A 72089-nucleotide genomic window follows, 5' to 3' on the forward strand; every position below is an offset into this window, starting at 1 on the left:
AGTCAACCCAGTTGACTTTTGGTCCGTGCTCTCTTCTCTGGTTCAGTTCGCCTTTAGTCCGGGTCTTTCTGCTCCGGCTCCGCTTGCTTGGGTGATCTCTGACATCCGGAATAGGGCTCACCCGAACCCATCTTCTGGTCTTCTCGAGCGTGCTTCCCTCCGGCTTCTCGTCCATCGGAATTACCGCGTGTCCCTTCTCGTCCACCAGCGTACTCATCCGCAGACTTCGTCCCTCGGTCGCACCCCGTGCCGACCTTCGCGCTAGCTGCGTCTCTTGCTCCCCGAGCAATCTTCCGCTCCGGCTTTCGTACCTCGGAACCACCGCGCGCACTTCCTTCTCGTCCGCCGGTGTACTCTTCCGCAACACCTCATCCCTCGGACTGCCTCCTTCTCGCTAGCTGCGTCTTCCGCTCGAGTACCTGTGCTCCTAAGCTCCTGCACACTTAGACACAAGGTTAGAAACAACGCAGGACCTAACTTAACTTGTTGATCACACCAAAACAGCCTTGGGGTTCCAACAATCTCCCCCTTTTTGGTGTGATCAACCCAAGTTAAGCTAGGGTTACAAATAGACATAGAATAAAAACAATTTATTGCAATAACATGCAACATGATAGAAAAAATTGAATTTCAAAAATTTTAAATTTTAATTTTCAATTTTCTACCTCCCCCTAGACTTATACTTTCCCTTCTCCCCCTTTGATCACAATAAAAATGGGGTACAAATGAAATCTAAGGGTTGACAAAAAAATTTTGAAAATATATTTCAATAATTTTCAGGGAAATATTTATAAGTCAAGACAAATTTCTAAGTCATTCGACATCAAGATTAAGAAGTTTCTAAACAGAAAGCTTTATGCAAGAAAATTTCAGAGAATTAATAACATAAAGAGAAATTTTCTATGCATTTATTTATTTGTATATTTTATGCTTTAATCAGAAAGTTTAAATTTCCATTTTAATTTATCAGAAATTCTTAAGTCACACTTTTTCAGATTTAAAGCAAAAAATATTAAACATGCAACAATTTGTATCATGTTAATTTCTATTATTTTTTGAATTTCAAGTTCACAAAAATATTTTTATAGCATAGATTCTAACTTGATAAAATTTTTCGACGCTATAAAAAATTCTTTCGACAATGTGCAAAATTCGTTTGAAAGAATATTTTGTAATTTGCAAGAATTTTCTGATTTGCAGGAATTTATTAATAATAGATTTCTTAATCCGAAACACTTTTTCGATGACCAATTTTCTGAATTGCAAAACTCTTTCGAGAAAGTAATTTGTAATTCAAAGAAATATTCGAAGAAAGTTTTTGACATCATTTCTAATTTGCATAATTCTTTCGAAAAAATATTTTGCAATTTACAAAAGTTTTTCGACAAAATTTCTAACTTGCAAAATTCTTTTAATAATAATTTGCAAGGCAAGTTTGACAATTGATTTTCTAATTCAAAAAATTCTTTCGATAATTCAATTTCTGATTCGAAAGACTCTTCTGGCAATTTTTCGATTGAATCATTTAATTGATCAGAGGTTCGAGTCCATACCTGACTTACCTTTTCGGTAGTTGATTCTCCCCCTGTCGAGTTGCTTTTATCCGAAGATTCTCCCCCTTCATCACTCTCGGGATGTACTTCGGCTGTTGGGGCTGTCTCGGTAATTTCTTCCATCTCAGACTGTTCTATCGGCAGCTCGGTGTCTATCAAAGAGTCGGATTCGATTTCAGTTGGTTCTTCGTAGAGTTTTAAGAACTTTTCCCAAAGTTCTTTTGCGCTGTTGTATTCGCCAACTCTATCGAAATCTTCATTTGGTATTGCGGTTAGAATGTGAAACTCTGCCCGACCGTTTGCCATTGACTCGTCACGCTGCTTCTTGTTCCAGAGCCATAGATCGAGTCTTTCTCCGTTCGTGTTCTTCGGTGCTTCATAACCTGTTTTCATTATGAGGGAAATACCAATATCAGAGTTAAGAAATACCGTCATTTGTTGCTTCCAAGAAGCAAGCTCCCCCTCGAATGCTGGTGGGTAGTCACTAGCTCCGGCCATTGTTTTGTTGCTTCAGACGGTGGTTAGTCCTTTTGAGGCGTCTCGGCTCTGATACCACTTGTAGGACCGTTGGGCCGGCTAGAAGGGTTGGTAAATAACCTGTCAATTAAAAACAAACAACCCTTCCTCGAACGATTAAGCTAACACTTGAATAATGAATTAAGTAGATAAATAAAAGCATAAAAGAAAAGACGAGGCACCAGATGTTTACTTGGTTACAACTGATGTGGTTATTAATCCAAGGAAGATTAAGCTCAAAAACTCCTTCAGGTGGAGAAGCCTCTTACAGCGTTTAGGCACAGAAAACAGAAGCTTAACTACAACTAAAGCATACAAGTGTTTGGAAATAGAATAATCGTGATTGTTGAAAAGCTTCTGGACCAAGTCTATATTTATAGCCTTGGTCGGGGCGCCTGGATGGGTTCCGGGCGCCCTAGGGGGGATAAAATTTATCCCCCAACGGTTGGATCGAGTCAAAGCTCGATCCTATGAAAAAGTCCCTTCCGGGTGCCCCGGATGGTTCCGAGCGCCCCGGACAGCTCCGGGCACCCCGGACAGCTCCGGGCACCCCGGACAGCTCCGGGCACCCCGGACAGCTCCGGGCACCCCGGAGCCAAAAGTCAACCCAGTTGAATTTTGGTCCGTGCTCTCTTCTCTGGTTCAGTTCGCCTCTGGTCCGGGTATTTCTGCTCCGGCTCCGCTTGCTTGGGTGATCTCTGACATCCGGAATAGGGCTCACCCGAACCCATCTTCCGGTCTTCTCGAGCGTGCTTCCCTCCGGCTTCTCGTCCCTCGGAATTGCCGCGTGTCCCTTCTCGTCCACCAGCGTACTCATCCGCAGACTTCGTCCCTCGGTCGCACCCCATGCCGACCTTCGCGCTAGCTGCGTCTCTTGCTCCCCGAGCAATCTTCCGCTCCGGCTTTCGTACCTTGGAACTACCACGCGCACTTCCTTCTCATCCGCCGGTGTACTCTTCCGCAGCACCTCGTCCCTCGGACGCACCGCGTGCCGTTGCGTCTTCCGCTCGAGTACCTGTGCTCCTAAGCTCCTGCACACTTAGACACAAGGTTAGAAACAACGCAGGACCTAATTTAACTTGTTGATCACACCAAAACAACCTTGGGGTTCCAACAATCTCCCCCTTTTTGGTGTGATCAACCCAAGTTAAGCTAGGGTTACAAATAGACATAGAATAAAAACAATTTATTGCAATAACATGCAACATGATAGAAAAAATTGAATTTCAAAAATTTTAAATTTTAATTTTCAATTTTCTACCTCCCCCTAGACTTATACTTTCCCTTCTCCCCCTTTGATCACAATAAAAATGGGGTACAAATGAAATCTAAGGGTTGACAAAAAAAATTTGAAAATATATTTCAATAATTTTCAGGGAAATATTTCTAAGTCAAGACAAATTTCTAAGTCATTCGACATCAAGATTAAGAAGTTTCTAAACAGAAAGCTTTATGCAAGAAAATTTCAGAGAATTAATAACATAAAGAGAAATTTTCTATGCATTTATTTATTTGTATATTTTATGCTTTAATCAGAAAGTTTAAATTTCCATTTTAATTTATCAGAAATTCTTAAGTCACACTTTTCAGATTTAAAGCAAAAAATATTAAACATGCAACAATTTGTATCATGTTAATTTCTATTATTTTTTGAATTTCAAGTTCACAAAAATATTTTGATAGCATAGATTCTAACTTGATAAAATTTTTCGACACTATAAAAAATTCTTTCGACAATGTGCAAAATTCGTTTGAAAGAATATTTTGTAATTTGCAAGAATTTTCTGATTTGCAGGAATTTATTAATAATAGATTTCTTAATCCGAAACACTTTTTCGATGACTCATTTTCTGAATTGCAAAACTCTTTCGAGAAAGTAATTTGTAATTCAAAGAAATATTCGAAGAAAGTTTTTGACATCATTTCTAATTTGCATAATTCTTTTGAAAAAATATTTTGCAATTTACAAAAGTTTTTTGACAAAATTTCTAACTTGCAAAATTCTTTTAATAATAATTTGCAAGGCAAGTTTGACAATTGATTTTCTAATTCGAAAAATTCTTTCGATGATTCAATTTCTGATTCGAAAGACTCTTCAGGTAATTTTTCGATTGAATCATTTAATTGATCAGAGGTTCGAGTCCATACCTGACTTACCTTTTCGGTAGTTGATTCTCCCCCTGTCGAGTTGCTTTTATCCGAAGATTCTCCCCCTTCATCACTCTCGGGATGTACTTCGGCTGTTGGGGCTGTCTCGGTAATTTCTTCCATCTCAGACTGTTCTATCGGCAGCTCGGTGTTTATCAAAGAGTCGGATTCGGCTTCAGTTGGTTCTTCGTAGAGTTTTAAGAACTTTTCCCAAAGTTCTTTTGCGCTGTTGTATTCGCCAACTCTATCGAAATCTTCATTTGGTATTGCGGTTAGAATGTGAAACTCTGCCCGACCGTTTGCCATTGACTCGTCACGCTGCTTCTTGTTCCAGAGGCGTAGATCGATTCTTTCTCCGTTCGTGTTCTTCGGTGCTTCATAACCTGTTTTCATTATTAGGGAAATACCAATATCAGAGTTAAGAAATACCGTCATTTGTTGCTTCCAAGAAGCAAGCTCCCCCTCGAATGCTGGTGGGTAGTCGCTAGCTCCGACCATTGTTTTGTTGCTTCAGACGGCGGTTAGTCCCTCTGATACCACTTGTAGGACCGTTGGCTAGAAGGGTTGGTAAATAACCTGTCAATTAAAAACAGACAACCCTTCCTCGATCGATTAAGCTAACACTTGTAAAATGAATTAAGCAGATAAATAAAAGCATAAAAGAAAAGACGAGGCACCAGATGTTTACTTGGTTACAACCGATGTGGTTGTTAATCCAAGGAAGATTAAGCTCAAAAACTCCTTCAGGCGGAGAAGCCTCTTACAGCGTTTAGGCACAGAAAACAGAAGTTTAACTACAACTAAAGCATACAAGTATTTGGAAATAGAATGATCGTGATTGTTGAAAGCTCGGACCAAGGCTATATTTATAGCCTTGGTCGGGCGCCTGGATGGGTTCCGGAGCCCGGGGATAAAATTTATCCTCATCGGTTGGATCGAGTCAAGCTCGATCCTATGAAAGTCCCTTCCGGCGCCGGATGGTTCGGCGCCTCCGGCCCCGACACCCGGCACCGAGCCAAAAGTCAACCCAGTTGACTTTTGGTTCGTGCTCTCTTCTCTGGTTCAGTTCGCCTCTGGTCCGGGTCTTTCTGCTCCGGCTCCGCTTGCTTGGGTGATCTCTGACATCCGGAATAAGGCTCACCCGAACCCATCTTCCGGTCTTCTCGAGCGTGCTTCCCTCCGGCTTCTCGTCCCTCGGAATTACCGCGTGTCCCTTCTCGTCCACCAGCGTACTCATCCGCAGACTTCGTCCCTCGGTCGCACCCCGTGCCGACCTTCGCGCTAGCTGCGTCTCTTGCTCCCCGAGCAATCTTCCGCTCCGGCTTTCGTACCTCAGAACCACCGCGTGCACTTCCTTCTCGTCCGCCGGTGTACTCTTCCGTAGCACCTCGTCCCTCGGACGCACAGCGTGCCGTCCTTCTCGCTAGCTGCGTCTTCCACTCGAGTACCTGTGCTCCTAAGCTCCTGCACACTTAGACACAATGTTAGAAACAACGCAGGACCTAACTTAACTTGTTGATCACACCAAAACAAACTTGGGGTTCCAACAGTATCTGCTCGTCATGCTCAAAGCATATGAGACATCAGGATGAGTGCATACCATGGCGTACATGATAGATCTTATGGTTGAGGCATAAGAGATCTGATCCATGCGGTCTCTCTCCTCTCTAGAAGAGGGACCTTGAGTCTTCGAAAGACTCACGCCATGTGACATTGGCAGAAATCCCTTCTTGGAGTTCTGCATGGCAAACCGAATGAGTACCTTGTCATTGTATGTACTCTGACTTAGGCCAAGCAATTTCTTAGATCTATCTCTATAGATCTGTATGCCTAGAATACGGGATGCCTCACCTAAGTCCTTCATTGAGAAACAAGTCCCTAGCCAAGTCTTGACAGACTGTAGCAAAGGGATGTCTTTCCCAATGAGTAGTATGTCATCCACATACAATATGAGGAAGACAACTATATCCCCTACAACCTTCTTGTAGACACAAGGCTCATCTTCATTCTTGATGAAACCAAACTGTTTGATTGCATCATCGAATCGAAGATTCCAGCTCCGAGAAGCTTGCTTTAGTCCATATGCAGCTTGCATACTCTGCTAGTATGCTGTGGATCTACAAAACCCTCAGGTTGTGTCATGTACACATCCTCGAGCAGGTTTCCATTCAGAAACGTGGTTTTGACATCCATCTGCCATATCTCATAGTCATGGTATGCTGCAATAGCAAGCACGATCCGAATGGACTTAAACATCGCTACTGGAGAAAATGTTTCATCATAGTCAATACTATGAATCTGCTTGAAACCTTTAGCTACCAAGTGACCCTTATAGATAAGTCCATCCATGTCAGTCTTTCTCTTAAAGACCCACTTACACCCAATGGGTTTTACCCCTTCAGGTGGATCAACCAAAGTCCATACTTGGTTGGTGTACATGGATTCCATTTCGGATCTCATGGCCTCTAGCCATTTCTCGAAATCTGGTCTCATCACAGCTTCCTGATAGGTGGTAGGCTCATCCTCTATGAGCACAACGTCATCATGGTCATACAAGAGAAATAAGTATCTCTCAGGCTGACGACGTACCCTATCAGACCTGCGAAGAGGTATGTCTACTTGAACTGGTTGTTGTTCCTCAACTCCTTGTGGAACAACATTATCCACAACACTTTGTGGTTCCAGTTCAACTTCCATCGAGGCTTCAGTGCTATGGTCCGCATCTTGAACTTCTTCAAGATCTAACGTACTCCCACTAGTCTTTCTAGAAACAAAGTCCCTTTCTAGAAAGACCTCAGTTTTTGCCACAACTACCTTGTGCTGACTCGGAATGTAGAAGTAATATCCCTTAGTTTCCTTGGGATATCCAATAAAGTAGCACTTGTCGGATTTGGGTCCTAACTTTTCTGAGACTTGACGTCGAACATAAGCCTCACAACCCCAAATCCTCATGAAAGACACCTGGGCATCTCTCCCAGTCCATATCCTATATGGTGTCTTTATCACGGCCTTGGATGGAACTTGGTTGAGTATAAAAGCTGCTGTGTCTAGAGCATAGCCCCAAAGGAATGTCGGAAGATCTGTGTGACTCATCATAGATCGTACCATATCTAATAGGGTACGATTCCTCCTTTCGGATACATCATTCCACTGTGGTGTTCCAGGAGGAGTGAGTTGGGATAGAATCTCACACTCAGCTAGATAGTCACGAAACTCATGGCTAAGGTATTCTCCACCTCGATCTGATCGAAGTATCTTAATACTCTTGCCAAGCTGGTTCTGTACTTCATTCTTGAATTCTTTAAACTTTTCAAAGGATTCAGACTTATGTGTCATCAAGTACACATAACCATATCTACTGAAGTCATCAGTAAATGTGATGAAGTACCTATAACCACCTCTAGCAGCGACATTGAAAGGGCCACATACATCACTATGTATAAGACCTAACAAGTCAGTCGCTCTCTCACTGTGCCCACTAAAGGAAGTCTTGATCATCTTGCCTAGTAGGCATGACTCGCACGTCTCATAAGATTCAAAATCAAATGAGTCCAGCGGACCATCCTTATGGAGCTGGGATAAGCGCTTGTCATTTATATGACCTAAGCGACAGTGCTAGAGATAGGTTTGATTCAAGTCATTTGACTTGAACCTCTTGGTATTTATGTTATAGATAGGGCTTTCAAGGTCTAGAATGTAGAGTCTATTCATCAGAGGTGCACTACAATAGAACATATCTTTTAAATAAACAGAACAACATTTGTCCTTTATTATAAAAGAGAAATCTTTCTTGTCCAAATAAGAAACTGAAATTATGTTCTTAGTTAAAGCAGGCACATAACAACAATCATCCAACTCTAGTACAAGCCCAGAGGGTAGAGATAGAAAATAAGTCCCTACAGCAACAGCAGCAACCTGTGCTCCATTGCCCATACGTAGGTCCACCTCGCCCTTTGTCAATGCCCTGCTATTTCTCAGCGCCTGCACATTAGTACAAATGTGAGAAGCACATCCGGTATCTAATACCCATGATGAAGAAATAGATAGATTGACTTCTATAACATATATAACTGAAGTGGAAGTCTCACTTCGCTTCTTCTTAAGATCTTCTAGGTACATCTTACAGTTCCTCTTCCAGTGCCCGGTCTGACCGCAGTAGAAGCAGGTAGCATCCTTGACGACCCCTCCTTTAGGCTTCAGTGCCTTGCCTTTGCCCTTGGCTTGGGACTTTCCCTTGCCTTTGGGCTTGCCCTTGCCCTTATGTTTCTGAACCATCAAAACAGAGTTGGACTTAACCTTCTTAAGGTTGAGCTCAGCAGTTCTTAACATGCTAAGCAGCTCGGGCAGTGGCTTGTCAATTTCGTTCATGTTGTAGTTTAGAACGAATTGACTATAGCTATCCGGCAAGGATTGCAAAATCAGGTCAGTGGCCAGCTCTTGGCCAAGCGGGAACCCCAACCTCTGTAGGTTTTCTATGTACCCAATCATTTTGAGTACATATGGGCCTACGGGAGCCCCATCTGACATCTTGCACTGAAATAGTGCCCTTGAGATCTCAAATCTCTCGTGCCTCGCTTGTTCTTGATACAGTTGACGAAGATGTTCAACCATATCGTAAGCGCCCATCAACTCGTGTTGCTTTTGAAGCTCAGAGTTCATGGTCGCGAGCATTAGACATGACACATCTAATGCGTCATCTTGATGCTTCTTGTAAGCATCTTTGTCTGCTCGCGTGGCATTGGCAGGAGGAGCCTCCGGAATGGGCTGCTCCAGAACGTATAGTTTACGTTCCTGGGTGAGAACTATTCTCAAGTTCCTGTACCAGTCCAGGAAATTTGCTCCGTTGAGCTTGTCCTTCTCAAGGATATAACGCAGGGAGAAAGAGTTCGTATTCAACATCATGGTAATCTATAACAGAAATTAAAGCAGAAAGTAAATATCATATTCTTTTAAATCATTTAATTAGGCCTTTAACTAAATGATGCTCCCATATATTCTATAATTCAAGTGGAACAAGATCCACATCATACTAACCCTTGAGTTAGCTTTGGCTAATACGCCCAAGATTTAGTATGATCGGTAGGTAACGATTTCCCAATTACATCTCTATGCAACTCTTGTTTATAGGATCATTATCCGCAGTTATATTAAAACTTGAGTTAGCTTTGGCTAATACGCCCAAGAATTAATATAAATGTGATTTATGTCCTATCTTTCCAACCGTTGGAAGAATGCCTACAGTTAAACTCGATTTAACTAGTTGTACTCAATTAAATTGAGTCTCTACTCACCCATGCATTGATAGGCGAGACCAAGATTGTCCCTCTGTACCCTACTAAGATAATATGTGTTGCTCTGCTTTGGCAGATTCAACAACACATGTGATCGAGATAGTGATAGGTATCACGGCACGGTAGGCATTTGAGTTGACGCGATTGAGATCTAATCTAATCGAGATGGTGCATCTTGTACACGATTTAGATCTAATCTAATCGTTAGGCACTAATTAATTACTAATTATGTATCACATACACACAAGTAATTAATTAAATTATTTGTGATTAGTCATGGACCTACTACGATCTTCTCAAGCCAATGAGAAGATCGGATGGTCAACCTAAGGTCAACAGCTTCTCATGCTCCTTCCTTTGACCACCTTGTGTTGCTCGCGCCCTCCTCGTAACTCCGTCTCGAGTGGACCTTCCACCGCTCCAATTTTTGTACATTACAATTTTTTGAAACTCGAGTTACATTCGAGTCTAAACTAATTTACAACAAGAATATAAAATAGAGAAAGGCACGACGCGCAGGTCGCGAATCAAATATACAACACGCACATCACATGATGGCACGCAAGCCGTATTATGAATTACAACATATTTTCAATCAAATTGGGTCTTTTGGGCCATGACTATCACAAAATGATACATAATTCTAAATTATGTATTTTCTATAATTTTCTGTAATTTTTACTACAATTTTTACAATTTTTATGAGTAAAATTCCCGGTGGTTCCGTTTAGCGGGTTTTCGGGCGCAATCGCGGAACGAATCCCCTTGCGGGGCCAGGGGCAGCGCCCCTACCCGCGATCTAACCATCGCGAGTGTTCCTTAGCGATCCTACAGCGCCTTAGCCCGCTGTCCCAAAAAGTTTTAGGGCGAAACCTTGCCGTTTTGGAAAAATCTTCTTGGTAGTCGAAGCCTACAAGTGTCTAAACACTTGTGCTTCGCTTCTACGAGAAAAATACCCATAAAAACCATAAAATTACAGAAAGTTACAGAACCTATATTTTCATAAAAAATCAAATTAAACTCGTACTCGCTTCGCACGTGGCTCTGATACTACTGTTGGGTTTTTCGGGCCACGAAAACCGCTTTTTCGCGTCGCGGAATCCCCGAAAGCCCCGTCACCGGATCCATGCGAAGTAAAAATAAAACAAAATTCGAGTACGAGTTTACTAGACTTAGTTCTAAACTAGATTTACAAGGAGAAAACCTTTTACCCTTATTGCGCGCCCTTCGCGAATCCCGCTCGTCCAAGGAGATGTCGGATCTCGAGACCGTCAATCATACGATCCTCTAGAAGTATCCACACGAACAAACTAGGTGGAGAAAAACTAAACAAAGGTGTGCTAGCACCCTTGATCAGCCATGGCAAGAGGAGGAGAGAAAGAGCAAGGAAGAAGATGAGTTGAATTGGCTTGAATGAAAAAATCAATTTCATTCACACCCAATTAGCGGTCGGCCACAATGGGAATTGTAACCTCCATTCCCATTTAATGTGGCCATTAAAGAGATTTGTAACCTCCATGAGGTGGCACACACATGTGCTAAACATGATGATATGGCACATCATCATTGGCCACTTAATGCCAACTCACAAATGAGGTGGCAAATGGTCAAGTCAAACTTGACCTTTCATCTTCCTTCTCAAGTCAAGTCAAACTTGACTAAATTTCTCTCATGGTTAATCTAATCTAACCATTTGATTCAAACCAATTTAATATAATGAATCTAATTCATTTAATTAAATTGATTCAATGAGTCATAATCTAAATTAGACTCATTGAACACATGAATCAACTTGAGTCCAACTCAATTAGCCTAAATAGGATTACTCTTAATCCAATTTGATTCATCACATGAATCTAATCCTCTTATTTCATCATATGAACCTAATCTCCATCTAATTGTCCTTAGTGTGTGACCCTATAGGTTCTTGTAACGTTGGCAATGCCCCTAAACCCATTTAGGAGCATAAGTAATGAGCAGTATCTAGCAACACATCATTACTACCCAAGTTACAAGAATGTTGAGATCCAACATCACCTTGTGACTACTAATTGTGACTTCTCACAATATATGACAAGTGTCCTTCTATCCTAGACATCTAGATTGATCAATGTGAGGCATAGACCGTGTCATCCTCTGACCAATCTAAATCTTGAACTCCAAGTAGATTCACTAAATCAAATGAGCTCAATATCTCATATTGACTCATTTGGGCATGGTCATGCACTTCGTGGTCTCACTCTATCAAGAATATCGATGTCTCTCCCGTCATATAGGAGAGATAGATCCCATCTACATCACTCACATCCCTCTGCATAATTCGTTACATACCCAGTAATCGCCTTTATAGTCCACCCAGTTACGGGTGACGTTTGACGAAATCAAAGTACATAACTCCTTATGTAGGGAACCATGGTGACTTCAGGTCTAAGGACTAGTAGTCATACTAATAGCCACATAATAAAGTATATGACACTCATATAACAATCCATGATACTTTCTTATGGCGGGTCATTCAGTATACATTCTCCAATGCATACTCATGTGTCAACTTGATATCTCTATATCCATGACTTGTGAGATCAAGTCATCGAGTTGACCTACATGCTAGTCTTATTGTATTAACATTGTCCCTGAATGTTAATACTAGACTAGGAATGATTAAGAGTAGTGTTCCCTATATCATCTCACTATCGATTCAACCAATCGATTGATATAGGTAAGAACCTTCTACTCAAGGACGCTATTATACTTAGTTTATTTGGCACCAATACAAGTAAGTATAATAACCAAGAACAAATGCCTTTATTTATATAAGAATATGATACAACAAGTCCATAATACAACCATCAAATGATTGACTCTAGGGCTCTAACTAACAAACCCCGCCTAGCAGTCGACTGCCAAAACTACCAGTCAATTGCCCTCTTGTGGAAATTCGACCGTTACATCCCAACGGCTCGATACCAGTCGACTGATACTTCCATCAGTCGACTGCTCCACACTAACCGAGCGAACAGAAACATTATGTTCGCTCCTAGTCGACTGCACCAGTCGACTAATGAAACCACCAGTCGACTAGTACCCAAGTACAATCTCTCAGCACTCGGACCCTCACCCTTATGACTCATTTGATGCTTCCTTCGTAGCCTCAACCTCTTTCCTTCACGCCTACTTCCTTTGGCTCTCGTCCATCGAATGCATTCAAGCCCGTGGCTTGCCCCCAATGTCATCCTTCGCGTATGTGTCGAAGTCGCTTCCCTCGGCTCTTGTCCTTGCTGCCTTGTCCACGGTCCCTCTAATGCTCTATCCTTTATCAGACCTGAAGCTATCAACCTGAGTCACATGTATATCCTGCAAACCTACACACTCACATACACATACCAAATACAAGGGTGAACATAACTTAAACTCTTTGCTCAAACACCAAAACACATGGTCCCACGGACCATTGGGATTGCTCCAACAATTTTTCCCTTTTTGATGTTTGGCAATACGTTTAAGGTAGGGAAAATATAATAGCAAAACAATATGCTAAAACAAATGGACTTACGTTGACAAGGCTACACACTTGGACTTACACCTCCGAAACAATGCAACAAGCATTTGAACCTATCCCAAGGCTCCCCCTACACCTATACTCCCCATTGAGCTGGGATTTTACCACAGCGCTTTTTAAGAACCTATCATAAGGCTCCCCCTACACCTATGCTCCCCATTGAGCTAGGATTTTCCCACAGGGCTTTTTAAGAACCTATCCCAAGGCTCCCCCTACACCTATGCTCCCCATTTGAGCTAGGATTTTACTACAGGGCTTTTTAAGAACCTATCACAAGGCTCCCCCTATACCTATGCTCCTTATTGAGCTAGGATTTTTCCACAGGGCTTTTTAAGAACCTATCACAAGGCTCCCCCTACGCAAAGACACTTTCAGGTTTTCCCAACTAAACCTTACTTCTCCCCCTTTGCCTAACATCTAAAAAGTTCTCCAATAATATCCCATTGTTGAAAACTTATCATCCAACTGACCCTAAACTTGTGTATTTATCCTCCATGGATCTCATACACCAAAACGAGTTGACACGGTCACAAACCAAGGCTGAAAACAGTTTCAGCTTGGTATCAGTCAACTGCAAGAAGTACCAGTCGACTGCCCTTATCGAAACAGACTCACAAAACCATTCTGTGTTCGATACACAGTGTTACCAATCAACTGGTAACTGTACCAATTGACTGGCACACTGTTTCAGCCCTTTTCATCATTTCTGATCTAATTTCAGAAATGCGCTAATAATTCCGCAGAAATCCAAAAATTCTCAAATTTTGTGGAGAGGTCTGTTTTACTCATGTCTACTTGGAAAAAATACATTCAAAAATGTATCTATCACCAATCCCAAGATTGACACAAATCCCAAAACTAGCTAAATGGTTCAATTGAACCTTGATCTAAAGTCATAGTTTTGGCTTCCTTTTGATGTATTTGCTCATACTAACCCACAATGCATCCCTAGCATTGATTTATATGGCATCTATACATCTAAAACCAATTATCATGCAATATGACCCCAATTTCATATTTCCTTGCATGAAACACAACCCATGTGTGCCAATTCCCTTGGTTTGAGACTCAAGTCTGTCTCCAAACCATTTGGCACACTCCATGACTCCCCTAAACTCCCAAGTAAAACTCACTTGAGATCCATTGGTCATGGGTCACAGCATGACTCTTTGAGCTCCCCTTAGAGCTCTTAACCTTGATCACCTCCCTAAGTGATTCATCTACAATTGTTAGGCCACATCGATGCACCTTCGGTGACACTTGGCCTACAAACCTAACTTTCTTAACCTTAGACACCTTGTCCTTGGTTAATCTTTCCTTACTTTTAAATGGATTTCCTTTGCTATTTCTTGACTTCTCCTTGCTATAGTCATATGAAACCCTAATATATGACTTTCCCTTAACCTTGGAGACACTAGATCGGTATCCCAAACCTGATCTATTATTGTTGGATCTTTGGCTACCCAACATCATACCTAAACCCTTAGATCCAACATTGAATCTTTCTAGGGTTTTCTCTAACTTATCAAGCTTTGCCTTCAAAGTTTGATTTTTCTTTTCTAGGTTTCTAACCCTAGAATTTACTTGTCCACATTGGACATTCCTAGACCTACCCTTCCTAGGCATGTATCTCCCATTCTTGGGATTAATGCCTTGACTCTTCTTAGGTCCACCATTACTAATTTTATCATGAGTAGGTACCTTAGGGTTTTGATCTACATTAACTCTACTTCTATCATGATATCTAAATCCAAAATTTTGCATGGGCATATAATGATTAACATTATTTATCCTAGCATGCATAGAAGAATTTAAATTTGACTTCAAATTTAAACTAGGGTTTACCTTACCCTTTACCTTGGGAGCTCCCTCTTGACATGAGCCTCCATTCTTCTTCTTCTATTTCTCCCATTTCTTTAATTGTGCTAGCTTCCTTATCTCTCCCTTCTTAGGACATTTTGTGTAGTAGTGTCCTTTCTCCCCACACATGAAGCACACAATGTGCAATCTCCTCCTTTGGCTTCTTCATTCCTACAACCCTTGTTAGTGTTTAACATAACTTGAATGAGTTTAGGATTTACCTCTTTCTTACCCAATGGACATCTACTCTTGTAGTGTCCCTTCTCATTGCATCTGAAGCACACAATGTGGTCCTTTGACTTTGCTTCAGTGGAGGTGCTCACTAGGTTGACCACTTCCAAGACCTCTTCTTCAACCCTTGAGGATGTTGATGATGGCTCCTCATCCTCCTTCTCCTGGGATGTGACCGAATTCACTTCCTCTTCCTCTTTTGATGTTGAATTGGTCTCCACATCCGATTGGTCCTTCTTCTCCTCTTGGACCACTTCATCACTTTCTTCGAATCTTTTCTCCTCTTGTGTAGGCATGAGTTCTTTCCCTAGAACTTTCTTCACTTTGCTCCATAATTCGTGGGCATTCTCATATTCACCTACATCACTTAACACATTAGAAGGAAAAATATCTACCAAAATTAATATTACCTATCGTTTGCCTTTGACCGTGTGGTTTGCTCTTTCGTCCAATGTCGTGGCAGGAGCATCTTTCCTTCTTGTCCTTCGGGACTTCAAATGGCTCTTCCACCACCATCATTGTGTCTCAATCCGTCTCGAGGAAGTTCTTCATCTTCACCATCCAAAAGGTGATGTCCCATAAGCTTCCTCCTTTGAACTTTGGTGGTTCTATCAAGCCGGTCATCTTCTTACTTCCTTGGCGGTTAGTCCGACGGAGAGCGTCCTTACTTTGATACCACTTGTTGGGACGATCGAATGACCAGCTAGAAGGGGGGTTGGATAGACGACACCCCCAAATCAATTGCTTCTCCTACGATGTTAGCTTGCGCAGTGGAATACAAACAAAACAATCAAGCTAAACACTAAAGGAAAGACAAAGACAAGAAAGAAATGCAAACCAATACATGTTCATTTAACGTGGTTCGGAGATTGCTTGCTCCTACTCCACGGCGTGTCCATGAGGTGGGCGATCCCTATCCGTCGATGGATTAGCCCCCGGTAAACTCCGGCTATCTCAAGTCGCTCCTTGTGGGTGGAGAAATCTCACCACAACACCAACCAAGACTCTTGAGACTAGTAGACTACTAATTAGGGTTTACCACCACTAATTTCGTCAGCTATAACCAAGCTCCTAAGCTTTGGTTATATAGCCCGCAGGTTGGAAAATCTCGCCTAGCAGTCGACTGCCAAAACCACCAGTTGACTGCCCTCTTGTGGAAATTCGACCGTTACATCCCAACGGCTCGATACTAGTCGACTGATACTTCCATCAACTGGCTGCTCCACACTAACGGAGTGAACAGAAACATTCTGTTCGCTCCCAGTCGACTGCACCAGTCGACTGATGAAACCATCAGTCGACTGATAAAACCATCAGTCGACTGATACCCGAGTACAATCTCTCAGTACTCGGACCCTCACCCTTACGACTCATTTGACACTTCCTTCATAACCTCGACCTCTTGCCTTCAAGCTTACTTCCTTTGGCTCTCATCCCTCGGATGCATTCAAGCCTGCGACTCGTCCCCAATGTCATCCTTCACGTATGTCTCGAAGTCGCTTCTCTCGACCCTTGTCCTTGCTGCCTTGTCCACGGTCCCTCGGATGCTCCATCCTTCATCGGACCCGAAGCCATCAACCTGAGTCACATGTGTATCCTGCAAACCTGCACACTCACATACACATATCAAATATAAGGGTGAACCTAGCTTAAACTCTTTGCTCAAACACCAAAACATATGGTCCCACGGACCATTGGGATTGCTCCAACATAAGTAACCTCAATGCCCAGAAAGTAACGTAGTATACCCAAGTCTTTCATAGCAAAACAACGAGTCAACTCAGACTTCAAGGAAGCAATTCCATTAGAATCATCACCAGTAATAATCATATCATCAACATATAATGATAAAAGAATATGACCTGCACTCATACATCTGACAAACAATGCTGAATCATGATTACTAGGATGAAAACCAAACGAAGTAATCACTGTAGAGAACTTCTTAAACCAAGCACGAGGTGCTTGTTTGAGACCATAAAGCGTTTTACGATGCCTGCAAACTTCACCAGGTTTGTGTGAAATACCAGGAGGAGGTGTCATATAAACTTTTTCATGAAGATCACCATTTAGAAATGCATTCTTGACATCCATCTGAGATATTCTCCATCGATAAACAGAAGCAACAGCAATCAGAGTACGAACAGTTGTCATTTTCGCAACAAGAACAAATGTTTTTTTATAATCCATGTCATACTCCTGAGAATAACCTTTAGTAACAAGATGAGCTTTGTATCGTTCGATATATCCATCAGATTTAGTTTTGATCTTAAATACCCAACGAGAACTAATATTATGTTTTCCTGGTGACAATGGAACCAAATCCCATGTATGACTCTGATGCAAAGCAATTAGTTCCTCAGCCATAGCACTCTGCCAAAGTGGGTTACAAACAACTTCTCTATAGGATTCAGGCTCAGAAAGATAATGAATAGAAGCAACAAATGAAGAAAAAGGATGAGAATAACAAGAGTAAGCAAAATATGATAATTTAGTAAACTTACGAATACGAGTGGATTGATGACGGTGGAGAGAAGGATCATCCGCAACATCAGGAGATAATTGGGTAGTGGCAGAAGGAGGAACATGTGGAGCGGATATCTCAGGAACCAAAGTACCAGATTCAGTTGAACTACCAGTAGGATTTGTGGGTGAATCTTCCTCAGTATCAGTATTGAAAGGATTAATGCAAAGCAGATATGACTTTGTCATATTATGCGAACTAGCAGGAATAGAAAATAATAGAATATACTCAAGAAATACAACATGGCGAGAGACATACAATTTTTTACTAACAGGATCAAAGCAACGATATCCTTTTTGACTAACACCATAACCCAGAAAGACATAAAGAGCAGACCGAGAGGCTAACTTATTACGCTCTGCATATGGACGAAAGACAAATCAAGTACAACCAAAAACACGCAAAGAGGAATAGACAGAAGCATACCCATATAATTTTTCAAAAGGTGACAAACCTGAATTATGTGAGGTTGGAATTCTATTAATGACATGAGCAGTAGTAAGGATTACTTCCCCCCAAAAGGCACTAGGAACACTGGCAGACAATAAAAATGAATGAGCTGTTTCAACAAGATATCTATGTTTCCGTTCAGCCACGTCATTTTGTTCAGGAGTATCTGTACACGAGGTTTGATAAATAGTACCATCAAAAGAAAGTAAATGTGAAAATTGATTTGAAGTGTATTCCCCCCCCCCCCCCCCCCCCCAAAATCATACCGAAACACTTTAGGACACTAGAATGTTGAGTTTTCACAAGAGCTCTAAAGTTGTTGAAAATTGTAAGATAATCAGACCTGTGTTTCATAAGATAAACACAAGAGTAACTAGTGTAATCATCAATAAATGAAATATAATACCTTGACCTCCTTTTGTAGGAATAGGAGAGGGTCCCCCCACACATCAGAATGGATAAGAATAAATGGAGCAGAAGAAAGAGAAAGACTTTTAGAAAATGATAAGGCAGAAAATTTGGCCAGTTTACAACCACTACAATCAAAAATATCTGAACTTTTTAAAAGTCTTAATGCTCCTATAGAGGTTAAAAATTGCAAATGAGGCGCTGAAACATGACCTAAGCGAGAGTGTCACAAATAAAAATCAGAAGATGAACGACTAAGATGAAAAGACGATAAATCCACACTCGAAACTACAACTTCTGGTAATTTGAGTTGATCTAAAACATAGAGTCTTCCTTACTTATGACCTGTCCCAATCAGCCTTTGAGATTGTGGGTCCTGAATATAACAAGTGGATGAAGAAAAAGAGACTAGGTATCCAGACTCACATAATTGACTAACAGAAACAAGATTTAAAGTAAGACTCATAATATAATAAATATTAGTAAGAGATAAAAAAAGATATAACAATTGAACCAACACCTACTAATGACATAGGAGTATCATCAGTAGTCACAATAGATATAGATGAACTGGGAGAAAAAGAAACAAAAGATGACAAATTGGATGACATATGATGAGAGGCACCAGAGTCCAAAAATCCACAAGAATGAAGATATACCTGAAATACCATACGACAACAAACCTATATGAGAGGAAGCTGACATGGCAGAGGGCTGTGAAGCAAGGAACTATTGAAACTGCTCAAACATATATGAATCAGAGTTCCATGAAGTATCTGCACGACCAGGCATGATGACAGAAAGAATAATTCTCAGAATAACCAAACTGTAAGGATATACATTTGTATAATCCGTAAAAACTGATGTCAGGACGACTTGTGGTCACACAAAGAATCTGAGACAAAAGAGGATGTCAAATGTAGAAATCAGTAGCACAGGGCGTCGGTGTCAAAATCAGTAGAAAAAGACGTCAATGTCGAAATCAACAACATAGGATTTCGGCATCGAAATCGGTAGAAAAGAGTATCGGCGTCAAAATTGATAACATAGGACGTCGGTATCGAATTCGGTAGAAAATAGCGTCGGCGCCGAAATCGTAGAAAATAATGTCGGCGCCGAAATTGATAGGACAGGATGTCGGCGCTGAAATCGACAGAAAATAGATGTCGGTGTCGGAATCAATAGTAGCAGGGTAGAAAATAGATATTGACGTCAAAATTAATAGCAGCAATAGGAGACAGCAACAGCAATAGGAAACAATAACAGGGGATGGTAGGTAAAATTAGGTCAGAAAAAGAGAACCGCTCTGATATTATGTAGAAATTAAGAGAAGGAAAAACTAACCATATTATTAGATCTTGAAATTGATACAGAGTATAAGGTCTTATATAGTTAATTATATAGTTAAGTTAAGAAACCCTAAGTTCTATAAAAAAATATATAAAAAAAAAGAAAATATTCAAATTATCCTAATAGCTATAAACAGATAAATATATAATCTAACGGTGTCAGCGTGCCTTCCGGTTCAACTTAGATTCAACGTCTCCAGCCATGTCAACTCAATGTTCGGCAACCCAATTGCTCTTATCTCAATAACCCGAGCACCTTTCTAGGTCTCCAAAACGTTCGATGGTTCGATTGCTCGAACTCCCGAGTAGCCTATCCAGTTTGGCATCTCGTGTCCTTGATACAACTTGACATCCTGAGTCACCGCTCCAGTCCACTCGATACTCCAACTCGGTGGTGATTTTGTGTACTATCACTTTAGACTTTTAATAATTATATAGAGTTCAAAATAAAAAATAGCATAATTCGACACAAAAAACTTCTGAGTGATAGTTCTCAAAATCTAAGATTTTTAAGGTTAAACACTTTTTTGCCAAAAGTTCTTGATAATCAACATTATGTCTTATTTAAGTAACTTCTATATTAATTTGCACCTTCAACTAATCAATTAAATTATCAATTTAGCCTTATTAATAATCAATTATTTAGTTCAAGAAATTAAATTTTATATAATTTATTAATGGTAAAAATGTAATTAATGTATACCTTCAATTAATAAGTTGGAAAAGCTAATCTACATTTAAATTTTCTCACGGGGTTCTGTAAAATACCAAATTTATTCTTTGAAGGGCAATACATAAAAATAATTATTTTTAAAAGAGTTAGGAATAATGGTAAATTAGAAAAAAAATCTCCAATCACAATGTTAACTTTGCATGCAATTCTCATGTCCAAAAAACTTTGTTTCCACTCCCTGCATGCAAAGTATTACTTGTTTCAACTCCCTCGTGCAAATATTGATACCTAAATTGCCACTCAGATTTTTTAGGTACAAAAATTTCAAAATTGAGTACAAAAAGTCTAAAAATGAGTATAATTCTTCTTAAAGTCAATACTTTATATTAAAAATTGAGTATATTTTCTATCAAAATTATCCCTCTTATTTTTTAGGTATAAAAAGTCTAAAAATAAGTATAATTCATGTTAAATTCAGCACTTTACACTATAATCTAGTACTCTATACTAGGATCGAGTATATTTTCTATCGAAATTAACCCTCATATTTTTCGGTACAAATAGTCTAAAAATGAGTATAATTCCTATTAAATTTAGCACATTAAACTAAAATCGAGTATATTTTGAGGTGAAAAAAAAATCGTACTCAATTTGATAGAAAATATACTAGATTCTAAGTTAATATACTCAATTTAAGAGAATTTATACTGATTTTTAGACTTTTTGTACCTAAAAATATCATGGGCAATTAGATAAAGATGTTTGACTGAGGAGTAAAAATAAAGATTTTCATGGATGGGGACTACATACAAAGATTTATTTGCCAATAGGGACTGCATGCAAAATTACCCTTTTTTAAAATAATTGAATATTCTTATGAAAACGATCAGAAGAAATAACTATTCTAAAAAAAATGAATATTTTAAGATTATTTTTATCAGTGACTATAAGAATAATTATTTATAAAAATCCATGAAGTAAGAATAATTATTTCTATGAAGCAAATCCACAATGAAAACGATCTTTATCAATCACGTGAACAAAACACAATTTTAAATTAGAGTACACAATCAGAAAATATAGTTTAGCACACAATCAATTTATTGGAAAGAAAATGAACACAAGACATGAAAGAGCCTCTTCACAGGAAACTGAGTGTTTTCGTTGATTCAGCATCATCAGTTGAGTTGCTAGTAAGAGATATTCTCCAACTCGTCGTGTTTTTTTTTGGCATAAACATAAAATCTCATCATGCACAATTAAACACTTCAATTGACTCTGATGGATCGCTTTATTTCCATGATGATGATGATGGATAATTTGATTACCAAGTTGGATGCTCTTGAATCGATCCCTTCTTCAATATTGCTTCTCTTAGCGCCTTCAGATTTAGAAGACGTCTTAAACCAACAAATCGATTATCAGATAACCAAGCAGGAAGCTCTTGAATTGATTCCTTCGTTATTGTGTCTATAGGTAATTCCAAGTATTGAAGATGTCTCAAACCACCAATTGCATCAGGCAATTTCCCAGATGGAAGCACATAGATCAGCAGCAGCCTCAAGCCTTTCAAATTTCGCAACACCTCTTCTAGCCATCCCATGAAGCTTGACTTGTGTTCTTCAGAGGATAGAACTCCACCGATGACAAGACTACGCAAGTGTGTCTTCTCTTGCAATACTCGATAAACTTTGACAGAGTAATCTGCTGTAACATACACATGTCGGGCTTTGTCTGGGATTTGTACGACATCATCTTCTTCCTTAATTTCATCCTCAAGTCTAAAAAACTCACCATCACATATGTAGTCTGCAAGCTCATGAAAAATAGCATGGAGAATGAACTCGCCATCCTTTCTCGCTGAACTGACAAAAAATGGTTCAATGTTCTTCCATGTCCAAGACGACTGATTAGATATATGTGAACAACATCCAATGGCTTTCCATATCTTAAACAACTGATTTTGTTTAAAAGGATAATTCTTGGGAAACAGAGCACAAGCAAGATAACATTGCTTCTGATCCCCAGGTAGTTTCTCGTAACTGTGTCTCAACACTGATAAAATGTTACTTTCTGTTGGATCAATCATGCCCAAATTGCTACGAGAGATTATCCTCCAGCGATCTTCACTTTGGTGCCATTTCAGGTGACGCCCTATCATCACAGCAGCTAAGGGATTTCCTCCAAACCTTTTAGCTATTTCTCCGACTATATTTTCTAACTCTGGATATTTGTTGCGATTTCTGTCACCGAGTGCGCATTCCTTGAACAATTCCAAATAATCTTCCTCTTCCAACCCATTCAATTCCACATTCAACCACACAGCAGATAATCTGCCTACATCTTCAGATTGGGTAGTCACTATTATTCTGGCACCCTTTCTTCTGCACTGGTAGATAATATTGTTAACATCAACTTCGTCCCCCATCCCCTCTAGGTTGTCCAGGACGATCAGCACCTTCTTGGCTGTCATTTCTGTTTCCAAGATATTCAAAATGTCCAAAATTGATGATCTGTGAAGCTTACTCGGCTGGTCGACGGAGTCAGATTCTGACCTTTGAAGTGTCAGCCACTTGTCAAGATGATGGTTGCCCATGTAAATCCATGCTCTGACATCGAATTCAGCTTCTACTTGTGCACTGTTATAAACAGCGCGGGCAAGATCCGTCTTTCCTATTCCCACCGGGCCGGAGATACTGATCGATATAGGCAACTTCTTAGATTCTCCTTCTGCTCGGTGAAATAGCGCCTCTAGTATTTTATTCTTCTCCACAACTCGTCCTTTCAACTCCCTGACTTCATAAGGCAACGTGGGGAGTCCAGAACTGGTAGCCAGCGGCTTCTCTACTCTGCTCTGGACTTGTTCGAATGCCGCTGGCCTCTTTAGTATTGTCCTCATCTCCATAACTTCTTCGTAAGACAATCTGGGGAATTCCTTCCTCGCCACCCTAAAATCCGTAATTTCCAGGAAGAGGTCAGCGGCCGTATCGATGACCTCCGGCAACTTTTGCATCGCTTCGTCAAATGCTGAAAAATCATCGCGGCCTTGTGGTTTGTCACTGGGGAATAGCATAAATTCGAAGTCGTCGAGCACGTCCTCCGTCATGTAGAAAAAATCATCAAAGCGCCATAACCAGTCTTGCAGGAATTTGTTGCTGATCTTATTGTAGAGGTAGTCGGTCATTGAGAACCAGTTATATCGAAGAAATGCTAGTAGTTCCTCCAGTCCAGAATTTGCAATAAGAACCTTCGACTTCCGGTGCATCCGCAGGCTCTTGATGACGTGATGTGTTCTCTTCCAAAGCAATTCCGTAAGGTGTATTGCGATTTCGGTTTGTAGAACCTTAGTGAGGTCGGACATCACTGGCACTGCTTTGCTCTTCTCAGCTATAACTAAAAGATAGAAGAAAGCAGATGACGAAATCGATCTGGGCGAAGATGATCGATTTTGCCGACTCCAAATTCTGCAAGTGGCTATTAATTTAGTACGAGAGTGATAGCCACTAAATTGTGAATTGAAAAAAAAAAATCAAATTAACAAATTTATTTAGTAATATTAAATAATTAGAATTTAAATACATGTGATTATGTAAGTCAATTCTACTTTGATAAAAGGGCCAATAACAAATCTAAGAAAAGGATAGGATGATATTGAATCTATTATACACATTTTACCAAGCATTACAAAAATTTATTTCCGCGATTCTAGTCTACGATTATAATGTCACGATGGTAATTTTTTTCGTTGCCAAAGCTTCCATCCGAATCAATTATAATTTTGAGAAACGGATTCTCATATAATTTAGAATAATTAAATTTTAAATAAATTCAATAATATCAATTTTAATTTGATAATTTAGCAGAATGCGCAGAGAGCAGATCTCCTGGATCATTTTTTTTATGGTTTAGGGGATGGATCATTCGTATTTACAGTCGGATCGTGGCCGCGATCCGATTGCAATTGGTTACAATCCTTTCCTGGGTTCATCGTCCCCACCAAGTTATAATTTGGTTCGGAGCAGGTGGTCGGAAGCCGCCGGTGGTAGATAAGTGGTCAAGTTACTGGGCGCCGAGCGAGGGTGTCCTCCGAGCGGCCTCCGGTCGTCCGCTCCGAACCAAACTATAATTTGGTGGGGACGGTGAACCCAAGAAGGGATCGTAACCAATTGCGACCGGAACGCGGCCACTATTCGACTACAAATACGAATGATCCATCCCCTGGACTATAAAAATGATCCAAGAAATCCTGCCTCGAATACGCATTCAAGTTTAACTGAATATCAATTATAAAATGACACATTTTATTTTGAAATTTACTAAACCATGCATTAGTTTAAAATGCCTCTCCATCCAACTTCTTTCATCTAATTTAATACCATCTCTAATAAACATTTCGCTAAATATCGACCGTTGGTCATTAAGTTCTTTTGCAAAAGTTTTTAAGCAGACAGATGTTCCCATAAAAAATATTCAAAATAAAAAAATAGATAAATTCAAGAAATCTAAAATGCAATAATGCCCATTTGAATTTGAGATTTTCTAATAAATAATATTTTTGACAAAAAAAATATTGGTAACCAACAGTTAATTAAATATTCTTCCAATTGACTACTATAAATATAATTAATTTATGCATTCAACCATTCAATTAGTAATTTAACCCGCAAGAATTAATTATTATCTTAAATAATTAAATTAATATAATTTAACAATGCACCACCCATGTATACTAGTTATTTAGTTCTTTTAATAATTAATTACATTTAAAATTAATTAATTAATACATTTTTCATTTAATTGCTAATTAAAAAGAAAATAAATTCATTAGAAATTTTAGCAATCAATTTTATTTCCTAAATAATTAGTAATTTTGATAGTCACGTTGAAAAATAATTATTAATTAAATGATTATTACTTATTTAATTAGTAATTATAATTACCATTTAAATAGTTTATTTATTTTTTCATTAACAGTAGATTATAGAATCACATGGAAGTGGGTTGTTAGTCCTTAAGTATTTTTGGTCAAAGGTACTTTGCCAACCTATAGAAAATAATTGACAGTAACATTGAATCTGACGTGATCAATTCGGTCATACGAAAAAATTTTATCGATCATCACGGAAAATTGGAAAACGTTTATGATAGCCCAAAAATCCACCGTCACATGGTTACGTGCTGAGGAAAAATCTGCAAAACTTTACCAACCTATGGAGATACCATCAACGATGCTCTCATTTAATACGAATTTGAGACCTATTAGATCATTAAACACCTTTGAGTAAAAATATTTATCAACTAGATTTTATATGCAAGTTATTTATATGATCCATGCTAAAATCATTTCAAATATGATAATAATAATCATGATGAGACAACTTGTAGCATCTAATGTGAATTATATGATAAATTCTTATTACTTAGAATCAATACCCTTGATAATTAGGGCTCAAAATATAAATAAGGACATATAGATACTTAGAAAACCGCTAAAGGTGCAATAATGCTGGGGGCTTCAATTTTTTAGTGCAAGAGAATAGAGGTATCGGAGTTTTGGTAGCCCTTGGGCATATTTAGCGGTAAGATATTTAGTACACTATTTAAGTATTCACGGTTTGACTCTCAAATACGATGTATTTGTAAGGTATTTTCTGTTAGGACTCATGTGATCTAGAGGGGGATGAATACTGATGATCGCTTCATCTTGATATTGAGTGCTTATCATTTGAATGCATGCGTAACGGAAACTTGAATCCAAAATCGATGCTACATACACAGCTTTAGGATTTACTTGATATCTGCCTCTTAGACTACTAATCCAAGGCCTACTCCTAATGGTCTCCCTCCACTAAAAACTTTCTCCTTATTGGAAACCTTCCATGTTAGGACATGTAGAGATTAGGGAAGGGCAAGACCAACACGATGATTTGCAGAAGAAGAAAATCCAAGTTGGTCAATATTGACTGGACACTTTGTGTGAGAAGTCTTAGTAAGTGAAGCCAAACAGTTGGAAAGTCCTAGTGAGTAAAGCCAGACAGATGAAAAGTCCCAGTGAGTGAAGCCGAGCAGTGAAAGTCCTAGTGAGTAAAGCCAAACAGATGGGAAGCCCTGCTGAGTGAAGCCAGGCGGAAAGTCTTAGTGAGCGAAACTAGGTAGATGGAAAGTCCTGGTGAGTGAAGTCAGACAATTGAAAAGTCCTAGTGAGTGAAACTAAGCAGTGTGAAAGTCCTGGTGAGTGAAGTTAAGCAATTGGAAAGTCCTAATGAGTGAAACTAGGTAGTAAGGAAACTCTGGTGAGTGAAACCAAGCATTGAAAAATCTAGGTGGATCAAAGGTTGACCGGACACATGGTATTTGAAAGTACAAGTGGGTCATGGATGACCAGACACTTGGTACGAGGAAAGAAGTCCAAGTGGGTCATGGAGGACTAGACACTTGACACGAGAAAAAAAGTTCAAGTGGGCCAAAGGTTTGACCGGACACTTGGTAGAGAAATTCCAACAGGTTAAGGGTGACCGGATGCTAGACAAGGACAAGTCTCAATAGGTCATGGTTGACCGGATGTTAGGTAAGGAAACCCTAGACTTGGATTAAATAAATTAGGGTCAGGTAATCGATCAAGTGATCAATTGAGTGCTGTGCCAATCGATCATTTAATCGATTGACCGCACTTCTTTGTGAGGCAGAGAATGTTGGTGCGGGAAGCATTCGACGATTGAACATATGTTTTGATTATGTCAAAGGGTTCAAGTTAAGTTGTTTTGTGATTTGATATGTTTGAATAAGCTTTGCAGGATAGTCCTAAGTGTACTTAGGTAAAAGTCCTAACTGCGGTTAGGTAGGTGGAAAATCCTAAGGGGTGGTAACCTTATGTCCTAGGGGCGGTAACCCTAGATGGAAGAAAACCCTAGGGGGTGGTAACCCTAGATCCTAGGGGTGGTAACCCTAGGTGGAGAGAAACCCTATGGGGTGGCAACCTTAAGTACTAGGGGGTGGTAACCCTAGATGGTGGAAATCCTAAGGGGGGTAACCTTAGGTCCAAGGGGGAGGTAACCCTAGGTGGCGAAAAATCCTAGGGGGTGGTAACTTAGGTCCTAGGGGATGGTAACCTTAGTCAGAAAGTTCAGTCGGTCTGGAGGATCGGACTGGCAAACAGGTATGCTCTCCTGAATGGAGTAGGTGAGGACGCGTTCCTCGCAAAGGGAACAGTAGGCGTCGGCTCGACCTAGGATTTTCGGTCGAAATTCGAAGTCAGAACCGAACAGTCCGTGACTATCAAATACTTTTTTATGTGTATTATGTGCTAACTTTGTCTTGCAGGTTATGTGGGTGTTTTGTGGACTAACATATTTTATAGAGACTAAAGTGCACATCTTGCCTTGGATGAACAGTACCCGAGGCACCCTCCATGGAGCTTGTAGGCGTCTCGGGTGCAAGGCAGAAGTTGTTTGCGCAAAGGAGCTGGAGGCGCCTCCATGGGACTTAGAGGCGCCCTAGACCGTTGGTTGGAGGTGCCTTGGAGTGATGATGGAGGCGCCCTCAGGCGGATAGGCAGCCGGCAGCAAGGCTTATTGATAGCGATCAAGTCGGGATGAACTTTGGGGTTTGAGGCGCCTCCATAAGGCATTGGGGCGCCTCCATAAGCCATTGGAGGCGCCCTCAACGACCTATAAAAGGCTGTCTCGACCAGCACTTAAGAAAAACACAATTCAAGCAATTATTCTTCTTCGTGCTGCGCAATAGACGATTCAGAAAGGCTATAGCAAGTCCCCGACGACCAAGAGCTTCAAACTGAGTGATTCTGTTGTCGGTATAAAGTTTATTATAGCTTTTATTGTACTTAATTTGTAACACTTTTTCGCGATTATAGTTGTTACCCGCAGTAAACGTTCAACGAACGTGAGCCTTAGAATAGGAGTCACCCCAGGCTCTGAACCAAGTAAATCTTGGTGTTCTTCTGTGTGTTTGTTATTTCTATTATTCCGCTGTATTCACTCGAATGATCTCGAATACGAAAAGTGAAAGTCACGAGCGCTATTCACCCCCCCCCCTCTCGCGCATCTCGATCCAACAGAGAAGCTCCCATCGATCAGTTTATCAATTAGGTTGCACTAGCTAATTGATTCGGAGTGTTTTCTTCACAATGCATAGAGGAGCCCCCAATCGATCAATTGATTGATTGGGCTGCACCAATCGATCAGAATAATTGGGCTGCACCAATCGACCAGATCGATTGGGCGTATTTCTTCACAACAAACAGGAGCATTTTGATCGAATGATTGATCGATTAAGAGGAGTTTTTTCGCAAAGCATCGTAGCTTCCTCGTGAGAGCGTGATCAATTGGGTAATCGATTGGAAGAACTCACGAGCGAACAGTAGGGTTTGTAATCGATTGGATGATCCATTAAGAAGGTTCGTCATCGATTGACTAATCGATTAAGTGATGAAAAATAGAGATGTTGCGAGGTTTGGATGGTTGGTTGCTCTTGGATTTGACGTGACAATCGATTGGAGGTAAGGTCAATCGATTAGGAGTCCTAATAAGTGGGATACAAAGGTGACGATGAAGATTCAAACGCAACTTCTTGTTCTCCATTCTTCACCGCCAATTCTTGAATATTCTTGGAGCAAAGTGCTAATGCATTTCTAAGCATCAAGAGGCGATTTATAGCAACAAGAGATCAAGAGCAAAGGTTCCTTATTGTGGTATTCATTTTCGTATTCTTGTTGTTTCTTTTGTTGTATTTCTCATGTATTCTCGTGCGGAGTTTGTACGAGGCTTCTCTGCTATTGGATTGTTTCCGAGAAGGAGTGTTTTCATAGTATAGATGCGTGCACTATGTGGATCCTTAGATTAATCACCTCAAGGAGGTGGATAGCAAGTAAATCCTCGTGATAGCATTGGAGAGTTGTTCGCTTAAGTATTTCGCTACAAGAGAGGTGAATAGCTTGCTCGCTTCGTTGAAGATGATTTACAGTGGAAAACTTGAAGTGAAGAATCTTCACAATACTAACACTTGGATTTACTTGGTATCCACCTTTTTGAGGTGACTAATCCAAGAGTTCATGTCACGCCCCAGGTAGTCCCTGCCAGAATAAATTTCGGCAGCATCTCCCTTGTACGGGTGACAATCTGAATCCTTAATACATCAATCCAGATACCTCGGCCAACACGGCCGGAACATATGCATATAAAAGTAAAACATACCACACAATTAATAGTAAAAACCAAACTAAAACAAATGATAAGGAAATCATCTCAAAATATCCTACTCAACTACACCCATAAACCTCAAATCACATATCCTACTCAACTACACCCATAAAACTCAAATTACAATGACGCAAATAAAATCAACTCACCTCTTCTACCGTCCATGCAGGCATATAGCAGAACATATCCAAATAAAACTCATCGACAATAAAGATAATACAATATCCATAAAGTAAACTAGCATAAGTCCAAAACATAGACAACTATATAATAAGAAAAGAACAATAAAAAGGTCCATATGAAATCCTCGAAATCTGGAGGGGGACTAGCGACTGGAAATCCTCTGGACAACCTCAACCTGAAAATAGTATATCAACGGGGTGAGTCAACTCCTCAGCGGGTAACTGCTGACATGCATAGTAAGAAAATAACTAATAACAATAATTATGCGTATAGTCTTCTGATATAAGAATGGTAAATGTAAACTGAAATAAATAGGAGAAAACTGTACTAACCAGGACCTGGGTATAAGTATAACAAGGTCGTTAGACTAAGAGGTATCAAAATCCTGTATGCATGTCAAACATATGCATCCACCAAATATGCAGCAAATAAGTGCAACAAACATAAGCAATAAATGCATCAATGTGTATGATGCCAATGACATGTCCTGGTCACCCCTACTGCGAGTCAGCCATCTCACACACGATGGTGAGACCGAGTGGATAGGACTGTGACAACCGTGCACTCTGCCATCACTGCTCCTGATGAGTGACCTAGTGGACGGGTTGCTATCGGAGTACACCTATCCTCCTACCCCAAATCATAAGGGGGGAGCTCAATGCTCTCATCTATCTGAGACAATCCAGAAGAGGGATCCCTGACGTCCTACCACGCTGCGTCACGCTATCCATAAGTGGACCAGCGAAGCACTGATAGAGCACCTGCTGCAACACACCCTGCCTGAATAAAAACCACTAACCCATGAGTGGTTGTGTACAGATCTATGTAACTGGCGATGAGCTCAACAATAATGGAGCTACCAATCGCTCAGCATGCAATCATGCAGATGATGCATGACACTAAGCATGAAGATCCTGACCATATCTACCTCCATAAAATATGTACCAAAAATATACATGGATCAAATCAGAAGATCTAGGTACACAGGTCAGATATGGTATCAAATAAGTCCGGTATATCCTATAACATGGTATGTTATTACCTTTATGATCATAAGTAATCTAAAGGGTATAAACATGAATGCAAAACAGGAAACAATCAAAGCATGCACAGGTAATGGATAATGACATACCGATGCAGATATAAAATATAATCATTAGTATTTGTTAAAAACTACTATGCACATCAAATGACAAATCTAAAAGATAAGTCAAGGTACCCGCCTCCTATAAGAAAGGCCCAATCCGATCCAAATCTGACGTCGAGATGCTCATCTCGCGTCAAAGTCCTGTGTCACCAATATATATACATTTTTATTTAGCTACAACTCAAATGAATACCTAAATAAAATCCTTAAGAAAAAGAAAAAGAAAAAGGAATTATAAAGGAAAAGAAAAACTAAACTTTTCCTCGTTTAAATGGGGTAACCTAAACAGACTTTCTCGGGGCCCAATATTTATCCCCGTAGCCTACACCATACGGTCTCCGAAAAATTTCCAAAAAATTTCTAAAAATTCCAAAAAAATTTCCTATGGTGATTCACCCATTTTCAGTATTTTACAGTTCACTCCTCACTCACAGGTACACTATGAAAACCTCCTTCCTGGAGGCGGAGAAGTCTCGTACAAGTTCGAACATGAGAATACAACAATAAACACAAACAAGATTACAAATGAAATAGAAAACGACTATAAACCTTACTTTGCTTGCTCTTTTCTTACTTTGGTTAGTCTCTTGATGCTTGGAAAGTGCAACAACATTTGTCACCAAAACTTCAAGAACCAGTAGCAAAAAACCTAGATGAACTCCCCTTTATATGGATGTTGTTCGAACTATTTTTTGCCTCCTAATCGATTAAGCTGGCCCTTAATCGATTGTCATGTGTTTGACCATTCAAAACCTACAGAACGACTCTTTTTCTAGCTAATTGATTGGTGACTCATACCAATCGATTAAGAATCCTCTAATCGATTATCCCAATCGATTCCAAGACTTTATATGCTATCTTGAAAAGACCCTCAATCGATTATACAAATTGATTAGTTTAGTCTTAATTGATTACCCAATCGATTCCAACACCTATTGTGTTGTCGCAACAAAGCTCACAATCGATTACCCTAATCGATTGGGTCATGCTGAATTGATTAACCTAATCAATTCAACACTTTATGTGCTTCACGTAAAACTCTTCCAATCGATTAGGGATTCAGCCTAATTGATTGCAAGAGGTTCCAATCTATTATGCAATCTTCCTAATCGATTGGCTTTGGGATAATTGATTGCCCAACTCTGAACTCGAGTTTAGGGTTCCTTTTCCCAACCCTAAAATCATCCGTGACTCATATGGACTTTCTATTGCCTAACATCATGTCACCCTTGACCTGCCAAGGCTTTTTCACCAAGTGTCTGGTCAGCTTTTGACCCACTTGAACTTTTCATCTCGTGCCAAGTGTCCGGTCTTCCATTACCCACTTGGACTTACTATCTCATGCCAAATGTCTGATCCTCCGTGACTCACTTAGACTTTTCCCTTGCCAACTTCCGATTAGACTTTCAATTGCCTAACCTTTAGTTAGGTCTTCCACTGCCTAGCCTCGCTAGGACTTCCAGCGTCGAGTTCCTGTTGATTAGTCCTAGGAAGATCGTACCGGTTCTACTGTACAAAATTTTTGTACAAGTGTCAAACCTTTCTTAATAACCTATTGTGTTCTTTAGAAGTTAAATTAGGAATCGCAAACGGAACTTTATATTATTGATTCCAAATTTAACTTATCTGTTCTTAATGGTTGGGACATGGATCGCAAGTAGAACTTAACACTATTGATCCAAATCTACCTATGTTATAAATTCAATTAAATATTAATTTCTAAAATTAGCTTCCAGGACTGCATGGCGAGACACTAGTCCTTCTTGGATATGGGATCATCCACCACCGCCTAAACAAAGCCTTTTAAAGAAAGCTAATATTTAATTTCCTTATATAACTCTAGGTTTAACCAAAAAGAACAATCGAATCACAAATTCGAAAAATAAAAAAAAACATAAACTCAAATTACAAATTCAAAAAACCAGAATCTAATGCCTCTGGTGTTTGGAATTCATACAAAGAAAAAATAACTAGCATAATGCGGAAAACAATTACTAGTTATACCTTTTCTTTGTATGCTAATAACCTCGAAATCTTCTGTCGTATTCCTCGCCACCTCTTGGACGTCATGTGAGCGACGATCCTCCAAGATGAACACCGCCCAAAAGCCTCTTCCTCCTCCTCTAAAATCTGGCCACCACCACCACCAAAGAACCAAAGAGAGCAAGGGGAAAGGAAGGGGAAAGGAAGGGGAGAGAGGGTCGGCCACAATAGAGAGCACCAACAAAAGAATAAGAATTGATGTATCATGAGGCCTCTCCTCCCCTTCTTTTATATTACTTGCCCAAGGTAAATAAGGAAAGATTTTTACAAAAATTAAAATCTTCCTCTTATTTTTTCTTTCTCCTTTTTATTTTTCCTTTTCTCCTTTTAATTGATTGATTGGCCGGCCCCTTGCTTGGGCACCAAGCAAGGGTGGTCGGCCCCTTAAAAGAAGAAAAAATAAACTTGTAAAAATTTAATAAGCAAAGAAGGAAAGCTCTTATAAAATTTTACAAGCTCTCTTTTAATTTTCTAAAGTGGATGTTAAAAAAGGAAAGTTTTAAAAAATTAAAACCAAGTTTTAAAATTTCAAAACTTCTCTTCTGGAATTTCCTTTTTTAACATGGTTATAAAAAGGAAAGATTTAAATTTAAAACTCTCTTTTAAAAAACCATGAGGATGGTTAAATAAGGAAAGTTTTAAAACTTTTAAAACTCTCTTTTAAACCATGTGGCCTAATTCAAATAAGGAAAGTTTTAAATTTTAAAATCTCTCTTTTAAAACATGTAGATATCTACAAAGAGAAGCTTTTAAAAATTTAAAACACCCCTTATGATTTGAATTATGTGGCCGGCACCCTTCAAATTGCTTGTGGCTGGCCACCTTAAGGAGATTATGGCCGGCCCCTTTGGCTTGGTCACCAAGCCATGGGTCGGCCCCTTCTTGGACACTAAGATGGGCTTTTTATGAGTGGATTTGAGGCATTAATGAGGCTACAACAGGGACCTAGAGGAGAAATTAGTTTTGGCCTCCCGACGAGCTCGAGTATCCCATGTTTGCCCCGAACACACAACTCAAGTTCATCAATAATAACTCATTCCACTAGAGAGTTATTATTGCACTACCGCACCAATCCCAAATTATATTATGGGCTCATTCTTATCATGAGTGTGTTAGTCTCCCTGTGTTTAAGATATCGAATGTCCATTAATTTAATGAGTTACTGACAACTCATTTAATTAATATCTAGCTCCGAGAGTAGTACCACTCAACTTTATTGTCATGTCGGACTAAGTCCACCTGCAGGGTTTAACATGACAATCTTTATGAGCTCCTCTTGGGGGCATTCTCAACCTAGATAACTAGGATGCAATTTCCTTCTATAATCAACAACACACACTATAAGTAATATCATTTCCCAACTTATCGGGTCTATTGATTTATCGAGCTAAATCTCACCTTTTGATAAGTCAAAGAAATAAATACTAAATATATGTGTTTGTTATTATATTAAGATTAAGAGCACACATTTCCATAAATAACTAAGGACTTGTTTTTTTATTAAGTCAGTATAAAAAGAACTTGCCTTAATTGGTCCTACTCAATACACTTAGAGTGTACTAGTGTAATTTATTAGTCAAGATAAACTAATACCTAATTACACTACGATTATTACAACGATTTGTTCCTTTCTATCTTAGTCGTGAATAACTGTTTATAATTTATAAAGAACTGATAACATGATCTTTTGTGTGTGACACCACATATCATGTTATCTACGATATAAATTAATTGAACAACTACACTTAACATAAATGTAGATATTTTTGACCAAAAGTGATTTTTTATTTCAAAATAAATGTTTACAAAAGTTAGGCTTTTAGTATACACTCTAACAATCTCCCACTTATACTAAAAGACTAAGTTGCCATATCTGCTGCCATACATCTGATTCTCATCCCCTCCACATGCGGATCAAAAGCTTTCGCCGGAAGGGCCTTAGTGAAAGGATCTGCCAGGTTATCTACTGATGCAATCTTGGCGACAACAACTTCTCCTCGCTTGACGATGTCTCGTATCAGGTGGTACTTGCGCTCTATATGTTTACTTGCCTTATGGGCTCGTGGTTCCTTCGAGTTTGCAACTGCACCGCTATTATCACAATAAATTGTGATGATTTTGGGCAAACCAGGAATCACATCTAAGTCTATTAGGAAGTTCCTGAGCCATACAGCTTCTTTGGCTGCCTCAGAAGCTGTCACATACTCAGCTTCCATGGTTGAGTATGAAACGTATTTCTGCTTAACACTCCTCCATGCAATGGGTCCACCTCTTAAGGTAAACACATAACCTGATGTAGACTTACTATTGTCCCTATCTGATTGGAAATCTGAATCCGTGTAACCCACAAGGAGCAAATCATCTGCTTGGTAAACTAGCATATAATCTCTAGTCCTTCTTAGGTACTTCAATATATGCTTTACAGCAGTCCAATGTCCTTGTCCAGGATTACTTTGATATCTGCTAACCATGCCCATGGCAAAGCAGATATCCGGTCTCGTACACAACATTGCATATATTAGGCTTCCCACAGCCGAAGCATAAGGAACTGCCTTCATGTCCTCTATCTCCTTTGATGTCTTCGGAGACATCTCTTTAGATAAAGCTACTCCATGCATAAAAGGTAAGAAACCTTTCTTGGAGTTCTGTATGCTAAAACGAGCAAGAATTGTATTTATGTATGAAGCTTGAGATAGGCACAACATCCTTTTCTTACGATCCCTTATGACTTTGATCCCAAGAATGTGTACACATTCTCTTAAGTCCTTCATATCGAATTGTTTGGACAACCATACCCTTACGTCCGATAACACTTTGATATTGTTGCCAATTAACAAAATATCATCTACGTATAGTACAAGAAATACCACCATGTTTCCGTTACACTTCTTGTATATACAAGACTCATTCGGACACTGAATAAATCCATATGACTAGATTACTTCATTAAACCGGATGTTCCAAGATCTTGAAGCTTGCTTCAATCCATAAATGGACTGATTGAGCTTGCACACTAGATGCTCTTTTCCTTTTTCAATCCCCTTCTAGTTGCTTCATATGGATGTTTTCTTCAAGACTTCCATTAAGGAAAGCTATCTTGACATCCATTTATAAAATCTCATAATCCATATGAGCAGCTATGGATAAGAGTATCTGAATAGACTTAAGCATAGCTACCGGTGAAAAGGTCTCCTCATAATCGATTCCTTCTTTCTGAGTGTACCCTTTCGCAACAAGCCTTGCTTTGAAGGTTTCTACCTTCCCATCTATCCCTCTTTATTTTTTGTAGATCCACTTGCATCCAACGGCTTTTACACCATCTGGTGGTTCTACAAGCTCCCAGACCTTATTAGAATATATAGATTCTATTTCAAAATTCATCGCTTTTTGCCAAGATGCTGCATCTTTATCTTGGAGTGCTTCGTCATATGTTTGGGGATCAGGTTCATGTTTTCCCGGGATCAAGTCCGAAGACTCTCCCAAAAACATGAATCTCTCAGGTTGCCTCATAACCCTCCCACTATGACGAGGCACTGTCTATGGTTGTGTATCATGTGTGACACGTATTGCAGTTTCTTGTGGTACTTCATCTTGTACTATTGGTACTAAAGTAGACGTGTCCTCTCTTATTTCTTCTAGAAAAATTTCACTCATGGGCTTATGGTTCATTACATAATCTTCTTATAAAAATCGAGCATTAGTGCTAACAATGATCTTCTGATTTTTAGGATTATAAAACAAACCACCTTTCGTTCCCTTAGGATATCCCATAAACAGACAAACTTCTGTACGTGATTCCAACTTGTCAGTATCTCCCTTCAACACATGTGCTGAGCTACCCCATATCCGGATATGATTCAGACTAGGGTTACACCCATTCCACAATTCCATGGGAGTAGAAGGAACTATTTTAGAAGGTACCATATTCAGAATGTACACTGTTGTTTCCAGAGCATATCCCCAAAACAAATTTGGGAATTCTGAATAACTCATCATCGATCTAACTATTTCCATAAGAGTCATATTCCTTCGTTCTGCCACACCATTCTGTTGGAGTGTACCAGGTACAGACAATTGGGATTGAATCCAGGCTTCTGATAAGTAATTCCTAAACTCTCCAAAGAGGTATTCGCCACCACGGTCAGACCGTAGTGTCTTGATACTTTTACCAAAACGTTTCTCCACGTCAGCCCTATATTCTTTGAACTTATCAAAGTATTCAGACTTGCGGCGCATCAAGTAAATATATCTGTATCTTGAATAATCGTCTATAAAGGAGACAAAGTATTCATAACTACCTCTTGCCTGGATAGACATAGGACCACACAAATTAGAATGAACCAATTCTAACACATCTTTGGCTCTATACCCATTGGCCTTAAAAGGTCTCTTGGTCATTTTACCTTCCAAGCAAGATTCACAGGTTGGAAAGTTTTCCAACTCTAATGAACCCAAGAGTCCATCGGCTATAAGCCTTTGAATCCTACTTAAGTTAATATGACCAAGCCTTAGATGCTAAAGATACGTTTGGTTTATTTCCGAAGGTACTTTTCTCTTATTAGAGTTAGAAGATGTGTTATTAATTTTCGTTTGTTGCTTTGTGGGAGAAATTAGATTTAAAGTATATAAATTACCAACCAATACACCAGAACAAATAATAGCCCTATTTCTCTTTATAACCACATTGTTATTGAAAGAAACAGAATATCCATCCAAATACAGTTTCGAAACTGAAATTAAATTCTTTCTAAAATTGGGTACATAAAGACAATTTCTTAAAACCAAACTTCTATTCCTATCAAAAGATAAGTAGACGTCTCCCACTGCAACAGCCACCACCTTAGTAGCATTGCCCATGTAGATGGTTATCTCTCCTTTAAATAGTCGTCGGGTTTCCTAGAACCCCTGCAAAGAATTACAGACATAATCAGTGGCTCCCGTATCTACACACCAGGTGCTGGTAGATAACACCGCTAAACATGTTTCAACTACTAGAGCATGAGATATACCTTTATTGTTCTCTTTCCTACGAGGACAGTCTGCCTTCCAATGTCTTGACTGCTTGCAGATGAAACACTTGCCCTTCGGCTTCTTCATTCCAGCTTTTGGTCCTGTACTTTGAGGTTTATTCACTTTCTTTGCTGAGACAACCTATTTCTTCTTCTTCTTGCATTTCGACTTAGAATTAGAACCATTTTCAGCATAGTGAATCTGAGAATTATGACGAAATAACCCTTTTGTTGCCTGAAGTTCTGTCAGTAGTTCCGCCAATGAATACATCCTTTTATTCATATTATAGTTCAGGCAGAATTGCTCAAAACTTCTGGATAGCGTTTGGAGAATCATATCGATCTGGGTTTCCCCATCAATTTCTCCTCCAAGGATTTGTATTTCGTTCAAATAAGTCATGATCTTTAGGATATGGTGTCTCACGGGAGTACCCTCTATCATGGTGGCTGTCATTATTTTCCTCATAGCTTCTTGCCTAGAGGCCCGATCCTGGTGACCAAAGAAATCCTTGAGATTGTTCATTATATCATAAGCTGTTGGTAAATCCTGATGCTGATGTTGCAATACATTTGACATTGAAACCAAAATGTAACACCGCGTCATCTCATCTGCTTTTACCCATTTCCTATGATACTCAATCTCCTCTTGGGTAGATTCACCATTAGGCGCATTAGGGCAAACCTCTGATAGTACAAACTTATAGTCCTCAGCAGTTAGGACAATGTCCAGGTTTCTTTTCTAATCTATATAGTTAGGACCAGTAAGTTTGTTCTCTTTTAGTATGATAGCCAGTGGGTTGAAAGTCATCCTAAGAATCACAAAATAAACTTTGGTCAGGACTCTAAATTTAGAATAATATTGATTCCTCAAACAATACTATTTAAATTTACCAACACCTCAAAACACCGTGAATATTGCATGCCATATTAGTGTGGACGTATACAAATTCATCATTTGTAAGAGGAGGGTCTTACCCATTAATTTTATTATCTTATTATCCTAACTTTATGACAAATAAAATTAATAGTTGGTTTTACTTTGGTCACGTAAAACAATAGCAGTGACTCCATTAGGGAGGATACTATTGAATGCGTCTAAGTGTATACCATTACTTGATACTTAGTCAATTAAATAGGATTGTGCCCCTTCAGTTAGAGAAGATCACACGCTCCTAAATAATTTCCTATAACTATCCATAAAGGAAGTTTGATATAGTGATCTGCAACAAACCCATCCGTTGTGGAGGGAGACACTCAGAGCCAACACGCAAGCTTGTTGCATCACTTACAAACCAGTAATGGAGACCGTGAGATTTATTTAAAAATCCCTCTCCCACTTAGTTATTTAAGGTGAGGAATTTTAACCTATGCTAGCATACATCACATGCACACACACACATCACAGTAAATAAAAGCAACAAATATGGAAATTAATTTTCCAACTATTATGGCCTTTTCCATCACTGTTCTCCGTATGCTCCAACCCTAGCTATTGCCATCTTTAGCCACCGCCATCGGGTCCAGTCGTCACGTCTATCTTGCTTCTTATTCTGTTGCGCCTCTGGTTCTCAAAAAATATCACGCCTCGCAAGCATCCGATCCGCGACAAAATTAAAATTTTACATATATCGATCCTATATTCCACGAAGGAATGTACATGTAATCTAGATCGAAAATAAAATTCTAAAATCCTAGGGCTAGTACAGCTCCTACTGTATTAGTTACATACAATCATGCACACACAAAAATAATGCCCTTGACATGTCCAAGGGTCCAATCACACACAACATCTATAAGTCATAATAGTTGGAGCCTGCAACCAAAGAGTTAGCATATCCTACCATTATCCTGCCTAAATTGTGTATGACATATGTATAATTAATTTGAAAACCAAACACACAGAGGCAAACCCTAGCTCTGATACCAATTGTTGGTTAGTCCTAGGAAGATCGTACTGGTTCCATTGTACAAAAATTTTGTACAAGTGTCGAACCTTTCCTAATAACCTATTGTGTTCTTTAGAAATTAAATTAGGAATCGCAAACGGAACTTTACATTATTGATTCCAAATTTAACTTATCTGTTCTTAATGGTTGAGACATGGATCGTAAGTAGAACTTAACACTATTGATCCAAATCTACCTATGCTATAAATTCAATTAAATATTAATTTCCAAAATTGGCTTCCAGGACTGCATGGCGAGGCAGTAGTCCTTCTTGGGTATGGGATCATCCACCACCGCCTAGACAAAGCCTTTTAAGAAAAGCTAATATTTAATTTCCTTATATAACTCTAGGTTTAACTAAAAAGAATAATTGAATCACAAATTTGAAAAACAAAAAAAAAACACAAACTCGAATTAAAAATTCGAAAAACTAGAATCTAATGCCTATTGTGTTTGGAATTCATACAAAGAAAAATTAACTAGCATGATACGGAAAATAATTACTAGTTATACCTTTTCTTTGTATGCTAATAACCTCGAGATCTTCTGCCGTATTCCTCGCCTCCTCTTGGACGTCGTGTGGGCGACGATCCTCCAAGATGAACACCACCCAAAAGCCTCTTCCTCCTTCTCTAAAATCCGGCCACCACCACCACCAAGGAACCAAAGAGAGCAAGGGGAAAGGAAGGGGAGAGAGGGTCGGCCACAATAGAGAGCACCAACAAGAGAATAAGAATTGATGTATCATGAGGCCTCTCCTCCCCTTCTTTTATATTACTTGCCCAAGGCAAATAAGGAAAGATTTTTACAAAAATTAAAATCTTCCTCTTGTTTTTTCTTTCTCCATTTTATTTTTCCTTTTCTCCTTTTAATTGATTGATTGGCCGGCCCTTTGCTTGGGTACTAAGCAAGGGTGGCCGGCCCCTTAAAAGAAGAAAAAATAAATTTGTAAAAATTTAATAAGCAAAGAAGGAAAGCTCTTATAAAATTTTACAAGCTCTCTTTTAATTTCCTAAAGTGGATGTTAAAAAAGGAAAGTTTTAAAAAATTAAAACCAAGTTTTAAAATTTAAAACTTCTCTTCTAAAATTTTCTTTTTTAACATGGTTACAAAAAAAGAAAGTTTTAAATTTAAAACTCTCTTTTAAAAAACCATGAGGATGGTTAAATAAGGAAAATTTTAAAACTTTTAAAACTCTCTTTTAAACCATGTGACCTAATTCAAATAAGGAAAGTTTTAAATTTTAAAATCTCTCTTTTAAAACTTATAGATATCTACAAAGAGAAGATTTTAAAAATTCAAAACACCCCTCATGATTTGAATTATGTGGCCGGCACCCTTCAAATTGCTTGTGGCCGGCCACCTTAAGGAAATTATTGTTGGAGTGTATACTAAAAGCCTAGCTTTTGTAAACATTTATTTTTGAAATAAAAGAATCATATTGGTCAATATCTGCATTTATTTGTTAAATGTAATTATTCAATTAATTTATATAGTAGATAATATGGAGTGTGGTGTCACACTCAGAAGATCATGTTGTCAGTTTTTTATAAATTATAAACAGTTGCTCATGACTAAGATGGGAAGAAACAAACCATCGGAATAGTCGTAGTGTAATTAAGTATTAGTTTGTCTTGATTAATAAATTACATTGGTACACTCTAAGTGTATTGAGTAGGACCATTTTAGGTAAGTTCTTTTTGTACTGACTTAATAAAAGAACAAGACCTTAGTTATTATGGAAGTATGTGCTCTTAATCCTAATATAATAACAAGCACATATATTTAATATTTATTTCTTTGACTTATCAAAGGGTGAGATTTAGCTTGATAAATCAATAGGCCCGATAAGTTGGGAAATGATATTACTTATAGTGTGTGTTGTTGATTATAGAAGGAAACTATGTCTTAGTTATCTAGGTTGAGAATGTCCCCAAGAGGAGCTCATAAAGATTGTCATGTTAAACCCTGCATGTGGACTTAGTCCGACATGACAATAAAGTTGAGTGATACTACTATCGGAGCTAGATATTAATTAAATGAGTTGTCAATAACTCATTAAATTAATGGGAATTCGATATCTTAAACACAAGGAGACTAACACACTCATGATAAGAAGGAGCCCATAATATAATTTGGGATTGGTGCGGTAGTGCAATAATAACTCTCTAGTGGAATGAGTTATTATTGATGAACTTAAGTTGTGTGTTCGGGGCGAACACGGGATACTCAAGCTCGTCAGGAGGCCAAAACCAATTTCTCCTCTAGGTCCCTGTCGTAGCCTCATTAAAGACTCAAGACCATCCAAATATAAGCCCATCTTGGTGTCCAAGAAGGGGGTCGGTCCAATGCTTGGTGACCAAGCAAGGGCCGGCCACATCCTCATCTATAGGGGTCGACCCTATTGCTTGGTGTCCAAGCATATAGGGGCCGGCCACAATATTCAAACAAGGAGGGTTGTTTTTCAATTTTCAAAATCTTCTCTTGGTAGAAAACTATAAGTTTTAAAAGAGAGATTTTTAATTTTAAAAACTTTCCTTATTTGAATTATGCCACATGTTTTAATAGAGAGTTTTAAAAGTTTCTTTTCTTTTTTAACCATCCTCATGGTTTAAGAAAAAGGAAGATAAGTTTTAAAATTTAAAATTTTCTATCATCATGTTAAAAAAGAAAATTTTATAAGAGAAGTTTTAAATTTTAAAACATGGTTTTAATTTTTAGAACTTTCCTTTTTAACTCCCACTTTAGGAAATTAGGAGAGAGCTTGTAAAATTTTATAAAGACTTATAAAATTTTATTAAAAATTTATTTTTCTTTTTTTCTCTTGATGAGGTGGCCGGCCACCTTGCTTGGTGCCCAAGCAAGGGGTCGGACATAATTAAAATACAAAAAATCATCACAAAATTAATGTTAGTGATTGATTCAATCAAGAGGAAAGAAAAGGAAAAATAAAAAGGGAGAAGGAAAAACTAGATGATGATTTTATTTTTTGTAAAACGTTTTTCCTTATTTGCCTTGGGCAAGTAATATAAAAGAAGGGGTGAGGAGGCCTCATGAGACACAACTTTTATTCTCTTGCTTGGAGACTCTCTTGGTGTGGCCGACCCTCTCCTTTCTCTTTTCCCTTTTGCTCTCTTCTCCTTGGTGGTGGTGGTGGCCGGATTTAGAAGAAGAGGAAGAAGCTTTTGGGTGGTGTTCATCTTGGAGGATCGTCACCCACACAACGTCCAAGGCGAGGCGAGGAATACGGCAGAAGATCTCGAGGTCATTAGCTTACAAAGAGAAGGTATAACTAGTAATTTTCTTCCGCATCATACTAGTTATTTTCTTTGTAAGAATTCTAAATACAAGAGGCAATTAGATCTAGTTTTTCGAATTAGTTTTTCAAGTTTGTGTTTTCTTCTTTTTTGAATTTGTGATTCGATTGCTCTTTTTGGTTAACCTAGAGTTATTTAAGGAAATTAAATATTAGCTTTCCTTAAAAGGCTTTGTCTAGGCGGTGGTGGTTGATCCCATATCCAAGAAGATCATGTGCCTCGCCATGCAGCCCTGGAAGCTAATTTTGGAAATTAATATTTAATGGAATTAATAACATAGGTGGATTTGAATCAATAGTGTTAAGTTCCGCTTGCGATTCAAATCTAAACCATTAAGAACAGATAAGTTAAATTTGAAATCAATAATGTTAAGTTCCGTCTGTGATTCCTAATTTAACTTCTAAAGAACACAATGGGTTATTTAAGGAAAGGTTCGACACTTGCACAAAATTTTTGTACAGTAGAACCAGTACGTTTTCCTAGGACTAACCAACAATTATGATCGGCCCCTTTCGCTTGGTCACCAAGCCATGGGCCGGCCCCTTCTTTGACACCAAGATGGGCTTTTCATGAGTGGATTTGAGGCATTAATGAGGCTACGACAGGGACCTAGAGGAGAAATTGGTTTTGGCCTCCTGACAAGCTCGAGTATCCCGTGTTCGTCCCGAACACACAACTCAAGTTCATCAATAATAACTCATTCCACTAGAGAGTTATCATTGCACTACCGCACCAATCCCAAATTATATTATGGGCTCCTTCTTATCATGAGTGTGTTAGTCTCCTTGTGTTTAAGATATCGAATGCCCATTAATTTAATGAGTTATTGACAACTCATTTAATTAATATCTAGCTCCGAGAGTAGTACCACTCAACTTTATTGTCATGTCGGACTAAGTCCACCTGCAGTGTTTAACATGACAATCTTTATGAGCTCCTCTTGGGGACATTCTCAACCTAGATAACTAAGACACAGTTTCCTTCTATAATCAACAACACACACTATAAGTAATATCATTTCCCAACTTATCGGGCCTATTGATTTATCGAGCTAAATCTCACCCTTTGATAAGTCAAAGAAATAAATACTAAATATATGTGCTTGTTATTATATTAGGATTAAGAGCACACACTTTCATAATAACTAAGGACTTGTTCTTTTATTAAGTTAGTATACAAAGAACTTGCCTTAATTGGTCTACTCAATACACTTAGAGTGTACTAGTGTAATTTATTAGTCAAGATAAATTAATACCTAATTACACTACGACTATTACAACGGTTTGTTCCTTTCCATCTTAGTCGTGAGCAACTGTTTATAATTTATAAAGAACTGATAACATGATCTTCTGTGTGTGACACCACATACAATGTTATCTACAATATAAATTAATTAAACAACTACACTTAACATAAATGTAGATATTTTTGACCAAAAGTGATTCTTTATTTTAAAATAAATATTTACAAAAGCTAGGTTTTTAGTATACACTCTAACAGTTCCAAACTAGGTCTTCCACTGCCTAGCCCCGCTAAAACTTCCACTACCTAGTTCCCAACTAGGTATTCATTGCCTAGCACTACTAGGGGTTCCACTTCCTAGCTTCACTCATTAGGGATTTTTCGTTACCTAGCCTCTAGTTAGGACTTTTTATTACCTAACCTCCAGTTAGAACTTTCATTGTCTAACCTCTAGTTAGGACTTTCCCAGTCAAGTATCCAGTCTTCCCTTGACCTACTTGACTTCTCTCTAACATATTGTCAAATGTTGAAACTCAAGCTCGAGCCAACTCGAGTTTAGTTAAACTGGTCAACCTTGACCCGAGGATGATTGCACCAACAATCTCCTCCTTTTTAATATTTGACAATATGTTTAAGTTATGCTAACCCATATTAGCCCAACTCCCTACTTCATCTCATGCAAAAGCATAAATGATGGTTTTTTAAAACTTGAACCCTATATTTTTCTCCCCTTTTGACACACATCAAAAATCTTCTCCTCAAGTTTCATCCTTTTATCATTCAAATTTCACAATGAAGATCTCATATCCTTCCATTGTCTCCAATGCTCAACCTTGAGCATACATCTAATATCCTTCAAAAATTCTCCTTTCATACATAAATCATGTCTTTAAGGTGATCCTCCCCCTCAAAATATACTCCAACTTCTATCATTGCACCAACAATAATTTAGAGTTCCTAGACCTTTAGGAAGTTTTAAAATTTGAAGTCATGAGGTTAAAATTTACCCTTGAATCTAAACCTCCTCCTTAACTCTAAACTAATCTCCTTTAACTATTTATTTCTTATTTTTATTAAGAAAATTACCTTTAAATGCTTACCTAAGCACTTCAAAGGGTTAAGGATAGTTAAATTGACTAAATGTGGCTTAATAAACTGAAATCAGACTATTTCAATAAAAAAACAGCCCTGCTAATCGATTGATTTTAGCTACCAATTGATTACAACTCGTCTGAATCAATTGGCACCCATTGCAAATCGATTACAGCATGTCCTAATCGATTGACAATAGTGCCTAATCGATTGGGATTTCTGATATTTCAAATCTAATTTCTGTCCGAAATTTAGAAACCTATAAATAATTCTACATTTTTTGAAAATAAGAAAACTTCATGTAGACATCACTTATGTCATATACTATCATGGAAAAAAAAAAATTTTATGAAATACCTCCCATTTTTAAAGAATGATACAAAATTGAAAAATATTGAAAACTTCAATGTTTCACTCTAACTTTATATCTAACTAATCAATTATAATTCCTATCAACAAATAGACTTCACCAAGGTTTTTTAAAATATTTTTCAAATCATTTTCAAAATAAATTTTCAACCACAATCTTTGGGCTAAATGCACATAATTTGCACATTAGCGCTTTCCCCATGATTGTGTTGGTGCGGAAAGTATCAAACGATCGAACCTGGGTTTTGATAATGACAAAGGGTTCAAAGTCAAGGTTACTTATGGTCTAACAAGTTTGAATGAGCTTATAGGAAAGTTCTAAGTGTACTTAGGCAAAAGTCCTAACTGCGGTTAGGCAGGTGGAAAACCCTAGGGAGTGGTAACCCTAGGTCTTAAGGGTGGTAACCCTATGCGGAAAGTCTTTGTGGGTCGAGCGCTTCGAGCAAAATCCTAGAGTCGGAGATTCTAGGTTGAAAGTCTTGGTGGTCGCCAACCAGGTGAAAAGACTGGACGAGTCATAGAGCGAACGTCCAACAGAAAATCCTGGAGACTCGAGCGCTGAGCAAAAGTCCAGTCGGTCTGGAGGACCGATCTGGCAACAGGTAAACTCTCCTGAGTGGAGTAGGTGAGAATGCATTCCCCGGTGAGGGAACAGTAGGCGTCAGTTCGACCTAGGATTTCTGGAGGTAAAATCCAAAGTCAGAACCGGACAGTCCGGAGACTGTCAAAATAAATTTCTATTTATTTTATTGTACTAACTTTGTTTTGCAGGGTATACTTTGTTTGTAGACTAATATGCCTTACAGGAAGGAAATTACACAAGAAAAGCCTTGGATGAATACTCCCGAGGCGCCCTCCATGGAGCTTGGAGGCGCCTCGAGTGTCTTGGTCGACAACTTCGCAGCAAGGCACCAGGGCACCCTCCATGGAGCTCAGAGGCGCCCTGGACACTGGATGGAGGGTGCTCTCCATGGAGCTTGGAGGCGCCCTCGGGCGGATAAGCAGTGAAGATGGAGGAGCTTATCGACGCTACGATTTCGACGGGCTTAGAGGCGCCCTCCATGCGGTTGGAGGCGCCCTCAACATGCTACTTAAGGTTGGTTCAAGCAGCAGCTGGAAATCATCAATTACTTGCAATCCTTCTTCTATGTGTTGTTAACAAATTGATCCAGCGAAGTCCTAACTCTACTCTAACGACCAAAAGCTTTCAATTTCATATTTCCTTATTGTCGATATAACATTTGATAGTGATTTAATTTGTATTAGTTTGTAATATTTTAGAATTGATAGTGATTGCCTAAAGTAAACACTCAACGAGTGTGGGTCTTGGAGTAGGAGTCGCCACAGGCTCTGAACTAAGTAAAACTCTTGGTGTTTGAGTATTGTTTTTGTTTTTCCGCTACGTGTTTTACTCTAACAAATGAATTAACCACGAGTGCTATTCACCCCCCCCCCCCCTCTAGCGCTTTTGATCCTACAGGGGTACCAACAAAACCTTCTTCTTGCTCTCTTGTTGTTTGTAGATGCCTCTTGAACCTTGGAAGTGCAACAACACTTGTCTCCAAGAGCTGCCAAGAACTGGCAGCGAGTGGTCGGAGAAGTCGTGTGAAGATTGGGAGAAGTGTTGTGTGTTGGATCTTGAATTTTGATAGGGGGTGAATATCGATTTAAAAAAAATGAGAATGAGCACAACGAAAAAGACGAAATTAAAACAATGCTAACACGAGAACCTTTTTACTTGGTTCGGAGCCTGTGGCGACTCCTACTCCAACGCTCGCACTCATTGAGTGCTTTCGTTGGACAATCCACTAACAGTTCGAAGATATAGTTACAAGATTAAAGTACAAGAACTATTGGAAAAAGAAATACCGACAATAGAACAAAAAAATAAAAATAGCACGTTGTCGATCGCAGCGTCGCAGGAGCACGATAGAGCAAGCAATGAAAGATCTTGTCGTTGTTGATTTAGCTCCAGCCTTGACCCTCCTTATATAGGAGGTTCGGGGCGCCCTAAAGTGACGTAGCTGAGCCAACCAGGAAGCTCCACGTTTCGAGGCGACGTAATGGAAAATTTTTGCACTTCGGGCGCTCGGATCCCTTCCGGGCGCCCGGACCACTCTTTCTCCAGGAAGTCCTTCTCCTGCAAGAAATTATTAGTCCGAGACAAAGTGCAATTTAAATTACCCTGCAAAACAAAGTGCTAGCATAGTTATAATCAACAAGCAGAGTATTAATTAGATTCCGTCTCTCCGAGACCGGAATCTAGTCAAGATCTCGACTTAGAGTTTCGAAATGGTTCTAAGTCGGATCGGCGCCTAAGTACCCTTCCTGGGAACGTGTCCTTCCAGTCACTCCCCTCCAGTGACTTACCTTCACTTACCTGCCAAACGTCTGGTCAGCCCTTCGACCCGTCTGGACTTCGTGCCAGCTATCCAGTTAGCCCGTCGACCTAGCTAGACTTCGTGCCAAATGTCCGGTCAGCCCGTCGACTCATTTGGACTTCGTGCCAGCTATCCGGTCGGCCCGTTGACCTAGCTGGGCTTCGTGCCAGACATCCGGTCAGCCCGTAGACCTGTCTGGACTTCGCCTGCACACTCGGTCAGAGTGTTAAATCAAAAACAAAACTAACTTAACCTATTTTGTCATTCATCAAAATCTGGGTTAAACCGTTAGTGCTAACCGCACCAACATTATGAAGAAGAAAGCGTGCAACGACTTTATACTTGGCACTTCTAGGGCTCCCAATCGATTGAGCTTACTCCCAATCGATTGCCACATCAGATCCTAGTGATCTCAGTCGTCCAAAACCTGCAACCTGCGTAACGGTCATAACCCAATCGATCGGCCAATCGATTGAGGGAGACTTGAATTGATCGTCTGATTGATTCAATGTGCTTCTGTGCGCTTGCTTCCTCATGATAATCCAAGCTCCAATCCATCACCTGATCGATTGGAGATTCTCAATCAATCGGCTGATCGATTGGGGAAGCTTATGTGGTCATGATTTAGGCTCCCAATCAATTGGCTGATTGATTGGGCCAACCTTCAGTCACGACCACCTCCAATCGATCAACCAATCGATTGGACTGCGGTTCAATCGATCGGTTGATCGATTGGTCTCCCATTGACTTTCTTGACTCAAGTCTAGCGTCCCCAAATCCAACATCCAATCAACTGTGACCTGTTGAAACTTTTCATGCCTAGCATCCAGTCAACCTTGACCTGCTGGGACTTGTTCACCAAGTGTCTGGTCAATTCTTTGACCCACTTGGACTTTTCTCCTAGTGCCAAGTGTCTGGTCAACCATGACCCACTTGGACTTACCGTCTCGTGCCAAGTGTCAGGTCCTTCATGACCCACTTAGACTTCTTTCCACTAGATGTCCGGTCACCCATGACCTATCTAGATTTCCTTCCACCAGATGTCTGGTCACCCTTGACCCATCTGAATTTCCTTGTGTCAAGTATCCAGTCAACACTTTGACCTACTTGAACTTCCCAACACCATGTGTCCGGTCAACCTTGACCCACCTGGATTTCCATGTGCCTGGCTTCACTCACCAGGTCTTTCCATCTGTCTAGCTCACTCACTAGGGCTTTCCATCTGCCTGGCTTCACTCACCAGGACTTTTCATCTACCTAGCTCCACTCACCAGGACTTTCACCTAGCTTCACTCACTAGCATTTTCAATCTACCTGGCTTCACTCACAAGGACTTTCACCTAGCTTCACTCACTAGGATTTTCCCACTGCTCGGCTTCTCTCATCAGGACTTTCACCTGCCTAGCTTCACTCACTAGGTCTTTCACCTGGCTTCACTCACCGGGATTTCCCAACTACCTAACTTCACTCACTAGGTCTTTCACCTGGCTTCACTCACTAGGATTTTTCCACTGCTCGGCTTCACTCACTGGGACTTCTACTTGCCTAACCTTCAGTTAGAACTTTTCCAATTAAGTATCCGGTCAATCCTTTGACCTACTTGACTTTTCTTTACATCCAACTGGTCAGTCCTTAATCAGAGAAGAATTGTATCAACAATCTCCCCAATCAGACGATTGCATCTGCAATCTCCATGTATTGTCAAACATCGAAATCCAAACATCAAGACTCAAGATTGAGTCAACTCAAGCTTAGTCAACCTGATCAACTTTGACCTAGGAGATATTGCACCAACATCTACTAATCATACTTACAACATACATAATATCAGGTCTTTTCTCCATCAAATACATTAAACTCCCCACTATCTATTTGTAAAGTGTGGGATCAACCTTCTTTCCTCCAATATCTTTATATAACTTCACTCTAAACTCAGATGGAGTATTTACATGATTGTAATCTTTTATTTGAAACCTATCCATAATTTATTGCACATATCTTCTTTGAAAAATAAAAATTCCAATAGAAGCTTGCATCACTTCAATACTAAGGAAATAATGCATCATATCAAAATCAGACATTTCGAATTCTTTCATCATAGAATTTTTAAAATTTCCAAATATAAATTTACTATTTCTAGTGTAGATTAAACCATCTACATATAAATAAACTATCAATATTTTTCTTCCATCATCAATCTTAATAAAAAAGAGCATGTTTATAAGAGCATTTTTGAAAGACTTCCTTCAAAAAATAAGTTTCTATACGATTATACCAAGTTTATGGGGCTTGTTTTAATCCATATAGAGCTTTCCTTAATCTATAAATTTTATGCTCATTATCAAATTTCACATAACCCAGAGGTTGATCAATAAATTCCTTTTCTTTCAAATCTCCATGGAGAAATACTGATTTTACATCCAATTAAAAGATAGGTCATGAATTTTGTGCCGCTCGCTATCACCACTCTTTTTGTATCATGTCTTGCTACAGGAGCAAAAACTTTTTTTATAATTAACACTAAACTCTTGCTTATAGCCCTTCACCACCAAGCGTGCTTTGTACTTGTCAATCTCACCATGTTCATTTAGCTTTGTCTTGTAAACCCACTTTACACCAATTGTCTTTTACCCTTTAGGAAGATCGCATAACTCCCATGTTTTATTTTTTTTCAATTGTTGTAATTTCATCATCCACGGCCTTTCTCCATTTTAATTCTTTAATAGACACTTCAAAAATAGTGGGCTCATAATCTAAAAACAAAGCAAAATGTATAAGGGGATCATCACCTTGATCAATTCCAGTCACCTCATAATTAGGAATTCATGTTGGTCTTCCTTGAACACGTTGTGGCCTTTGTGATTTTGCTTCAAATGAACTTTGATCTATTATAGGAATATTTTGAGAGACTTCCTTACATTACTCATCCTCCATAGGCTGTTGTACTTTCTTATCATCATCAAAATCTACAGGGATAATTTTTTTAACGTCATTTTGATTCCATGACCAAATGTCTTTTTCATCAAAAATAACATCATGACTTATAATGATTTTCTTAGTGCAGGGATTATATAATCTATAAGCCTTTGATGTATTACTCATACCAAGAAAAATGCATTTTTCACCTTTGCTGTCTAGCTTCTTTCTCCTTTCATCATCTTTCTCCTTTTATCTGGAATATGAGCATAAACGATACATCCAAAAATCTACAAATGATCAACAGTCAGCTTTCTTCCACTCTAGGCTTCCTCTGGTGTCATATTTTAAACAGATAATGCAATATATGGATGCTCCAATTAACTACTTCTGGCCATAAATTTTTAGGAATACCACTTGTCGTCAAAAGGCTTCGCACTATATTCATAATAGTGTGGTTCTTCCTCTAGCATACACCATTCTGTTGGGGTGTGCAAGTTGGTGTAAGTTGCCTCTTGATTCCATGATTCTCACAACAATTTACAAATTCATGTAAGTTATATTCTACACCATGATATGTATATAGAACTTTAATAGAGTTGTCAATTTCTTTCTCGACAAGTACTTTATAATTTTTGAAAGCTGTAAAGGCTTCAGATTTTTCTTACAACAAATAAATCCATATTTTGCAGCTATAATAATCAATAAAGGTAATAATGTATCTTTTACCTCCATTAGAATGCAGTGTTATTGGTCCGCAAATATCTGAATGAACAAGCTCCAATGTCTCCTTTGCTCTCCAAGATTTTTCTTGTGGGAATTGATTACGGTGTTGTTTGCTAACAACACATTCTCATAAACTTGAGGAGTTATAATTTGAGGAAGACTGATCACAATATTCTTCTATTTTATTGTTTTCAATCCACCAAAATTTAGATGTCCATAGCAAAAGTGTCATAACCATGCCTCATCATCAAATTTTGCTGAAAAACATGATTGTGATGTAGTATGAAGATAAAGCGGAAACATACGATTTATTGACATGTTAACTTGAGCAATTAAGCCCAACTTTGAATCTTGAATTTGACGAACTCCTTTAATACCAATTTCATATTCCTGATTTCGGGCAAGCAATCAAGTCATTCTTGTAATTGACCCACACTAAGCAAATTAGTCTTTAAATCTGGTACAAAAAGAATATTAGAGATAATATGGGTAGAATCCCCTTTTGCTTGTAGAGTTACCTTTCCTTTTCCCATAACAAAAATTGTAGAGTTGTCACCAAATTTGATAGAATTGGGAAAGAATTCATCTAAGTCTACAAAATGTATCCTTTTCTCCACACATTTGATTGTTGTAGCCTCTATCTAAATACCATATATTCTGTTGAGTTTTCTCTTTCTCATGGCATACCATTAAAAGGGGCAGTTCTTTTTCTGCAAAGTTAGTCTGATTCCATTTTGTTTCTTTAAATTAGTAAAATAGTCTGATCTATAATGGTCATACCTATGACATCGGTAACATTCAGCATTAGACTTGTCTGCTGACTTTGTTCTATTAGTTGTAGAATAATGGACTCCACGTCCTCTATCTCTTCTTTGAAAATAGCTTTCCTGCTGTTGATTTTGTTGTTGGTTCCCATGATCATTGTTGTTTCTACCTCCTCTTCTTCAACCTCTGCCTCTTCCTCGTCCTCTATCACTTCTACCATTTGTAGAGTGATTTTCTAATAAAGTCTTCAATGCTTGCTCCTTTTTTCATATTGATTGATTTTCTGCTCATGAACTAATAATGAACTTTGTAATTCATCAATTGAATGTAGACTTACATCATTTGCTTCTTCAATGGCACAGACAACAAAATTAAATTTTGGTATCATAGATCGAAAAAAAATTTCGATGATGAGAACATCCTCTGTCTTGTCGCTAAGGATCCACATTTTATTGACAATTACCATCGTTCTTAAAAAATAATCTAAAACTGATTCTCCTGATTTCATTCAGAGCATTTCGAACTCCGAACAAAGTACTTGAAGTTGCTGCCTCTTAGTTCTTGTCGTACCTTGTTACTTCTTTTTCATAGAATCCTAGATATCTTTGGTGGTATCCTTGTAGAGAATGGTTTCCAAGATTGAGCGATCTATAACTTGGAAGAGATAATTCTTTGCTTTAAAATCTTTCAATTGCGCATATGTTAGCGCAACGCCTTCTATTTGTTAAGTTACTCCAGAAATCACAACCGTCAAATATTCTTTGGATCTTAAAAAATTTTCCATGAGTATGCTCTAATAGTCATAGTGACCATCAAATCGAGGAATGATAGGTTGTACAAAACTTTTGGAAGACATAACTCTTTTTGAAACCTCACTCTGATATCACTAATAAAAAATAGACGAGTCAATGACACGGGGAGGATAAAAAATAAGTTTTCTCACACACTTTCATTGATCATTACATATCCTATGTATAAGCTAATACATCACACACATTCAAAAATCCTCTAACACTACAACGTTAACCACTAACATCACATTACAACCATTATCCTATTATTTCTCCACCACTAACTCAACATGTCAACTCATCAATCCACTAACACCATATTATAATCATTCCTCCACTAACTCAATTAAAACATGTCAACTTATCAACCCATTAGCATACTAATTTTATCAACAAAATTGAGGGGGAAAAAAAGAGAGAAGCAAATCCCGAAAAATCAATAAAGAAACAATCTAAGTCATGTATTAGTGGATTAGTGTATGTTTTATGATCGAGGAATTATAAGTAAGTTGTTTTTTATGATCGAGGAATTAGTGGGTTAATAAGTTGTTTTAGTCATGTATTAGTCTATTTATAAGTTGTTTATTTATCAATAAAAAGTATAGGGGAAAAAATAATCATCTTTCCTTCTATTGTTACTGTGCAATTGTGCAAAATTTTATACAATTTTTATTATCATTATTTGGGTTAAGAGTTCGTCGTACTCTTGAGGATCGGTACGGGCTTTATAGTGAATTATCCTGGCCTGGTCTGTGGATCAACCTCAGGAATAATCGGGCGTAACCGCGTAAGCCTGGATACATGGCGGAAAAAAAAAACATAGCAGCTACTGAAGCAAAACCATTAAAACAGAGTAAAATCAAACATACTTCAGCAATATGGGAAACTAAACGATTCTTTCACGAGCTCAATCAGAACTCGATTCTTACACGAACTCAATCAGAACGTAACAAAAGGTTTAACTGGTCATCATCTACTAGTGTTTTCTACATGCATGATAGAACAGACTACAAGGAAAGTGTAGTGACCTGACATCACAACTAAATAGGAAAGCATAGAACATAAATTAATAGATCTGCGAAGAGTAAGACAACACCCAGCTAAATGAAAAACATAGCGAAAGTGGCTGACTCAGGTGGTGCACCATAGAGCAGTTTTTGCTTCATCAGCAGCAGTAATAGATCATGTCTTCATTTACAATCTTGGCAGAGCTGCAGCGGTGTTCGATCAATTTATCAATATCTTTGGCTACCAACAAATACTTAGAATCCCACCTTTTTAATGTATAATTTCTCTGAAATGAATTGGATAGCTTGGGCAATTTCTCTTGATTGATTGGGAACTCAAGGTATCGAAGATATTTTAGTTTGCCAACTGTTGTTGGTAAATTCTGTGGAAGCACAGAAAGCACCAAGAATCTCAGGGATTTCAAATTGTTTAGTACTTTCCCAAGCGATTTCATGAAGGATTTTTCATCATTGGAGTTTGATAAAGGACCATCAATTACCAAGCTGCGCAATTTTTCATTCCTTCTCAAAGCTTCTGAAGCCTTGGCAAAATTATCAGCTAAAATATATACATGGCGAGCTTCTTCTGGGATTTCTATGCTCTCACTTTCCATGATTTTCTTTTCGAGTCTAAAAAATTCTCCATCTGATATGTATTCTGCAAGTTCATGCAAGACATGATGGAACACGTATTTATTATCTGTTCTTGCTGTATCTATGAAAAATGACCTTATTGAGAAATCCTTAATATAGTTTCCTGCCGTAGATCCAGAATGCACAAAGCCCATACCTATCCAAATTAAATTCAATTGATGTTCCTCAAACTGATAGTCCCTAGGAAATAGAGCACAAGAAAGATAGCATTGCTCAAGACGCCCAGGTAGCTTTCTGTAACATAATCCCAGAATTGATATAATGTCTTTCTCTCTTGGATCGGCTATGCAAAATTTATTGGGCAAAATTGAGTTCCAGCGTTCTTGATCTAAAGAAAGCTTTAACTCACGTCCAACCTCTACTGCAGCCAAGGGCGAACCCCCAAACCTCATGGCTATTCTGAATAGTACATTTTCCAAGGCCGAGTAATCCTCGCGTGAGCTCTTGTTGCCAAATGCAAATTCTTCAGACAGTAACTCACTGTTGCCAAATACACATTCTTTAAATAATTTCAAGTACTCATCTTGTCGAAGGACATCAAGATCTATTTGCGAGTCTGGGTCTAAGTTTATTACATTTGCTACTCCTTTAAGCCTGGCAGTTACAATAATTTTGCTACCATGTTTTCCACATTTAAACAAGGAGAGATATTTATCCCATTCGTCGGCGAACTCATTCCACAGATCATCCAACACCATAAAAAACCTTTTGTTCTTCGTGTTGCTTACAAATTTGTTATGGAAGTCTTCAAAACTAGTTGAAGTTTGGTCAGAGGATGCTGAGTTGGACTCGTTGGCTTTGATATAAACGGTGGGCCCCGGCCTAGTAGGTTCGTACAGAAAGACCCATGCCCTGACCTCAAAGTTTTGCTGCACCTCTTGATTGTTGAAGGCAAGTTGAGAAAGGATCGTCTTGCGAATGCCTCCTGTGCCAATGATAGACAGAGCAGAGACGTTTGTATTGGAGTTAGTAGATGATTGATCACTGAGTAGCCAATTTTTCAATTTTTCTGTCTCATCTGTTCTTCCTTTGATTTCTCTGCACATGAGATAATTGGTCCTCCGCCAGGTTGAGATTTCCTGTTGCATCAACTTTTGAGAGAAAGCTTTTTTCTCACCAGCTAGATCTTCAAATATCTCAAGAATATTATTTATCTGTTATTTAACATCAGAGATTAGGGAGGAAGAATTAGCTATACTTGCACATTTTGAATAATTGAAATTGTATGTATAACTACTGGCCTGATTGTCGTCCTTGGCAAATTCATGACTGTAAATGGCATCCTCAGCATCGGAAATAGCATCCTTGAAACGCCGGAGCCAGTTCTTCGAATAAAGGAGGTCACCCTGAGAGTGGGGAACTTTGTCCTCTCTTCCTAAATCCACGAATTGCTTTAGCAAATTCAATTTCTGCTTCCCGGTTCTACTCTGCTTCCGACGACTACGGAAGCTGTTGATCCACACAGTTGCCCATGGAGACGCCACCCATCCTACTGCCGTGAGGCCTATCGGAATAAATTCCATTAATTGGTCTTGGATCCTGTCTCTAACTAACTTGAGTATAGAGATTGAATAGAAGCGGCTGCAAAAGAGAAAACGGCAGGAAAGCGATAATTGATCACTGACAGAAAGAAGATAATAAAAACTCAAGAGTTCCTAAATTTGTTTGCAGAAGAGAAGATCGTATTGTCTGCGTTTTCTCACCTTGTCACCCACAAGAGGGATGCAGCTGCTACGAAGGGTTCTAACAACTACAACCGCTTGATGGGGGGCAGATTCAATCCCGGAAGTGGCAGTTCCCAAACAAACAGCTGGGAATATGTCCGATTATGGCTTCTTCCTGGTGTTTGTGCTTTTAACTTGAAATGAAGCAAACTATGACGTGACGTGGTGGAGACAGTTGATGCCACGTGGTAGATCCATGACTCGGTAACACGATTCCCAAATTAAGACGGAGTTATACACCTATTATAATAATTATTAATTATAATTATTATATATAATATTTCATATGCATACATAAGGGCATGTTACCTGCCCACCCAGGGGCGCGTCCTCCGCGTGCGCACCTGAGAGGTCTGTCCACGTGGGCACTCCTGTCACGTGGATAAGCTCTATCGGATGCGCATGTACAGGGTGGACACAATAAGAAAAGTGTTTATATTTATTATAAAATTATAATTATTATAATATTAAGTTAAATATTTATTTAAATGACAATTTAATTTTAATGCAGTCAAACCGACCGAGTGAAACGAGGAATAATTCTAGTTCAAATCCTCTATTTCTAAATTTTTATATTCCTGTATCCCACAAATTGTCACAGTCCATCATCGATGATCTCCGGCCACCGTCCCGATCAATACTATAATCCTTGAGAAAGGTGAACTTAAGGGGGTCGCTATCAGCACGATTGACGCTGGAATCCAGTCGGATCTGAGCAGAGGCTTAAATCGATGGTAGAGGAAAGTTTACTCAGATCCAGTCGGATTCTAGCACCGATCGTGCCGATGACGACCCCCTTAGATTCACTTTTCCCAAGGGTTATAGTGTTGATCGTGGGCGACGGCCGAAGGCCACCGGCGGTGGGCTGAGACGATGAGTGAGACACGGGGATAAGTAATATTAGGGACAAAGAATTTGAACTCGGATAATTCGGGATGCAGCGGCAGCGCTTTCTCAATTTCCTAATGATTGAGGTTGATTTTGCTAAATTAACTGATAATTTTTTTTCTTAATGTGATAAGTCATCCATTATAAATCTTCTCGAAGTATTTTTATTGTTGATAAAAAAATTTATAATTCCACATTAATTGATGTAAGTGAATATACGATATAAAAAAATCAAATAAGAGTGTAATGCTATTTTGAATTAATGAAAAAGAACATCCTTTTATTAATTCCAATAAAAAGCTTTTTTTTACCCATATTTCTTTTCATTGATTGGACTATTTCCTAATGAGTTAATGTGAAACTAATGCCAACATTTTTCTTTAGCCACTTCGCAATTGCAGCTACTGAGTGCAAGAAATAAATTATTCTTATTGGTTTTTTTTTTTTTCCATTTTTTGTTTTTGAGAAAGAAGATAGGATATACTTCTACCATTTTTGTGTATGTGATCATACATTTTTCTCCTTTTTTGTATTTTTTCCCCCAAAATCACAAAATAATGTAAACCATAGCTAACTGAAAGTATCCCGATATTAATTTGAGGGTTGATAACTAAAGTTGGCCCATTAAATTAAAAGAATTGAAGACTCACGGCTAGATGAGGAAGCAATAATAAAAAAAATATTGAAGGAAAGACCAACCAAGAAAAACGACTAAATCAAATTTTGATATGTAAAAAAGATTATTACATATTGCATTCTACAATAATGTTAGTCTATACTTTGTGTGAGCACCGAGTATATTTTATTTTTACTTTATTTTTTTTTAATATAGGGTTTAAAATTTATAGTTTAAAAAAATTATATATAGCACCACCATTGGATGTGTAGGCTAACAATCCTCTTATATTCTATCATGTAATATGATGAATCAATATACAAATATTGATTATGCATAGGTTTATAAAATTAATGTGAGATGCGGCGTATCAATTAAGAGGGTAAACAAATCTAATCGAATTGAATATTATAATAACTATTAATATTTAAATTTGAACTCGAAATATATATACTGAATTCGAAGTTTCAAAATACTAATTATCATTGACTAGGCTCGATTCAAAATGAATTTGAGTTCAAATTCGATTTATTCAAATTTGATTCGATTAAAATAGAACTTTAGTTCTGGAATAACTTGAATTCAAGCTCGATTAAAATTATTCAAACCTTGGTTAAATTACACTAAAAATATATACAATAGAATAAAAATAAACAAAATAATAAATACATCAATAATATAAAAACAGACTAGAAATTTTATACAATACTTATTTCCAATTCAAATAATTTGGATAGAGATAAAATAAACTCTGGACAGAATAAAAACAAATGACAATAAACAAAATGATAGCCCAATCATTTACAACAAAATAGAAAATCACTAGCTTATATATTTTGAAACATACAATACCTAACATGCAAATTCAGCCGATTAAAAGCTACCATTACATTTTCTCATTCAGAGTATAGCTGTCATTACATTTATCAGTTAAGAAAAAACAAACAAAAACTTCAGAAAATCAAAAAGTTCAAACATCCACCTCTTCAATCTACCACGCATTTCCCTGTCTCCAGGCATGGTACCAAAATAGGACATCCAAATTGTCACTCAGACACTCACGGTTCGATCCCTAGCTACGACATATTTGTAGAAATTTTCTTCCAAATAGGGAGCGCAATCAAAGGAAGCTGGGCGTCTGGGTTGGCTGTCGCGTGCGCTTCCCAATTTACGCTGGTGGCCGGTGGAAAACTTCCGTGGGACGAGACCGGTCACCTCAGGGATAGTCAATGAGGCTAACTAGAATTATCATTTTAAGTCCCCCGGGCATGGTGCCGCAGTAGGACATACAGGTTGTCACCTAGGCACCCGCGGTTCGATTCTCAGCTACGACGTATTTGCAGGAATTTTCCTCCAAATGGAGAGCGCAATCAAAGGATGCTGGACGTCTGGGTTGACTGCCGCACGTGCTTTCCGATTTACCCTGGTGACCGATGGGAAACTTTCGTGGGGTCGGGCCGGTCACCCCAGAGAGAGTCAATGAGGCTAACTGGGATTATCATTTTTTGTGTCCCCGAGACATGGTGCCGCGGTAGGACATCCAGGTTGTCACCTAGGCACCCGCGGTTCGATCCCCAGCTACGACGTATTTGTAGGAATTTTCCTCCAAATGGGGAGCGCAATCAAAGGATGCTGGGTGTCTGGGTTGTTGGTGCAATATCCCTCAGGTCAAGGTTGACCTGTGTAACCAAGCTGAGTCTTGGTTTGGGTTTAGATGTTTGACAATAAGATATTGATTGAAGAAGAGTCAAGTAGGTCAAGGTTGACTGGATACTTGACTGGGAAGTCCTAACTGGGATGTTAGGCAAAATGAAAGACCTAGTGAGTGAAGCTAGGCAGTATGAAAGTCCTGGTGAGTGAAGCCAGGCAGAAGAAAAGTCCTGGTGAGTGAAGCCAGGCAGGAGGAAGTCCTGGTGAGTGAAGCCAGGCAGGAGGAAGTCCTAGTGAGGGAAGCTAGGCAGATGGAAAACCCTAGTGAGTGAAGCTAGGTGAAAGTCCTGGTGAGTGAAGCCAAGCAGAAGAAAAGTCCTGGTGAGTGAAGCCAGGCAAGGGAAATCCAGATGGATCAAGGATGATCGGACATCTGGTGCTGCGAAGTCCAAGTAGGTCAAAGGATTGACTGGATACTTGGCATGGAAGAAAAGTCCAAGTAGGTCAAAGGGATTGACCGGATACTTGGCACAGAGAAAAGTCCAAGTGGGTCAAAGGGATTGACCGGACACTTGGTGAGGAAGTCCTAGCAGGTCAAGGGAGTGACTAGATGCTAGGCATGACATACCAACAGGTCAAGGTTGACCGGATGTTGGTTTGGGAGGTTTGGGACTTAGTTTTGGGCAAAAATCAAGTGCTGGATCGATCAGTGGATCGATCCAGGCTCTGGATCGATCAGTGGATCGATCCAGACCTATCCCAGCGAACAGAGAGCCTCTGGATCGATCCGTGGATCGATCCAGAGGTCCCAGTCGATCAGTGGATCGATTGGGACGATGCTGCTTCGCGCGATAAGCGTTGGATCGATCCGTGGATCGATCCAGGCATTTTTCCCAGAGCATAGAGGCGCTCTGGATCGATCCATGGATCGATCCAAAGCCTCCCCGATCGATTGGGAACATTCGAATCGATCGGGATCCGACCGTTGGCATCGTTTATAGCTGCAGGCGTGCGATGGCTGCGGTATCGCTTCTCCGATTCACTCCAGATTTCTCACCAGCTCCTCCACAGCACTCTCAAAGCTCAGATCGCTAGTTCTTGAAGGATCTTGGAAGGTTTCCAAGTCAAGAGGCGGATCAAAGTCAAGAAGAGAAGCTAGGGTTAGAGTTTGTACTCATTGTAAGCTTGTAAGCTTGTATTTCTTGTATCCTTTCCCTCTTTTCTTGTACTGAGCCTTGTAGGGCTTCTCCGCCCTCGGTAGTTACCGAAAAGGAGTGTTTTCATAGTGGAGGGTGCGTGCGTGGTGTGGATCCTTGGACTAGTCACCTCTTGTGAGGTGGATACCAAGTAAACCAACCGTGTTAGCGTTGTGTGAGTTGTTTATGTATTTTCCGCTGCACATCTTCGAAGAAACAAGCAACGCCGAGTAACGGGCACGCGAAGAGCTATTCACCCCCCCCCCCCTCTAGCTACTTTTGGTCCTAACAAGTGGTATCAGAGCGAGGCCGCTCTTCACCGGAATCATTGCCGGAAGGGTCAAGCATAACAAGAAAAGCTAGAGGGTGTAGAAGTTGGAGCAAATTCTTCAAGTTCAAGACTTTATCAAGCTCAACTTCAAGATGCAATTCCAAGATGGGCTTGGATTTGACACAAGGGTGGCTCCACCATACACTTCTACGAGTTTCGATTCTTGGAAATCAAGAATCGAAAATTTTCTTATGATGGAGATAGAGCAATGGTTTGCTCTAATGGAAGGCTTCAAGGCTCCAAGAAATTCAAAGGGCAAAGTTCTAAAGAAAAGCAAATGGAGCCCGGAACAAGTCCAAAGGTGCGAGGCCAATGACAAAGTGACCAAGCTTTTGGTCAATTTGTTGCCAAGCACCATCCTTTGCAAAATTGGAGAGTTTGAAGATGCAAAGGAGCTATGGAGCAAATTGGCCAAGCTTCATGAAGAGATCCCCTCCACTGTACAAGATCATGAAGAATCCAGAGAGGGTGACTCTTTGGAGCAAGACCAAGAGGAGGACTCCGAGGTTGAGAGATGCTCAACCTCCGAAGAAGAGGAAATCCAAGAAGCCTCATCCTCAAGGGAATGCAACGAAGGGAACAAGGAGGGAGCATACTCCTTGTTTCATGTTCAAGATGATGAAGCCTCCACCTCTAGGATTGAGGGGGAGCAATCCTTGGTGACGCCGGATCAAGAAGAAGGAGAAGCTTCTACATCCGGGTCAAGTGAAGAAGAAGAAGATGGTGCCACCTCCGAAATTCAAGAAATAGCAAATGGAGGAGCAAGTGTCATCCCTACACAAGAAGGTATAAATGTTTCAATTAATAATAAAAATCATATTATATGCTTTGAATGTAGGGAACATGGGCACTACAAGAGCAAGTGTCCCAACTTGGCCAAGAAGAAGGGCCAAGTGGCACAAAAGGGCAAGGAGAAGCCCAAGGAGACCATCCCCGGAACAAAAAGGATCAAGGAGCACATTGTGTGTTTTTCTTGCAACCAAAAAGGGCATTACCGAAGTCAATGCCCCAAGGGGAAGAAGATGGTCAAGGCTCAAGGAGGCATTAGTCAAGGGGGAGCCTCCAAGGTAAAGAAGAAGGTAACATTTATTGAGCCTACCCCTTTACATTATGGTAAAAAGCATGATAGTTCTAACTTATATCATTTTAATGCTATTTACCATGAAAATAGAAAGCATGATAGCGTTAAAGAAAAACATATAGCTTTTCATGCTAAAACTACTACACCTAAGGCTAGGAATGTAGGTAAAAGTCTAGGCAAGAACTTTAAGGATTGTAGCTACAAGCCTAGAAACAAAGATGCTCATGAACTTAATGGAAAACCAAGAACTAAGGACTTAGTGATGGAAAATCAAGTCTTGAGGTCAAGACTTGATAAAATGGAAAAGACCCTAAAAAGGATGGAAAATATCCTATTAGGGCAAAATGAGCATAACCTAGGTTTGGGATACAAGCCAAAGGCTAAGAAGGATGCGCCCTCTTACCATAGAGTTCCATATAGTTATGGAACAAACCCTAGGTCTAGTGGTCAAGCCAAAAATACTAAGGAAGTCATCCCTAAGAGTATTTTTGCAATAAATGTGACTAAGGCTTCTAAGAAGTCTAAGAAAGTTACAAACAAGGTCACAAGGGAGGCTATCCCTAGAGTTGACCTAGAAAGTGTGACCAAGGCTTCCAAGAAGCCAAACAAGGTCACTAGGAAGGTATCTAGGGAAGTTATCCCTAGTGAGTACCTAGAGCATCCAAGGAGCACCAATAGGTGTTGGGTTCCTAGGAGCATCTTCTCTACCCCATAGATGGGTTAGAGAGTGTCAACTCCGATTAGAAGGGTAGTTAACCCAACTTTGAGGAAATTGACACTCAAGGAGCATTTTCAAGGTTTTTGTTAACCTTTGAAAATGAAATGGAATTATTATTTACTCCTTGAAAGAGTAAAATGTGCCAAATTGGAGAAGTATTGATTTTATTTTAAAGTGGCACAAATTTGAGAAAACATAAGAACTACCAAGTTGGGATTTTGGTATGTTCTTAGGAAATTAAAGGCAAACTAAGCCTTAATTTAAAAGTGCTACTCTTGTGGAAAAATGGAATATGTCAACATTTGAGGACATATTTATTTTCAATTGGCATACATTAATCAAGGAAATTAGAAATGTCAATTTAGGTTTTGGCATTTTCTTGAAGCACTTTAGGGCAATCTAGGTTAAGTCGTAAGTTTAGCTAAGATTTTAAGGATACTTAGATAGTTAATCTAGGTGTATTTTATTTATGCTAAACCTTGCCATGATTGTTTGCCCATCATATGCTATGACATCATGTCTATTTTTGCATTCATGTTTTATTATGAAAAATCCAAAAAAAAAAAATCATGTCATGACATTCATACATCATGTAGTTATAGGAATCTTTCTTTTGAAAGTTATTTTATTTTGATGTATGCCATAACATTATCATGCATTAGTTTAATTCCTTGTAATTAAGGACAAATGGCATTTAACAACACTTATTAACAAGTGACATCCTAGGTGGATGTCTAATATCTCTAAAATGCCTAGATAGATATGCATGATCCCTAGATTAGGGCAAAACCAAAATCTACATCTCACAAAGACTATAAGGTGACTTGTATGAGTTTTAGTGCACATTAGATACAAGTGAGATGTTAGGATGATGAACAAAACTCAAGATGTTGATTTAGTGCATTCCTTTGAGTTTTTAAATTCATCAAAACACATAGTTATGTGTTTTCCCATCATTGGGAAAGCTAATGTACAAGTCATGTGCATTATGCCCAAGGAACATGATGGGATATTGGTTTTGAAAATGTTTTCAAAATGATTTTGGAAAACCTTGGTGAAGGCTATCTTTTGATAGTAATCACCATTAAATAGTTAGACACAAACTTGAAGAAAACACTAAAGTTTTTGCAAGTTCTCAAGCTTGTGTCAATCTTTGAAAATATGATGTATTTTCATAGAAAACTATTTTTCCATGATTAAGTATGCCCTAAATAAAGCCTACACGAAATTTCATGATTTTTGGATTTTTGTAGAATTTTCTAGGGGTTTCTGAAGTTGACTGAAATGGAATTTCAGCAACTATCAGAGCTCCGATCGATCCATGGATCGATTGGAGTTCCTGAATCGATCCGTGGATCGATTCAGAAGGTAAACCACCCGCGAGCAGAAGCTCGCTGGATCGATCAGCCGATCGATCCAGGTAGTCCGAATCGATCAGTGGATCGATTCAGATAGTTTGAATCGATTGGAACCCAACTCCAATCGATCCAGGTTGCTGATTTTGGCTGGGAAGGCCTGATTTCAGCATCTTTGAATCATGGTTAGTCTATGTAACCATTCCAAACCCTTAAAAATACATTTGTATACACAAACCGGGTGTTTTCGTGTTGAAAACAAGGATGGAATGGTTAAGGAAGACTTCGTTGAAGTTTAGGTTGAGGTTTATTTCAACTTTTGAATATTTGAACCTCAAAACTTCTAGAATTTGGGTTTCCTAAAGGTTTAGGGATTCCAAGTCATTGTTGGTGCAATGACAGAAGTTACCACCATGTCTTTAGGGGGAGGGACTCTTTAAAGACATGAAAATTATTTTTCATGAACCTTGGAAGGTGGTTAACCTTCTGTTGTGAACTTGCTCAAGGTTGAGCATTTAAACTTGAAATGGGAAAAATGGGGAGTGGATATCCTCATTATTTCAAGTGGAAACTCAAGTAGTTGAAAATGCTCAAGGTTGGGTATTTGTCAACATTGAGGGAGAAGTTAAGGTGATAATGACGGGTATGGGACCTTCATTATCGTGTGATCACAATGAGTGAAGTTGTGATCACGATGAGCAACTCTTCAGGGGGAGAGTCTTCAACAAATGGATTTGTTGAAGTGTGCCCAGAATTGGAGCATAGGTTGATGTGTGTCCAACGATAGGTTGATGTGTGCCAATAGGGGGAGAATGTATGGTTAAGTTTAGGCCTTCATTACCTATGGGAAGGTCATAGGGGGAGAATGAAAGGACTCATGAAAGGGAGTAAGTTAGGCTTTCATTACCTAGAGGGAGTTTGCCCTCTTAGGGGGAGAATGAAGAGCTTAATTTATGCTTTCATTACCTAGTGGCATGAAGAAGGAGGCTATGGGATTAGCCTAACTTACATATGGGATTGTAAGTGTTATTGTGGTATTGTCAAACATCAAAAAGGGGGAGATTGTTGGTGCAATATCCCTCAGGTCAAGGTTGACCTGTGTAACCAAGCTGAGTCTTGGTTTGGGTTTAGATGTTTGACAATAAGATATTGATTGAAGAAGAGTCAAGTAGGTCAAGGTTGACTGGATACTTGACTGGGAAGTCCTAACTGGGATGTTAGGCAAAATGAAAGACCTAGTGAGTGAAGCTAGGCAGTATGAAAGTCCTGGTGAGTGAAGCCAGGCAGAAGAAAAGTCCTGGTGAGTGAAGCCAGGCAGAAGAAAAGTCCTGGTGAGTGAAGCCAGGCAGGAGGAAGTCCTAGTGAGGGAAGCTAGGCAGATGGAAAACCCTAGTGAGTGAAGCTAGGTGAAAGTCCTGGTGAGTGAAGCCAAGCAGAAGAAAAGTCCTGGTGAGTGAAGCCAGGCAAGGGAAATCCAGATGGATCAAGGATGATCGGACATCTGGTGCTGCGAAGTCCAAGTAGGTCAAAGGATTGACTGGATACTTGACATGGAAGAAAAGTCCAAGTAGGTCAAAGGGATTGACCGGATACTTGGCACAGAGAAAAGTCCAAGTGGGTCAAAGGGATTGACCGGACACTTGGTGAGGAAGTCCTAGCAAGTCAAGGGAGTGACTAGATGCTAGGCATGACATACCAACAGGTCAAGGTTGACCGGATGTTGGTTTGGGAGGTTTGGGACTTGGTTTTGGGCAAAAATCAAGTGCTGGATCGATCAGTGGATCGATCCAGGCTCTGGATCGATCAGTGGATCGATCCAGACCTATCCCAGCGAACAGAGAGCCTCTGGATCGATCCGTGGATCGATCCAGAGGTCCCAGTCGATCAGTGGATCGATTGGGACGATGCTGCTTCGCGCGATAAGCGCTGGATCGATCCGTGGATCGATCCAGGCATTTTTCCCAGAGCACAGAGGCGCTCTGGATCGATCCATGGATCGATCCAAAACCTCCCCGATCGATTGGGAACATTCGAATCGATCGGGATTCGACCGTTGGCATCGTTTATAGCTGCAGGCGTGCGATGGCTGCGGTATCGCTTCTCCGATTCACTCCAGATTTCTCGCCAGCTCCTCCACAGCACTCTCAAAGCTCAGATCGCCAGTTCTTGAAGGATCTTGGAAGGTTTCCAAGTCAAGAGGCGGATCAAAGTCAAGAAGAGAAGCTAGGGTTAGGGTTTGTACTCATTGTAAGCTTGTAAGCTTGTATTTCTTGTATCCTTTCCCTCTTTTCTTGTACTGAGCCTTGTAGGGCTTCTCCGCCCTCGGTAGTTACCGAAAAGGAGTGTTTTCATAGTGGAGGGTGCGTGCGTGGTGTGGATCCTTGGACTAGTCACCTCTTGTGAGGTGGATACCAAGTAAACCAACCGTGTTAGCGTTGTGTGAGTTGTTTCTGTATTTTCCGCTGCACATCTTCGAAGAAACAAGCAACGCCGAGTAACGGGCACGCGAAGAGCTATTCACCCCCCCCTCTAGCTACTTTTGGTCCTAACATGGGTTGGTTGTCGCGCGCGTTTCCCGATTTACCCCTGGTGGTCGGTGGAAAACTTCTGTAGAGCTGGGCCGGTCACCCCATAGATAGTCAATGAGACTAACTGGGATTATCATTTTTTTTACCACGCATTTCCCTGATTTAAAATGTTAGGTAGAAAAAGAAGGTCGTTTGTCATCTGGACTCTTTAGATCCTGAGTTCCCGACCATTGGAAGTACAATCACACAAATAACTTCTATCTCTGTCATGCACTTTCAATTATATATCTATATTTACTTCCCTCTATATTCGTAGGACCGACTCTAGGGATAACTGATGTGACGATTCCATATTTTTTTTACACAAACAATTTTTATTTCATCACCAAATAAAATGAACAGACATATTAAAACAAACAACGAGTAATTTCTTCTAAAACGACGAATAGAATAATGCTGGAGTAATTCTATAGTTCAAATAAAAAAATAATTAAGAAAAAGAGAAGGGACTTGCGTTTCAAATTTCCTTTTTAAAGAACGTCAAATAGAGAAAGAAACTCATATGGATCTACACTATTTACCACGATGACTAAACCCTTTAGCCCAATAACCCATTAATCCGTTGCATTAATAAGTTATATATAAAATATAAATATATAATAAAATAAAATAAAAGTTCCTAAGCGGCTCGTGAACAAACAGTTGAGTAAAATAGTATAGGTTTGAATTTAACTTGAAAAATTATCTAACTATTATTTAAATTTATTCAAAAATCTCATGAGTCAGTTCTATTCATTTACATCCTTAATAAATATTTTTCTCTAATAAGATGATAAATTTAAAAATATTGATCATTTAGATGGGTCTCGTGAATGTTTCTCAATTTGTCTTAGTAATCAGACCAGTAAACTCTAAAATTAATAGGTTTGAAAAATTAGATATCTATTACCCTCACGAATATAACCAAGTTAGTTAGTAGTTAGACGATAGATTGCCATATAAAAATAGCTGATGATCATCTTAATTTATTCCTTTCACCTTACACCGTACCGTAGGACCAATGGCGTGGAGTATTTGGGGATGAATTTGTCACATAAATAACGCATGTTTGGATTGCACAGGCTGAAATCAACGGGATTTAGTCCTCCAATTTGGGCTGGAATTTGTGGCCGAAGAGAAGTCTTTTTTTGTTGATTCTTGAATAGGCCTCCAGTTAACATCTAATCTGGCTTAACTAGATTTGACAAGGCACAAGCGAATTGAAGGCGCACCCGACGTCGCCCCGCTGAAAAGAACAGCCCAGCCCAGTTCTGGAATTTTGGGCAGGTCAAAATCATCAGGCAATTGGGCCAACCGCCTGCGACCTGGCTCTTCCTCGCCAGATTGGCCGTGCCCGACATAACTCGATAAAAGTTAGGTCATCTTGTGCAGACTAACTTGGTCCGCAGATCGGATTTGGCAAGGGCAAGCAGGCCCGAGGTCAAATTGGGCACAACCTCCTGAGAATGGATCGTGCCAGAATCAGCATGAATCCAATTGTAAAATTAGAATCGATTTCGACCTCTAAAATTATTTTTTAACAAAAAAACTTTCCATTTTAAATAAAATCGATTATTTTAAAGTATTTTAGTCAACTAAGCTCAAAATTATTAAATTGAGTCTAAAAATATTTAAAAAACTCTTAAATTTCCCTATAAATACTCTTAGTCCTATTGCTTATCTTTCAACAAATTTTACTTTGAGATGTGTGAAGTAAATCCCGGCTAATAGTTGAATGTCTGTGTTTTTTTTTCATATTTTATTCAATTATCTAAAATTAATAATTATTCATGATTTATTTTTTTCATATTAATCTAAAGATGAAAAGAAAGATAAAAAACAAATGAATCATCAAGCCTGATTATCTGGCCATAAGTTTTTGTATCCAGAAGGTCAAATTGCCATTATGGCAGTGGATGTAGCACAGGTATCCAACAAAAATTCAATTGAGTCAACTAGATAAAGGCCGTCAACCTCTAAAATTAATTTTTTAGTCAACAGGTTGAGTCGTCAAAGTGGCAAATTCATGAACTGGGACAATGGACCGACCTAGAGCACGGGCCGAGTGTCAGTCAGGCCTCTGCATATTAGGTTAGTGGTCATTTCTAATGGTAAAAGATGAATACATTATCTCTAATATTTCTATCAATTCGTCTCAGAGTTAAACATAGAAAAAATAAATTACGAATAACTACTAGTCTTTGGAATAATGATTAATACATAAGGGATATATTTGTCTTGGATTTATCGAGATTTGAATCCCAGATCTCATGATGACAATACCTCATGTATTAGCCACTAAATTTTCCTGAAAAGATATATGGCTAATGATCACCTTTGGCTACGACAGGAAGTAGGGTTTGGTCTCAAAAGATCTTACCGCCGAATGAAGGACCGGATCGGTTTATGATTTAGGGGTTCGGATCACGGTCATTGCTCGGGAGGGAAGCTTGAGCTCTTGATTTTGCAGCAAGAAGGACCAACCAAAGTTTATCTCGAGCTCCTAATTCAAAGGTTTGTTGGCTTGTGGACTAGTTATCAGGCGTCAAGAAGAGAGATCGGACTAACTCATTAGTCCAAACTTTTGGACACCTATTGTAGACGGCTTGATCGTTTGTTGTTGATTTGATATGCGGTAGAATGCAGTGTGCTAGTTGTATCTTTATCTGCTATACAAACTCATTAAAAATAATTAATCAGTTATCTAGATAACGTTGAATTTCAAATGATTGATTTAATACTATAAAAAATTTTTATTGATCATCAGAATAAATCGGGAAACGCTCGTAATAGATGGCCAACAAACTCAACATCATTTGATTATGTATCTAATTTGAAGAAAAAATTCTTATAAATTTATCATAATATGATAATTGAAAATTGAATCATAGCTACCTAAGTAACAATTTAAATGCGTTGCTGCTACATCATAATCCCGGAGGCCTGCTACACAAACTCATTGCTCTAACAACTAAGGATTATTTGTTGTTGATTACTCCCAAGAGATTAGTAGTAACGTCACCTTTGTTGGAATTTAGAGGAGTAATAAGAAGATGAGAGTTTGAATTTTAAATAAGACAAATGTTTAGAGGTCGACTTGTGTAATTTGTATTTTGAATTTACCTGATAAATAAACCAGAAGGAAAAATCGTCAAGCTGATGTCGTACTTTCGAGGTTCAAAGCTCTCAACAGTCTTATACATGGTTAACCACAACCATCATTCTATCTTGATTCTATTAAATGAGAATCTGTAAACTCGAACAACTTATTAAATACAAACTATTTATTTAAATCTGACTCAATCATCAAAATAAGTGAGGATGCGTGCATAATTAAAGCTTAAAGATGATAGACTTTATCTTTTTAATCTTATTGTTACTTAACATAAATTTATTTTTTTCAAACTCTCCTTTAGTAAAATGAATTTAAAGTTGATAGACTTCTAATTCCAGATGGAAGCAAGAGCAAGTGTAAGAGCAAGATCAAAATATGCATTTCAGTCATGTGGAACGTTTTCATGTGTCTGAACCTTGGCCAACACAGTGTGAACGGAGTATTCATACATAATCTACAATTAGCAATTAATCGACTATCTAACATCATTTGTTTACTCTACACCCACTCAAATAAGAGATCAGATTCTCTGGTCTAAAAAAAAAATGGATAAAAAGATAGACCACTTGTAATTACGATTAGATTGTGGCCGTAATCCGATCGTAATTAGTTACGATTTCTTCCTGGGTTCACCATCTCCCATGTTATAGTTAGAATCGGGGCAGCCGTCCGGAGGTCACACCCCATTGAGCGCTCGGTAGCCTGACCACTTACCCGCCGCTAGCGGCCTCCGGATATTCTTCGACCATCCGTCTCTATCCAAACTATAATATGGAGGACGGTGAACCAAGTAAGGGATCACAACTAATTACGATCGGATTACAATCATAATCCGATCCTAATTATAAGTGGTCTATCTCCTGATCCACCTTTTTTGGACGAGAGGATCTGTCCTCCCCAAATAAATGGCTAACAAAACTCTACACGAGGATTACTGATAAACATTATAAGTAAACGTAGGAATTAAGTAGAAGCATATATTGAACTAATTTCTTCTTTAAAAAATATTTCTTCCTTGAACCTCAAGTTTGAGGATGACATAATGCCTTGCACTTAAGATCATCCCATTCACTGAATCATCTATGTTCTCACCAATTGCTAACAACATTTAGAATTCATCTAGTAAAAATTGCAAGAGTTTAAAGTACAAAACATTTACATCTGGTTAAGCTGAGTTAGGTACTACACTCCTTTAATTGATAAAATAGAATAAGCATCAATGTTTGAACTAGCAAGACACTCTCCTATGCGGCAAAAACCAAATTAATTCGATCCGTCCTCCTTGTGGAATGTTATTGCTTATCCATCTTCATGATTTCAATGACAACTGTTGCCAAGATTATCAGATCATGTCGTATCATCCTCTAGGGATTTAAATAATCACTAGTTGAATGGCAGGAGTTATGTTGGGCTAAGGAAGAGGGAGGCTTGGGTCTTTGAGATCTTAAGAGTTGGAACTCTGTATTACACATAAAGATTTTAT

At 39.0% G+C, this 72089-nt stretch overlaps 2 protein-coding genes across 2 annotated transcripts; both read right to left on the reverse strand.

Annotated features, from left to right (window-relative positions):
- Nucleotides 1-21886: 21886 nt before the first annotated feature.
- Nucleotides 21887-23923, reverse strand: LOC122050736 (disease resistance protein RGA2-like). The gene has a single exon (XM_042611618.1). It carries the CDS (start codon nt 23921-23923, stop codon nt 21887-21889), a length of 2037 nt encoding a protein of 678 aa, XP_042467552.1.
- Nucleotides 23924-54591: 30668 nt separating this feature from the next.
- Nucleotides 54592-57190, reverse strand: LOC122054094 (putative disease resistance protein At3g14460). The gene is made up of 3 exons (XM_042615929.1): nt 57069-57190; nt 56607-56946; nt 54592-56519 (listed from the first exon to the last, which is right to left on the reverse strand). Exons 2-3 carry the CDS (start codon nt 56886-56888, stop codon nt 54870-54872), a joined length of 1932 nt encoding a protein of 643 aa, XP_042471863.1. The 5' UTR covers nt 56889-56946; nt 57069-57190; the 3' UTR covers nt 54592-54869.
- Between the last annotated feature and the right edge of the window lie 14899 nt (nt 57191-72089).

This window comes from Zingiber officinale, chromosome 3A (assembly GCF_018446385.1).
Source record: "Zingiber officinale cultivar Zhangliang chromosome 3A, Zo_v1.1, whole genome shotgun sequence".
In the NCBI taxonomy this organism is placed as follows: domain Eukaryota; kingdom Viridiplantae; phylum Streptophyta; class Magnoliopsida; order Zingiberales; family Zingiberaceae; genus Zingiber; species Zingiber officinale.

Excerpts from the sequence above, each read along its gene's own strand:
- LOC122050736 (XM_042611618.1), bottom strand. The coding sequence starts at position 23,923 with ATGTCCGACCTCACTAAGGTTCTACAAACCGAAATCGCAATACACCTT.
- LOC122054094 (XM_042615929.1), bottom strand. The coding sequence starts at position 56,888 with ATGGAATTTATTCCGATAGGCCTCACGGCAGTAGGATGGGTGGCGTCT. Across the intron at positions 56,520-56,606 it reads TTGCCAAGGACGACAATCAG|ATAAATAATATTCTTGAGAT; the intron begins GCCAGTAGTTAT and ends GTTAAATAACAG.